At 33.5% G+C, this 72,089-nt stretch overlaps 8 protein-coding genes across 9 annotated transcripts in view; 4 read left to right on the plus strand and 4 right to left on the minus strand.

The window, feature by feature from the left end:
• The first annotated feature begins 16,424 nt into the window (after window positions 1-16,424).
• On the plus strand, window positions 16,425-19,412 carry LOC122608654 (NAC domain-containing protein 92-like). Its single transcript, XM_043781746.1, has 3 exons — window positions 16,425-16,654; window positions 18,313-18,578; window positions 18,869-19,412. Exons 1-3 carry the CDS (start codon window positions 16,486-16,488, stop codon window positions 19,361-19,363), a joined length of 930 nt encoding a protein of 309 aa, XP_043637681.1. The 5' UTR covers window positions 16,425-16,485; the 3' UTR covers window positions 19,364-19,412.
• An 8,332-nt stretch (window positions 19,413-27,744) lies between these two features.
• LOC122608230 (protein phosphatase 1 regulatory inhibitor subunit PPP1R7 homolog) lies at window positions 27,745-32,879 on the plus strand. The gene is made up of 6 exons (XM_043781318.1): window positions 27,745-28,031; window positions 28,943-29,173; window positions 29,537-29,683; window positions 29,972-30,114; window positions 30,202-30,316; window positions 32,779-32,879. Exons 1-6 carry the CDS (start codon window positions 27,783-27,785, stop codon window positions 32,791-32,793), a joined length of 900 nt encoding a protein of 299 aa, XP_043637253.1. The 5' UTR covers window positions 27,745-27,782; the 3' UTR covers window positions 32,794-32,879.
• LOC122609376 (nicotinamide/nicotinic acid mononucleotide adenylyltransferase-like) lies at window positions 32,806-34,273 on the plus strand. The gene is made up of 4 exons (XM_043782424.1): window positions 32,806-32,885; window positions 33,388-33,461; window positions 33,710-33,795; window positions 34,136-34,273. The coding sequence occupies exons 1-4, from the start codon at window positions 32,806-32,808 to the stop codon at window positions 34,271-34,273; spliced, it is 378 nt and encodes a 125-aa protein (XP_043638359.1).
• Window positions 34,274-34,940: 667 nt separating this feature from the next.
• LOC122608228 (SNW/SKI-interacting protein A-like) lies at window positions 34,941-37,887 on the minus strand. 2 transcript variants are annotated; one of them, XM_043781317.1, is made up of 3 exons: window positions 37,771-37,887; window positions 35,716-37,575; window positions 34,941-35,302 (listed from the first exon to the last, which is right to left on the minus strand). In XM_043781317.1, exon 2 carries the CDS (start codon window positions 37,572-37,574, stop codon window positions 35,748-35,750), a length of 1,827 nt encoding a protein of 608 aa, XP_043637252.1. In that variant the 5' UTR covers window position 37,575; window positions 37,771-37,887; the 3' UTR covers window positions 34,941-35,302; window positions 35,716-35,747. The 2 variants fall into 2 exon arrangements, with proteins under 2 accessions (XP_043637252.1, XP_043637251.1); XM_043781316.1 differs by lacking the exon at window positions 34,941-35,302 and having other exon boundaries at window positions 35,325-37,575.
• A 7,527-nt stretch (window positions 37,888-45,414) lies between these two features.
• Window positions 45,415-46,647, plus strand: LOC122609377 (protein ALP1-like). The gene is made up of 2 exons (XM_043782425.1): window positions 45,415-45,552; window positions 45,661-46,647. The coding sequence occupies exons 1-2, from the start codon at window positions 45,415-45,417 to the stop codon at window positions 46,645-46,647; spliced, it is 1,125 nt and encodes a 374-aa protein (XP_043638360.1).
• A 2,363-nt stretch (window positions 46,648-49,010) lies between these two features.
• Window positions 49,011-49,538, minus strand: LOC122609378. Its single transcript, XM_043782426.1, has one exon. The coding sequence runs from the start codon at window positions 49,536-49,538 to the stop codon at window positions 49,011-49,013; it is 528 nt and encodes a 175-aa protein (XP_043638361.1).
• Window positions 49,539-59,504: 9,966 nt separating this feature from the next.
• Window positions 59,505-60,446, minus strand: LOC122608284 (protein LIGHT-DEPENDENT SHORT HYPOCOTYLS 4-like). The gene has a single exon (XM_043781373.1). The coding sequence runs from the start codon at window positions 60,235-60,237 to the stop codon at window positions 59,599-59,601; it is 639 nt and encodes a 212-aa protein (XP_043637308.1). The 5' UTR covers window positions 60,238-60,446; the 3' UTR covers window positions 59,505-59,598.
• Window positions 60,447-67,842: 7,396 nt separating this feature from the next.
• LOC122607965 (U-box domain-containing protein 3) overlaps window positions 67,843-72,089 on the minus strand; it is a 4,683-nt gene continuing 436 nt past the window's right edge. The window contains exons 2-5 of the mRNA XM_043781049.1: window positions 71,261-71,544; window positions 71,020-71,163; window positions 68,693-70,363; window positions 67,843-68,324 (exon numbers count right to left, since the gene is read on the minus strand). Of these exons, the coding sequence (XP_043636984.1) occupies window positions 68,259-68,324; window positions 68,693-70,363; window positions 71,020-71,163; window positions 71,261-71,539 (2,160 nt within the window). The 5' untranslated portion in view covers window positions 71,540-71,544 and the 3' untranslated portion in view covers window positions 67,843-68,258. The remainder of the gene's footprint in view (window positions 68,325-68,692; window positions 70,364-71,019; window positions 71,164-71,260; window positions 71,545-72,089) is intronic.

Below are 72,089 nucleotides of genomic sequence, written 5' to 3' on the forward strand. Positions count from 1 at the left end.
ATCCACGAAGATGTCTCTGGTTCTTCTACGGACACCAAGACAATATCCATTTCTACAGTACAGTATGCGCTAGGTAGGAAGGCCGTCTTATTAACATCAATTAATTCTAGATTTTGTATGTTTCTAATTATTGGCATTAAATGATACCCTTTAAGACAAGTTGCACTTTTCCAATTTTTTTTACACTTCTCTACAATCATAGAATTTACGATTTGGAATATATGATTAATTTTAAATGGCGTCTGATATCTCAATCAGACTTTTAGTAATTCAACCACACTATTTGTAGCGATTGTCGTTGCAAATAGTGGTGTTTTGTCCATATCCAACTATTTGCAGTGATTACTGACATGGGGTCCGCTATTACTTTGCCAGATTTACCATTACACACAGAGGGCTCACACTATTTGCAGCGACTATCGCTGCAAATAGTAGTTGTGGTCGAGATACCAAAAAACAATGGTGGGAATACAGGCTGCCTTTTAAATTTGCCACCTCAAAAAGAGTTTATGGTTCCATCCCGTCATGGCGTCATGTCAGTATGCCACATAAAGCCATTCCTATTAGATAAAAGTGAATTTAAAATTGTTTATACACTTAAGCTTAGATGTAAAATTTTTTACATACTAATATTTTAGTATTTTTTGATTAATAATTAAATGTTTGGGCCCCCAAAAATTTTATGGTCTAAAAAATTAGTATGTGAATGTTTCATACCTAAATTTAGATACTCGACAACACGCGTTATATATTACCATCGCCTTACCATTAACATTATACATACTTATCTACGACATAGCAAGGTGTGTATGTGCATTTGCATGTTTATCGACGTTGGGCCTGAATTTCTAGATGTTTTGGTCGAGATGGTCTTGAGCACTTATGTTTTATACTAAAAATTTTGAAAAGAAAAAAAAAACAATGTTTTCACGACCGGATCAGACCGGCCGGTCGGATCGGTTAAACCGGGACTCGGACTCATAACTGGTCCGGTTACATGTGTCGAACCGAACGTGCACCTGACCGCCCGGTTAGACCAAAAATCGGCGGTTGGACCAGAAAACCAGAAGCCGGCCTTTGACTTTTTGTTGACTTCTTATCTAGTTTGAAGTTGGAGTTCTTAAGTAGCCACTGTTCTTCAAAACTGTTTGTTTTCAACTCGATTTATAGTTTAAACCTTTTTCCAACACCGTTTGTTATGCTCTCTTGAGTTTCTTTCTTTTTCGTGATTCCAGCCCACACACCGTCTCTTCAATCTGTTATTGTATGTTTGTTTGATAAAACTATAAAAGTGATTTTTTAGGTTTTGAGAGTGAGAGAAAGAACAGATGAAAGAAAAGATTAAAGTAAGGCCTCAGCCAACGGGTCGTTCGTGGCTCGTCCTTGGCCTCCGTCGACGACGAAGCCATTGGCAGCGGCATGTTCGTGGAGTCCGTCGACGACATGGTGTCGTTGGAAGGAAATGGGACGACGGGAGTGAGGAGCGTGAGGGTGGGGTCCAACTGAGAATCAAACAAAAAAAAAAGCTTTTTTTTAAAATTTTGAATTCTAACGGTAGTTTTTTTTTGTTTTATTCCTTTCTTATTTAAACAACCATTTCACCTTCATTTCTCATTTCACTTTAAATTTTCAAGTAACACACACATACATTCCTTTCTATTTTTCAAACTAAAAAAATTCTTTAACTTACCCTTAACCAAAATCATGAACAACAACAATGATAACTTCAACAAAAAACAAAACGTTGGTGCCGATATGTGGCAACAAGTTCTCGACTTCGCGTCACCGGTGATTTCATCAACAAACCAAGGGCAGACAAGCCAACCGACAGGTTCTTCAAACTCGCTGTCCAATATGGTTCCTTCTGCAAGTTGTTTCGTGAACCCATATTCACAACCATTTTATAACAATATGGGTTACAATCCAATTATTGGTCATAATTGGAGCGAACAACAACGAATAGCGTTAGCCCATGCTCAAATAGCTTTTGATGCGCAAAATCGACCTTTAAATTTTTAAAACTAGACTTACCTAAAAACTCACTACTACGCACTATCATGTAGTGGACCCAACCGTTTGTAATATAGCTAAGAGGTAAGACCGTGTTCGTTCTCAAGGATTGTATTGACTAGCTGTTTGATGAAATGGTTTTGAAAACGGGTGTTGCTTCAAGAATCCTTTTGACAATAAAATTAAAAAAATGAATCTGAAAGACAATTTGCATAAAAATAAAAAGAACTTCAGACAATATTGATAAAAGTCATCCACCTTGAATTCACTTGACTTCAAATGTGATTGCATTTAATTAAGACCAAATTCGTTTGAGTTTAAAGATAATCGTGACAAGATTAAGGTGCTCACGTGGTACCACCAACCGTGAACAAATTACCGAATCACCTAAGTTACTAGTTAAAATACCCAAGTCGGTATCACCAAAGCTAAGACAACTTTTCCAACAATTAGTTTTATTGACTATAGAATTATCAATTGCACCTATGTGACAATAACGTGGTACCACCAACCGCTATGAATCACGTTGACAAAAGTACTCTTTTCTTAAAATGATATTCACTATCATACCATGAACTAGTGATAATTATATTACTCATAGACAAGTAACCGTTTTAAAATCACACATACATTCAACTGGTACCACCAACGAAGAACTTATATGCAACCAATATAATATTAATTAATTAAAAGAATTAAATCATCAAGATCACGGAACAACGATAATTAAATAAACCCTTTTGAATTAAAAATATAGCAATCACATCATTCGTCTAGTTTCATCAAGGTGGATGATTAAACGTTTAGCTACTCATGATCAATTCAAAATAAAGATTAAAATTAAAGAGAAACATGATGTACCAATCGTTTGAGAAAATGAAATTGCTAGACAATAAAAGTAGATACGATCTAGATGGGTGCTCGTGAATCTTCAATGAATCCGCCTAAGAAAAACTTGCTTGGAGATTGAAGAATCCTTGTAGAACAGCTCCTAGAAAGATTTTTGATAATTTAGGAATTAGGGCTATGTTTTGTATTTATACTCTCACGACATCTGATGCAAAAAACGCTCCAAATCCTTCAGGTCCGTGCAGCCACTGCGGCGCAGTGAGCAATGCAAACCCTCAATGCGGCGCAGTCTCAAGACTTTGACTTTGACTTCTCATGACTGCGGCGCAGTGACTATGGGTATGCCCAATGCGGCGCAGTCCAAAGTCTCGTCCAAAATTGCTTGTATCTCGAGGTTCACTGAGGCGTAGTGGGCACATGCTTCCCCCACCACGGCGCAGTCATAAGCCTGTTGTCGAAATTCTTTTTTTCGATCTTGAATAACTGCCGACTTTTGCCATCTTTTCACTTGAATCAACTCTCGAATTCATGAATCACTGCCTTGACCAAAAATCATCCAAAAATGTGCCAAATGAACGCGTAACCTGTTTAGAGCCTGACAACACTAACAAACACCATAAACGCGCCAAATGCACATAAAATCGACTTAAAACACTTGATTAAATTGACCAATAATGATGTGGGCGATGGGTATAAATTAGTCACATCAGCTTTCCAATACCAACACCACCCACAACATCAATCACAACAACCAAACCCGGTTATATCACCTGAAGTTGGTAGCGTCGCCTCTGTTGATGACGAAGATGAAGATGAAGTTGAAACTCGTGCTCGTGCAGGGGAAGAAGGAGGCCCAAGAAACCACTTGAGAAAAGAAACTGGGAGAATGATGACCATGAATTGTTACCACGTTGTTGGGTGCATTATTCGCAGGACTCTGTCGTGGGTAAGAATCAATCAGATGCCATTTTTTGGAATAAAATTGTGGAAATGTTCAACAGGGAAACAAGATTTGGCTCCCGTACAAAAAGCCAAATACATGGCAAATGGAACAAGATAAAAGAAAAGGTGTTAATGAGTTTGGCGCGGCGTTGAAGAGAGTTAGTGAGCAGGGCCAACAAAGCGGAGTGGATGACAGACAGGTGTCCGACGCGGCCGTAGAGTTGTACAAGAGAACGATAGGGGATAAACATTCGCATTACAAGAACTGCTATGACCTTCTTCATGACGTGGTCATCTTTTGGAACGACAACGCCTCGACGAGTAGGCAACCGGCTCCGGCGGTAGATTTGACTGCCGATGACACTCCTCGTGGTTCGACCCCGACTGCAAATCAAAGGAGTCAATCATTTGAGGGGTTATTTGGTGACGACCCCATTAGGAGACCATCGGATCGCAACGTAAGCCGAAGGTTGTCTAGTTCGTCTGATGCTACATCTAACCGATCATCGGGTTCGGAAGCGGCCCAAACTCTTACTGCGTATCTTCGAGCCCAACAAGAGGCTTTGGAAGATGCCCAGATTAGGGATGCCATGATGTTTTTGGCAAAACCGATTCCCACGGGTCTGTCGAGGTAAGACTTGAACGCTCACCTTGCATATCGAAAACACTTGCAAGAAAAGTGGGGGAGCAGGTTCTATGCAAATGCCGAAGACGAGGGCGACGAGTAGTTTTATTTAGTTTGAATAATGTAGTTTAATTTAAATGTATTGTGTTTTTTTAATTATGTACTTTGTTTGTTATGTTTTTTTTTTTTAATTAATGTATTTTGTTTTTATTTAAATGTAATGTAATGTTTTTTGATATATAAACTTAAGTTTGTGTTTTATATTTTGATATATTAAAATAAAATAAAAGTTGAGGAAGAGTTGCAAAAGAGGTGAGGAAGAGGTGAGGTTGGTAGTGAGTGAGGAAGAGTGTTTTAGGAGAGAGAAAAGCTGATGTGGCAGTGAGGAAAAGCAAGGAAAGTGTCGTCGGTTGAGAGATACCTAAAAAGCTTTGAGCATTCCTATGCTCATGATGGTGTTATTAAGAAATGAAAATATATATATTTTTTTGGTAAAGAAAATGAACATATGGTGGTGGTGTTTTTTATTTGAAAAACTACTTTCTAGAATTGTATGTATATATTATTATATAGGATAAGATTATAGGCATCCATTATTACTATGAGTATATGGTATGTAGTATTCTTTTATTTAGTTTTTAATTTACTTTTAGGCAATGATTTTTTTTGTTATATATATACGTTATCCGGTTCTATAATCCGGTCCGACTGATCCGATTGATCCAACCAGTAACCGGTAAAGAGACCGGTTCGCCTTCCGGTCCGGTTATGAAAACATTGAGAAAAAGCCACTATTTAAGAGGTATAAAGCCTACTCAATCTAGCTAACCAGTTCCCATATGCATATTTTTATCAAAATAGAAAAGAAAAAAAATTTGAAACAACCTTGAGTAGATAAATTCAAAGCTAAAAGTTCAATATAAGGTCTTATTAATCCAACCTTAACGTCCTCATTCAATATTTCAACCTCCACCTCCACCTCCAGCTCATTTTGAGGAGGTACAAATCCTCTTCAACTCATCCTAAATTAGACGGTCAAGCTTTAGACGTGGCCAGAGGACGAGGGAGATTGAAGAGTGGTGGAGTTTGGGCGGGTACATTTGATAGTATTAATCAATACAAAGAAATGTGGAAAGTTTGATGATGGGATAGTAATAAATCTATAATATTTTTCGGTTATATTATATTGTATAATATATAACTATATAAATATATATTACTGTGGATGGCTAAACATTGTTGTAGATATATATAAGTTCCATTGATGATGGGGGTGAGGATGTGGTATAAATAATGGAGATGTTGTTGGGAGTATTTTCATGATGTGACTTAAATATGACATAAAATAATTATATATAATTAACATAAAATTCAAAGATATAACTTTGATATTAAAATACCTTTCAAAAAAAAAAAAACTTTGATATCAAAGGTACGATTTTTTATTTATTGATCCTTAGGCTATATTTTGCATTTCAATATTATAATCATCAATGAATTAATGGTTGTGATGGATAAGTATATTTTCGGTTTTATTATTTATTTATAATAAAATGTACCAAACTACCAATTCGAAAGGTTTTGTTTATGTGTGGAAGTATGTTTAAAGAATGTAATAATTGCATACAATATAAAATTTGGGCCACCAATGAAGCTCTTAACATATGACAAATGGCAATGACCGTATATCAAGTTCTCGGTGGGACCTACTGCCATGTCATTCACGATTGGTAGGCTGACTAGGCTCTACATGGGTCGATGTATCCCCTACCAATTAGGCAATTACTACATTCAACTTGGGTTTTTTAGGCTAATATATAAGTCGACATGATATGACTATTCTAACTCTATGATTACATTTGTTTTATCCCAATTTCATTCTTATTTGTCGTTGTTAATTTGGATCAATTTTTTCAATACCGATATTAGGATGAAAACTTCAAACCTTATTAGCTCATTATTAGTTTCACATGATCAAATCACTTTTAACTTTCATCGTATTGATGATTAACGATAACTTGTAACTTGTAAGATATGTTCATAAAAGTTAACTAGTAACTAGAGCTAAGATTTGTAGCTGTGACTACTAGCTAATAACTGAAACTTGTAATTAGATCTTTGTAAAAGGGTATCTCAAAATCAAGTCTGCTTTAGGACTTTAAATATTTAAGACTCGAGTGCATTTTTTAAGTTTTCTTTTTCACTTTTGAGGTAAATTATAAGAAAATAGGCCAAATATGTCTAAACTTCAGTATAGTGAGAATATTAGGAAAAAAAAAATCAAGTGTGAGGGCCAAAATTTCAAAAATGATAATTATTGTAGCCAACTATTGTAGACAATTAACTCTATATATTTCTCTAAATTTATATATCTCAAATGTTGGCATCTAATCTCTTGTTTTTTTTTTCTCACATTTTATTCTCAATCAATCATTTTATGTCATCTTATTTTTATCTTTCTCATATTACATTTTAATTTTATTTCATCGGCGATCCACCTATCACACTGCTCGTAGGACACTATACCTTATGTAAAACTCCACAAAAGTAAAAGGCTATTTATATAATTATACCCCACTAAAAAGGTGTTTGGGATTGAGTTTTAAAAGAGATTAACTGATTATCACGATAACAAAACCTAAAAATTCAAAAATTGGTGTTTGGCTACCTAAAATTCATAATCAATTATTTGTGTTTTGTGGGAGTCTAAACGCGAGTTTCAACAATCCAGCCATCACTTACTGCTGGAAAACGCAGCTATTGCTTGCCAATTTACTGATGTAACCTTTAATATATTATTGATTTACTGTCACTAAGACTATAAGAAGTGGGGGGCAAAGGGAGCTTCCTACATAGGGGCGACATCCGACACGTGGCGGAGGCTCCTTTCAAAAGGAGCCCTCCTATTTTTTGGAGTGGGGCTTCCTTCAAAAAGTGCCCTCCACTTATTTTATTAATTTAAAAAAAAAATTTTTTTTATAAGTTTTATTTATAAAAAACATATACTTAAATATAAAAAACACATCAAACACTTTATTTCAAATAAAAAACAAACAACACAACTAAAAATTATTCCAAACATCACACAATAAAACATAGAATAAACACAACACAACTAAATGATTAAATGTTTCTAAAATTCGGATTGCTTCGTACCAATTCCCACTCCTCCATGTGATGAAAATCGTTTCGAGATACCGCATTGTACTTGGCCAAAGTCTTTGCAACCATTGCATCGTGTTCATCGTCGCGACCACGGTTCACACGGATGAACATCATATCGAATACGGCAATGTTTGTGCGCATGCGGTGTCATTTAGCGGCCACCGCATCTGAATCTCGATATGTGGATGGTTGGTTTTCATAAACGAGGAAAAGCTGGGTAACTTTCGACCAAAACGTACGTTCCTTCTGATAATTGTTGGACAACGGGTCGTCTGCCACCTCGACCCAAGCTCGTGCCAAACTTATTTCTTTGGACCGGGTCCAAACTCGTGCCATTTGAATTTGGAGTAGAAAATATCAAAAAGTGTGTATAATATATAGAGAGAAATATAGGAAGAGAGGGTTTTTGTTTATAAAATGAAGGAGGAGTATGTATATTTATATATGAAGATTAAAAAAAAAGGTTTTTGGTCAAAAAGAACCGTTAACGGCTAAAAAGATTTAGAAAAATGTGAGGGGGATAGCGATCAATATTCATCGGCAACTCTTTTTTTTGGCATTTGCCGCCCCTCGGGGCAGTATAGCAGGCGGCAAGAGAGCGGCGTCGGGTGTTTACCCCATCTCACTCCGCATAGTCTAAGTACATTGTATGCACATGATTTTAATTTAAGGATTTGGTTTTGTTGCCTGTACGGCTGTACATCAACATAAAAGTAACACAAATAGAAAATGGAAAATATAATTGAACATAGGAGGCTATCTAGCGGCACATAAATGGTTGATTTCCATTTAAATTTATTAACCCGGTTAACATTATAAGGCTAAAAATTACTCGTAAATACTTGACAAAATTTTTTATTATAACTTAAAATGATAAATCTCAAATATTTGGTTATAAAGCTAATTATAAATGTTGTTATGTTATGTATGACTTTAATAACAAGTCAAAATGCCTATATCCGTAATTTTACATGTTAGATAATTAAATAATCTAAATTGTCAAACACTCAAAAACTAATTATCTAATTATTATAATATCAAATAACATAATCAAATCCAAACATTGTCCTTATATACGTAGATTATGATTATTAAAAACGTATTATCCATTTTTAAAACGTAATCCCAAACACCTTTTAAAAGACAAGAAAATTACTCACACGTCACTTTTTTCCGTATGATAAACTTTGATACAAACTATTGTCACACTACTCTAAAAAAGGTGTTAGAGGACTTGAAGGCGGTGTTACCGCTAGTGGCGAAAGAGTCTACCACATCTATATTCCACCCATTGACAATAACAAAATGAATTTTTCTTCAACTTTTTTCGATAAACAATAAAAACAATCACATCGTTCATGAATATTACTTGATACAACTAAAATTATTATGTAATTTGATGTTTAGCATCTAGCTTGGGTACTGTAATTGACCCTGTCCATTCCCTCACTTCAATATGTTTCTTAAATAATCAATATCCTATTTACAATCAGTTGCCAGTAGTTGCTATGTTTAATCAAATGTCCCAAGCTTACAATCTATCTCGTTATCAAGTTTTTTTCAAAGACATGTACTATGTTATCGTTTAACAAACTTGATTAATGCGGGTATATCTTTATCTTTATCTTTATATATACTAAAAAGCAACTGACCTAATAGCTTATTGACCAATCAAAGAGTTCAATTTCATCAAATTATAAATTGATGATGTCATAATCAATATTAATTAAAATTCCTAATAAAGATTAAAAAAAAATGTATACCCGATCCTAATCCAATATAGAAAAGGATATATCCAACATATAATTGTTATCATTATTTGATTACTCCATTAGACAGATATACTTGAACATATGCGCCTACGATATTCACTTTTATAATTATTTATGTGTTCAATACTAAATTTCATCCCCATATATTATGGACAACTGACGATATATATTTGCAAAATAGTACTACAACCCAGAAAAGTTAATAACACAAACTTAAATTATAGTATGAACAATTTTAAATAACAAATAATATTTGTAATTATATCTTCATAGTAGAAAAAAAATCTTATTAATTTATAATTTTTTTTTTAAATATCAATAATTATCACTTTTTGTCTCACTAAATACTTAATTTAGAATTATTATAATTTGTGGTTATGAACCCTCACTAAATACTTAATTTATAATTATATAAAATTAATTACTAAAAAATAAATAAACCTTAATGTAAATATTAAGATTTTAAAAATAATTGTACTATTTTTTTAAAAATTTTTTTTAGTAATTGTCATAACAAGTATATGAAAAATAAAACATGTAATAATGTAATATTTATAAGAAACAAATAGAACATTGTCATATTTCAAGTGAAATATTTAGAATATATTTCATCTAAAAATAAAAATTTAATTTTTAAATGTGTAAAATAAGAATAATCACCTTGTGTAACAATAAATCAAATAAAATGATAGTGACCTGTTATTATGTTTTGATATTCAAATATAGCTAAATATGTCACAATTTACAATTTTGATGAACATATTTTGATTTCGTAATATTCAAATATCGTTATATATGTCACAATAAACAACTTCCATGAACATATTGTAAAAAATATTTCACTATAAAATTCAAAGTTCTATATAGATCAATTTTTTTTTACTAAAAATTATAAATTAAGTTTTAAATCATAATAAACTAACATCTAGTATTGATAAATTATAAACTCGTGTATTTAACACGTGCCTAAAATCTAATAATCAACTATTTGAATATGAAACTTAAAAGTCAACTTAAATGAGTCGTACCGCGCGATTGATTATATATGTGAATATATATACGATTCTTAACGTTTATATATGTGGTACAATGTACATATGATTTATTGAAGAACACAAATCGTTGTGAATTTGAAATTGTACGCCGAACTAATTAATAATGTACATAATTTCGAATTAGAAAACTGCATTTCTTGCCTAGCTTATTATTGCTAAGATGTGATTCAGCACCAAGAGTAGTTGTTTATATGCATACACACAGGGACGGAGTCAGAGTTTTTCTTAAGATGGGACAAATTTAATAGTCGTATGTGTGTATACTCTTAGTTACACAAACTTTGCACAAATGCAACTAATATATTAAGATTAGTGTAAAATTCCCTACATACTAACCTTTCAATATTTATTGTATAACATATAAATGATTGACACTATGTTTTTTTTATGGATTAAAAAAATCAAAATTTGAGAAATTTTACACTCAAGCTTATGTATATAACAAATTCTCATTCCTTATATATATATATATATATATATAATATACATACATAGGGAAAAATAAATATGGGTTGTTAGGTACCCAACTTGAGTTGAAAAACTTTTCGCATACTAGTTTTTTATATTTTGAATACATGATTGAGCCCTGTATTTTTTATGCATTAAAAATTAGTATGTTAAAGATTTTTTACTTAAATTGAATGTTTAAAACACCATATTAACTTCATCGTATACATGTATATATGTAGTATTATTTATATAAAAAAGTTTAAGGAAAGGTTACTAACTTTTTTTTGGAACCGTAAGAAAAAATTACATTAAAATTTGAATATGTGAAAAGTGTGAGACTAATATAGTTTTGATAAAATTTCCCATTATAACCACTCTTCGCAAGATTAGATAATGTTGTTCGGTAAGATTGAGATAGTTTCAATTTTTGTACATAATGTAATTGTACATCGCATGTAATTGTTTGTGACTGTCACACCTATTTGGGTGTCGTCTTTGTGTGAATAAAAGTTTCTTTTCAAGAAAAAAAAAAAAACCTCACCACTTGATAAAAAACAAGTCTGAACAAAGGATAAATTAGCACATAATCGGTTCAACCTTCCCAATACAAATCCCACTCTATCTGCAAATTCAACAAGAACACTATCTTCCCTCATAAACCGTAAAGCTACCACAACCACCACCAGATCCACCGTGTCACCAGTCCACCACCTCAACAATCACCTTCACCATCCACATTCTTTAATCCTAAACACTTTGAATCTTAAACACAAACTCTTCCACTTCATCACCCTCTTCCTCATCTACATCCAAACACTTCGAATATTAAAAAATTTATTCATAAAAAATTACTTTATACCAAAATTAGACTGGGGGCAGTTGCCCCCACTGCCCCCATGCTAAAACCGTCTCTGCATACACAAGTTATAGAAAAACATGACCTTTAATTAATGACTATTAGATCGCCATCGGGATGAGCATATGAACTGAAAACCTAAGATCCGATCCAGATCCATCTGAGCTCGACCCAAACCAACCCACCCAATAGGGTTAATGGACAGTCTCACGGGTTAGATTTTGGTGCACTGCCAAGTTTTGGGTTGGGTTGGGTCGCGTCGGGTTTTGACACGTGATGAACAAATGTCCCTTAAACCCGAGAACCAAACCAAATTTGTCTAAATCCGATCCGAACCACCCCGCCCGTTAGGGGTAACAGGCTGAGTTTCAAGTTTACATGGATTGAGCCGATTCAGGTAGAGTATTGACCCACACTCATGCCTACATCGTAACACCACACTTTTATTGACCGGAAAACTTACACAAAACTATGTATGAAAGAGGAAGAAGTAGACAAAATAATAATGGTACTTCTATTTAAGATAAGTTCTACTCAAATACAAGATTTGTGATTTGTAAGGAAAAAATGAATTTTCATGCACCCTTTAAAATCAAAAGATAAATTTGAATGAGGTTAAAAAAGTTATACGGGCCAAAACTAGCCTACAAACAATGTCCAACAAATTATAATGAAAAACATAAAAATGCAAATAACTTATTTAAAGTAGAGCTTTTTTGGTGCCCAATGATGACCAAGACCGTTTAATTTGGGACCTCGCTACTTGTTTTAACCTTCGTTTTGACTGGTCGTCCACTCCGAATAAAGTCCTATAAACCAAGTTATATTCATCTTAGTGGGACTTTTTTCTTATTTGATTTCGGGGTCCCAGAAACAAAATGACCAGTTCGTTTATACTTTGGTTTGTATCAACTGTTTAAATGTTATAAATATATATATATATATATATATATATATATATATATATATATATAGAGGTATATATATTTTAATATGGGTCTGCATAATTTTACGAAGCTGAAAGTGAGTATCTATTTCCACCTATAGGTGAAAATATGAACCCCAGCGGAAATGGCCTTCACGAGGTACCAAGATTAACAAAGAAACAAGAACAAATGGACAATAAAAAGCTTTATGCATTTACAGAGTCACTCGAATAATCTGTCATAGTATATATACACAATATATAGCTTTAAAAAGTAGCCCTTTAATTTGTCTATTGTGTTTGGCTTATGCGCCCAAAAGCTACAAGAAAAAGATCATTAAAAAAAAAGGCAGTCATATTATGAGATATCCAATGATATATACATATTTCACGAAGATAGTAAAAAAGCTGGATTTTGGACACTTTCTCATACCAATCCATTAATTGAATATTTTTGGACGTTGCTTATAATACAAAGATCTTGCATTTCTATCTCTACCATCCAAATAATTAAAAATCCATAGTAAGCACATTCCGACGAATTAAATACTTGGTTTCTCTGCAACATTTGAATTGTTAAATGTCGAAGTTTAAATTTGATATTGGTTTTTACGTCTGTAACACTTTAGGATATGAAACATGTTTAACATGTTGAAATTCAAGCTAGCTAAAAGTATTGACGATAAAAAGTCAAGTCGTTAACCACTCCTTTCTATTTAATATTCCCAACATTACAAAGAGTTTGTAATAGTCATTGTATCTGTACACTATCTATAAACTCTTTTATAATACATGTAACTAACTATACTTAAATACAATTAAGTACAATTGCATGAAGTTTTAATTAATTAAATGATTAATCTTTTCTGAAAATCCCTATGAGACGCAACCGGAAGTGATTTCGTTTCATTTTGATTGCTTACAACCTCAATTGTCATAACTTAATTTGTTAATTATCAACTTCTTATTCTCTTCCTAAAAGTTTAAGCTATAACCACATACCCGTGGATACGATCCCTACTTACTATATATACCTAGTTTAAGGTAATTAATTAATTTTTGAACAGTTAAGGTAATTAATTAGGTCCATTTTTTTATATCGATACTACAATGCCAATTAATTACAAAGATATATGACTTCTACACACTACTCTCATTGTTCACGTTTTGTGAGGTTTTTAAGTGAAATGTGATGATTTTAATCTAAACTTTTGATAAATACACGAATAATAGTACTGGGTGGTAGTTGCACATTCCTGAATAGATAATTGTTGTATTCTAGCCACACATTATGAATTGCAACCCCGAAAAAAAGACTTCTAATAATACCCCAAATAGCTCTATCAATTGATATAGGCAGTTAATCTGAGATAACTAACAATTGTATCTTGATAAATTCTTTTAAGCCGTATTTTGTATAAACGAGGGAAAAACATAATAGGGAAGAGGTCATCAAACATCGGAGAGAAGCATTATCGTCTAAACTTTCTGTAACAATTGTTACAGTAAGTTTTTGATCGAAAATCACCTTCCAGAAAAACTCCAATCATTTTGACGTGTAACGAATAATGAGCCTCAAACCTCACATGCGTATTGATATGATCGTTCAAATGAACACGTGAATTGGACAACTCAGATATAACATGACAAGAAGAACACGTACGTAAGATTTTACGTAGTTTGGCATATCTATGTAATGGCGGAACAGAGTCTGTGCCGCCATTACAGCCACAGAGGATTAATTATGGGCCCGGCCACAGGGAGCTAGCAAAAAAACTAGCAAAAAAAAACTGGCTAGGCCTGATGAATTTGGCCCAACACAACCTAAATACCAAAATGCGCTATATACCATAGATAAAGGTTCCTGTGAGAATTTTTTTTTACTAAAACCATTAGAACTTTAAAATTATGTATTACATAATTGATATGTTATGTAAATGGTGCATGTAAAGAGATCCGTTAACATATAAACAATTCAAGTTATATGTAATTTTACATATTTTGTATTATAAAATAATATCTTATATGAACTTTTATTATGTTTTAAATATGAATAAAGTTATTCAAATGTGATCTCATACGTTATTTGATAGCTCTCAACTCGTAGTTCTAAAAAAAAATATTATCGCATGACCTTTTCTTAACATAGACATATATTTTTTCTTGTTAATTTTGAAAGATGAATACCCTAAAAGCTTATGTCCATAGTCATACTTTGTTGATTATTAATGTATATAGTATGAACAGTTGTAAATATTTTATGTTCTTAGTAATCTAATTTGAGTCAATATGAGCTGAATCAACTTGAGACATTTAAATCTGGCTCAGATCACATTTCATAAAATCAATGTAATATCATATGAAAAAAAGTGTTCATCAAGCTTCATCAACAATGTACAAAGGATTCAATCCTAGTCAAAGTGGGGATTGAAGATAGAAAATCAAGCTAAGTGTGGGAAGTCAGCTTGGGATTACCAGACATCATGCGCAGATTGAGGTCTGACAAATGTCTCAAACCGTACGTGTCTAACGCAACTAAGTAAAGAATCATCCTGGAATGAAGATAAGGATAAGATGATGTGCCTATATGTACGATCATAGTATTCCAGGTTGGTGAATTTATTTTACATCTGCATGTTCGTTCTCTTATTGGGTGAGAGAAGACGCATGATAGTACAATGGGGGGCCACTTGTACCAGAAAATCACGATCAAATATTCTCTCCGTCAAACCAATAGATGATCAATATGTAGACAATTTGGACATCAATGGAAACAGAGCTTTTGCCGATAAAAGCCTCATTTCTTGGCAACATATTGTGTGGTATTCCTAAGAAACAATCTTTGCACAAGTTTATTGCTCATATACACAGCTTAGGCTGTAAAAGATCAACTTAGGCTAATTTATTAGATTAGAAACTTATTAGTTGTATTTTGTCATTCAACTTGGTTGTTTAGATATGTGTAAGTTAATTACCTTATTCCAGAATAAACCTGTAATTTATTATATAAATTCATTTTTAATAAGGAGTTATATTAAAAAATTATATGATGGGTTGAAGTTTCTTTATTTAATTTACAGTAATTGTTTTATTGTTTTACTTATCTTTATATATATTTTTATATTTGTGAATTAGTAAAACGTTTTCTTAAAAGTTTATAAAGAACGAACTAAGTTGTATTTATCCCGTTACAACTCGTATGTGTTTAGTATACTCTTTTATTTTAAATCAATTAGAACTATCATACTTGTAGTCTTTAGGTACTATTAACCATCACGCATCATTTCACTAAAATAGCCCCTAATTTATCATCAGTAGTTTAATATATTTATGTGTGTATAACTAAGTTACTTTTTTCTTCTTCTTTTTGATTATTAATTAAATTAGGAGAAAGTATAAAGCACACCATTAAGGGACAGATATTGATTTCTTGTGGCTTTGGTTTTTCTTGAAAGTTCCCCTAAAATTAACGAACTATACAAGCATAAATATAAACTGTTTAGAAAATTAAATAATTCATATAAATCTAAGGAATTCTTGGTAGCAAAGGTACCTATCAATTAATCCCCACCCCCTTATATACAACACCACCTTTCTTCTTCTTTCTTATTATATAAACTCACTATGCACTCCTGCATTAAAAACACATACTAATTAAAAAACTTTTCCTTTGGACCTCGAATATATATATCACCAATTGCTACAGCTTCCTTCCTCCTATATATATATATATATATATATACACAAAAGCTTAATTTAAGCTGTTTAGTGGCCATTAGAGCCTAGCTCTATATGCTTTAATTGATATCTTTCTCTTTAGTTTGAATCAAGAGATCATGGGGTTGAGAGATATCGGAGCCACACTGCCACCCGGTTTTCGGTTTTACCCTAGTGATGAAGAGTTAATTTGCCATTACCTTTATAAGAAAGTAGCAAATGAAGATGTTCTCAAGGGAACTTTAGTAGAAATTGATCTACATATTTGTGAGCCATGGCAACTTCCTGGTGAGTATATATAAATAACTCATTTTTTGTACACTTTCTTAGATTATATATTAATTTGTTTTGTGATCATGGTCTACGTTGTTGAAATAAATGCATGGTTTGTCTGCTTTTAAGCAGACAGAACATGTTAGGCATGGTGCTTAATTGATGGATTGTGATAATATATAGGCAACCATTAATTCGGATTCACATGTTTTGCTTTTGATCGATGTTTATCTCTTAACAGCTCGTTTGGGAAATTCGTGAACAAAAACACCAAAATATCAAAAGGTCTTAACCATTTTTAGGATATATATATATATATATATATATATATATGCAAAATGATGTATATATGTAAAGGTTCTAAAATACTTGATCATCATTGAACATGTGTTTTTCATTAACTTCGATTTTATCATTAAAAGCTAATATATTGGTGTACACATATATATTATGTAGGGTTTTGCTAAACAAAGTCCTAAGGACTTTCGTTAAGATGCATTAACTAGTTGTAAACTTAGTAACTTACTATAAAAATCAAGGGGCCGACATTTAATATAGAACTGTACAACCTTTTTATGCACGTTAAGTGAAGACCTAAGGGCTTCATTTAGCATTTTCCTATTATGTATATGTATGTAGATTGATAAAAATAGTGGTATATAGCTATATATACGAGGAATTTTTGTATAATGAACTGGTATATAGCATCAATTATTTGTGTTCAACATCGATCCATATATAGTCTTAATAAAAATCACAAACTTTCTTGACAAACTTCAAAAGCACCTTTAAGGGCTTTAAAGATATGGAATCAAGAAATTTCGTTTATTCCCCTTCCCTACGTATAGTACCCACTTCTTTTCTATATATATATTTATTAAATGAACATGACAACAGATATAAAAACATTAGCTAATGTATGTATCTATCATTATCCTAGCTAATCAATCAATTAAGTTGATTATATATTCCATTTTTATCAAATCATATCCTTTAAATTTACAGTTAAATGACCACTTTTTGTCTTAGGGAAAATTTATTTATTATTTGGATAAGATGTATTTTGGTATAGTAGTGAGCCAAATATATCTTGCTTCCTTCCATGGGTTGCTTACAAAAAGAGCAACCTACAATTATCGTCTCACCCGGACTAAAAAGGTTCTTGATGTGATTTCGCTTGACGTGTTTCTTTGACATAAGAGCAATAATTATTAGTAGTCTCAGCTAATCGCAACGATATGTATTTTGAATAGGGAAAGTATGGATCGGTATGAATAATTCTAAGTTAACAAGTTAATTAACATCATATGTATGTGTATAGCTACATGTGATATATGCATGTAGCTAGATTATAAGTTGGTGAATGGAAACATATATTATTTCTGTCACATACACATCAACAGTCTTGATATAATAAGGACATATTCTGAAATGGACATTGTACCTATAATCTGCATCATATTTTTCTTAGCCTTTCGTTCGAATCCTAACCGAGAAACACTGCACCAATTGAAGCACCTGTATTTATTCTCCATCTCAATCATTTTCTGTTTTAATTATTATGTCATTTTAAAGCATTAATTAGTGTCTTCTAGGTAAAAAACCAAAAAAAAAAATTAACGACATGGAACTTTATTGTGTACTAACTTTTTGTTTTTATGTAAAAATTGAAGAGACGGCAAAACTCAATTCAAGTGAGTGGTATTTCTTTAGCTTTCGTGATCGCAAATATGCAACAGGATACCGAACTAACAGGGCTACCGTCTCTGGATATTGGAAGGCCACGGGAAAAGATAGGACAGTTGTGGATCCGGTGACTGGTGCCATCGTTGGAATGAGGAAGACGTTAGTATTTTACAAGAACCGAGCACCAAATGGGGTTAAAACTGGCTGGATCATGCATGAATTTCGCCTAGAAAATCCTAATATACCTCCTAAGGTAAGAACTAACTAATTAGCTTCAAAAAGCCCACAGTTCTATCTATTGAAGTTTGGAAAATGCTAAATAGCTGTTGTTTTGACGTGCATAAAAAAAACTGTATCTTCCATATCAAAAGTCCACCCTAATTTTTATAGTAAATATACAACTATTTTATGCACCTTAACTGGCCGCTGCCCGCTAGGGATGTATTTAGCAAAGCTCTTAAAGTTTTACGTACTTCCGAAAACAGGTTTCATTAAACTTTAGTAATCATTTAACTAGTTCTTATATGTCCATATTATGAGCAGGAAGATTGGGTTCTATGTAGAGTGTTTTACAAAGCAAAGGGAGACAATAGCAATGAACACTGTCCACAAGACATGTATCGCGACAATACACCAAATCTCGATGCATCTTCTCTTCTCACCATTGGTAATTGCCAGCCGCCACCTTGCGTCCATCATCACAACCCATTTACGGCCACCACCACCACCACTTCCTCCTCCCTCACTATTTCCAATCAAAGCCCGACACAACCCATCCGATGCAACCTCCAAAATTACTTTGGCTTATCAACAACACAACAATGCAACCATCCAAATCTTCTCCATTTACCTCAAAATGCCAACAACTTAAAGGAATCTGTAGACCAAATAGTTATAAGCCCCAATAATAAGTGTGAAGACGATCAATATGGTTTCTTATACGATATGTGCATTGAAGACTATGTCCCTTCACATAACATACAAGAGATGGAATTCGAGGATGACGATAATGAAAATGGGGTAGTGTTCTACGACTAGTATATTAGTGTTATGCAAGTTTTAAGTATTTAATTATAACTATTATTAGGTCTAGAAAAATATATTAAGATAGAACATTTAATTGCTTCATTTGATTATTGAGTGGTTTTGTGTTTTATTATAGTTTGAATGAATTGATTAATTTGTTGTATATTAAGAGATTGATTGAATGTATATATATGCCTATTATATATATGTAGGTTTCTTTGGGTTTGTATATCTTGTTTCTTTTAATTTTCAGGTATATTTTAGTTTGCTTACTTGATGTATATTCTCAAAGGAAAATGTTTAATGCACTTTAACGAAAGCCTTAGGGCTGCAAAACCCTATTCTCAATAATGCAATGCTAATTAACCAACAAAAGGTAGCTTATCTTATATTCAATTTTCATTTTGTTAAGATTATTTCCTTTTATATCATCATACTCCACATGCATTACAATGATAACATTTCTTGTTATTTCTATCATCTAAAACAAGAAACAAACAAAAAGGAACTTGATGATCAAATACAACTCCTCTAAATCTTAATTTGAATGATGATATGAAAATTTCCTAATTTGTTTCCCTTGTCTAGCTAATCCATGCCATCTGTTGTTTTCTTTGTCTATCCGTCTTTAGTTTCCGACTCCTCAAATTAAGTAAAGAAAGCAACACCGTGTAAGCAACTACGATATATATATGATGAATATACATATGATGATATGATTAGGATATATAAGCAAATGGGCCGGGATATATGATGTTTTAGCTAATATTCTTCATGTACTTTTTTCAATTATAATACTAGCTCGTAACATCTTTGGTTTACTACAATATTATTATTATGTTAGAAATGATTAAATGTAGTCATTATCATTTGGTTGATCTTATGAAGCAGGAAACGTGACGTTCTATGTTAAAAAAATAAAATGAAATGACAAATAAGTTTAAATAAATAATTCAGTAATCTACAAGGATGTCGGTTTTGGTAAATTTACTTATCAAGTTCTTGGAATTAAGGTTGTCATATATACATTTGAAAGCAAATATTGTACTTTGTGATTTTTATTATTTTTTTTTTTGTGTGTGAATAATTATAACCATATCAAATTCCATAATCAATTTCCAACACGCTCGTTATAATATATGTTTCTTGTTGGTGTATTTCCGGGTGACAACATCAATATTATAGAAGTTTGTCTTGAGTCTATTGAATATGTACTTGTAATAAACGTTAATTTATTTCATATAATAATAATAAAGTCAACCTCGAGTTGGTCAACGTGTTGACTTGGTCGAGCTCGACCTACAAGAGCTCGAATTGGTCAAACTTGTGTTGACTTGGTCGAGCTCGACCTACACGAGACGTCGGCCCGGCCCGGTCCATGTTTAAGCCTATATATATAGATGTAAGGTTTAGGTTTCAGAGAGAGAGAGTTTTGGTTGCAACTTGAGAATCTCTCAGTTGGTTTTTCGTTTCATATTTTCACATTCAGAACTTGGTATTTTACTTGTAATTGCATTTACTGAAGTAATATACGGTTCAAGTTTATATTCACATTTGTGTTCTTGTTGTTGATTGCTAGTGTATAAGATTTTCCGCACTTATACATTAGATACTTAATCTCGTTTGATCCGGTGGCAAAGGGACTTTCAATTGGTATCAAAGCCAACGGAGATATTCTTTTTGGTTCGGGATTAAGGTTTCAACAACGATTAAGGTGTTTACATTTGATTCTTCAAGGTTTTCGGTGAAGATAAGCATCAAACGCTCCATTCAGATCGCACGAGATTAAGTATTTGATATATACGTGCGGAAAATCTTATACACTAGCAATCAACAAAACGAACACGAATATGAATAAACTGGAACCGTATATTACTTCAGTAAATGCAATTACAAGTAAATACCAAGTCCCTAAACAAGTGAATACGAAAAACACAATAGCTAGAAGATTCACCTTAAACATAAGGTTTAATCTCTATTTATACTAAAACTAAATGGACTAGACGGACCTAGAATTTCATGGACCGAAGCCCATCTTAGACATCACAAGAGGTCGACCTGGTCAAAGGTCGAGCTTGACTTGGTCAACGGTCGAGCTTGACAAGGTTGACTTTATTATACGTAATAATTTAACATCCGACTTTATTACATAAACTAAAGATTCAAACGACATTTCACGAATGCTGTTGTCACTAGGAAATGCACCAACATTATATCGACTATATGTTTCTTTGGTATGTTTTGGGTTAATGCGGTATTATACATTCATGCGTGGAATTATGAGATTTACACTTGACATGAGACTTCATTTGGAGTTTAATTGATGGTGTTGTTGATATTTAAGTTGTTTCTGATTATGTGGTTTTTATTTAGTTATTAGTGTTATATGTCTTGCTAACTATATTAGCTTGCTAAGTAGGATTGCTATGATCACTGAACATAAGTATAAATTTTTGTATATGAAAATGATTATTTAGCAATATATATATATATAAGATAGTGAGTTAAATCTTATAATAATAAGAATAAGATAAGCAAATGAGTTAAAATAGATGAATAAATAAATAAATATGCAAATAATGTTTAATAGATGTTGAGTTAAAATCTATCATATAAATTTTCATTTAAATGAGATAGATTTAAATTCAACTCGTGCTCTCCAACAATGTTTTATCATATAATTATTAGAAAGATAATCTATAGACACTTTATTTAGGTAACGGTTGAGCACTTGCTTAAAGTTTGTTTTAGTTTTCCAAAATGCTTACGATGAGTCACATTTACTGTCCACTTTTGTAACATCCATGAATTTTGACCCGTTGACTTTAAGTGTCATGTTATGAATTATAGTAGTTAATGATATCTTTAAATCCATCTTGTGGTTAAATGACTAATTGTATACTCAATGAGCCGGTTGACGGTGTGCTAGATGTAATGTCGTGGGTTTTGAACTAATTAGTTATGTTGACGGGTCAACCCATGGATCAAAGTCTTGACCCATGACCCACCTTAGTCAACCCAACCCCCACCCACCTTATCCTTTCCTTCCCTTATTCTTCTTATCTCTCTCTTCTTTACTCCCAAGAACACACTCTCCTTTCACTCTCTCTCTCTAATTTAATTCATAGTTCATGGAAATTCAAGCTTAGTTAATGCAAGAATAATAATCTTATCACCATTTTAACTTCATATCAAAAACTTGGGTTCCAAAGTGTAAGAAATGACCTCATTTGAATCAAAATTCGGGTTTGAGGATTTGTGAAGCTTTTGGTAAGTAAATTCTACTCTATGACCTTCACTTCATGTTAGTAAATGTATCTATAGTTGTGCCAAAACATTTTCGGGTCACAAATCGGGCCAAAAGTCGAATTAGGGTTTGTCTAGGGTTAGTAATGGGTTAAACCGAATTTGAACTTGAGTTTGGTGTTTTGAAGAAAGATTTTGAAGTGGGTTTGGGTTATTCATGTGTAAACATGCTTAATTATGCTTCATATTGAGTTTTGATGCTTCACAAATCGATTTTGGGTGTCAAAAATGAGTTATGGGTTAGTTTTGGTGTGTTTAGGTCGAAATGGGTTGCTGATGCTGAACTGGGTGAGCTGCTGCGCAGCTAGTTAAGCTGCCCCGCAGCTTCACAATTCTGTTTTTCAGCTGCTGCGCAGCTAGTTAAGCTGCCCCGCAGCTTCACGAGTCTGTTTTTCAGCTGCGGCGCAGCGATAAGTTGCGGCACAGTTGGGGGCTTCAATCACTTAACTTTTTCCTAGCTTTAGTTCTAACATCCTAGGATCGTCCCGACCTTTCCGGAATGTACTCTTATGACCTTATTGGTGCCCTACACATGACAAACGAGTCGTTTAAAGTTGGGTGTCCTCTTTGGAACCTAATTCAAGACATTAACATAAACTAAATAAACATATAACTTATGTTTGAGAATGAGGCGACCTTGGGGCGACTTCATTTTGGTTACAAACTATTACATGACCTCCCTAACGACCATGTTGGGTCCCGAAAGTCTTTCAAAGCCATAAACTAAAGCTAAAACCTAGTTAGAGAATCGTCTTTGGTGAATAATGCATGTCTTGTATACATTACTAGGTTGTAGACGCGTGGAGCACTATAATCTCATCTTAATTCGATATTAGCCTCTTTTGCCAATCAAGGTGAGTTCGTATCTCCCTACTCTATTGAGATTCGGGCTGAAAAGTGTACATTGTGTGTTTATTTGTTTGAATTAGTTGTTTGTTGATTGAATGATGATTGATGGATGAATTATTGAAATTTTTTTGTGTGTGTTGGTATTGAGAAAGGTTATATTTAGGTTAGATGTGCATACATGGAAGTCGACTTAGCTTTCAAAAGGTTTGAGATGTGGAGGGTTAGCCGCTGGTACACCCTGTATACAAACATCGAGGACTCTTTGAAAGCAAGCCCTCTCAAGTGTATGTATGTATAGTTTGATCATATTGTTGGTTATTGGATGTTGGATTGATGGATTGTTGGGCTTGCATTGTGTTGGTTGCTTTGAGATGATTTGGTTGTCTGTTGAGACAAATGTGTTTATCCAGGTATAGACGTATACACTGGTGTTGGTCATCCGGGTTATAGACGTATATTCGCCGACGTTTTTGAGATGCCACAATGGTCATGGTGATGACCTGTGAGTATCGTTGCATAGATGGCATGATGGCCCTACATATTATATGTATTTTGGTTTGGCATGCATATCATTCACATCATGGCATTGACATTGCATTGATTGTTCTTATACGTTTGTTATATAGTGATGCATTGGTTGGATGACGTGTAAGACTACTTGTATGTGATAATTGTTCTTGTTTTTATGATATGTGGTTATGGTCGGTGGTTCATCTTGGGCCACCACTACGAACTCACCAACCTCGTGTTGACTTGTAGAACACTTTTCAGGTAATCAGGTGGTTCAAGGATGTGATGCATGATCTGGTGTAGCTTTTGGTTTCGGGCATGGACTTTATGGATCAAGGATTCATTCGCCCACTTTTGGATTAATGCTTAGGATCGATAGCCATCTCTAGAATTCTCTTTTGTAAACTTTGATGGTCATTTGCTCCTTGTGCATTGTTTGAATATTTGACTTGTTGTGGATTCACCGAATTCATTAATGTCATTTAGTTGCCTACGATAATCCCTCCTTGTGCTATATGATTTCCGTAATATTTCGATCCCTAGCTCGGGGTGTTACAACTTTTCTTGTCGAGTCAAAAACAACCCACCATGATGGTCACTCAAAGAGCAGGAAAATCGATTTGTGGTGTTTGATGATTAATAAGCTAACTTTCTTGTGGCATAATTTGGGATTTATATTACCGTATGGTGATGATAAAATAAGATTATAAAATCATGATAATAGAAAGAGGTTAAAAAAATGATATTATATTTGATTTTGATAAATAATCGAGATGAATAAAGAAACCGATGAAATAGTTAAATAAGACAAATGCTTATAAGATATGTGATAGGTATAAATTTTGGATTAGGTGATGCCTATCATTATTTTTTTTTACATACATAAATAAATATATATGTGTGTGTATGCGCATGACTAATTATATAAGTTGGTACTAACTTATTAAATGTGCCGTTATCCTTTTATAATAGGTTAACAAGGATGATAAGTTTTACTAGTAGGAGTGATTAGTAGAGTTTGAGAGAGAAATAAGAGTTGGTCTTATATTTATATTTATAACTTAATATTTGACAGTTATTTAATTTTATTTTTTTTTTAAGTTTTGTAATGTGTTTCGGGATTTTCTTTTGTTGAAGTTTTATATGGTGAGTAACACCAAAATTTAATACTTAGAACCTCCCATTAAGAATTTGTTATATATGAGGGGGGAGTGACTTTTTTTTATTGCATTATCAACGCTTTGTTACAAGGATTTTACTTAAGGATTTGTCACATATACTAGAAATAGTCCTTTGAAGTCAAATGGCTGTAGTTGAAACGAGTTTCTATTTTTAAGGTATATCTTGAGACTATAATCTAGACTGACTAGCGGTGGTATGGGAGAGGAGCTCCTATACATTTTAACTATACGAATATAAAACCATATGACTATGACCCTAGACAATAGGATTCCCCAAGATTAGCATGCATTGCAAATTACAATAACGTGTGCACCTAGTAGGGAGTCATACACAAAGATAAGTCTAAGCGGCAAGAGCGTTGCTCTTCATCTCAACTATGAGAGGATGATCAAGACGTTGGGACGAAAAGGGCTTGTCAAGCCATTGAAGTCAACTCATGGGCATGAATCGAATCTGAATCTAGATGACGTGAAAAATCCTGATGAATTGAATGATGATTGATTTAGATTCAAAGAACCTAAGGAGGATAAAAAGAATGATACAAGCTTCAATGGTGTCAAAAAGTCAGAGTCAATATCAGCAGCAGAAGGGTTGACTGAGATGAAGTCAAACAAACCTGACTATACATTTCTCGATGAAAATGGGATTCTTGAATTTGATCGTGCTAGGTTTGTCGGGAATGAGTCAACTAACTCGAATTATGAAACGCGTGTCTGATATCCCAGAAGTATCATGCATAGACCATGACAAGTAAGGTCACGCAATTGTGAGTTTTAGTAACGGATACAAGCCTTTTTGGCTTTTGAAGAGGTACAAGTATAGATAGCAATTTATAGCAAATTTTATCTATTTTCATATTGTTAGCAATAAATAAGGGCTATTCGTTTTTTGGAGCCTTGGTTTATGTCAAAGTAGGATCAAGATTAACATTTGCGAGTTAGGTTTAGACGAGTTGTGAAGAGTACAAAAGTTAAGAAAAATTGGGCATGCTTATGATACATTGTCATTGCTATACAAGAAAGGTTTGCAGCACTTGTTGCCTATTCCTATTTTTTGTTTTATGAATTAACACTTTAAATACCTTTAATTAAGCTATGTTGTTTATTGATTTGGGTATGTCCAAAGTGGCTATATATATCTAAATGCATTACAAATTTTCTAACTAGTATATATATAGAGTGAGAAACTTTAGAAAGACGTGTATATATTTCTTGTGTTGAACCAATCAACCAATGGCCAATTGTAGCAACAGGTTTTGGTAAGTTCATACATACTACTGATTTATGACCATATTTGCATGTTTAGTTTTATAATCATTGGCATACAAAAGCTTAGAAAATTAAACTGTGATTAAAATGACTGATATGAAGCAAATCCATTATCTATTTATCTATATGAACAAAAAATGACTGATATGAAGGAAAGCTACATTTATTTATATGAAAATATGAGGTGAAACAAGTAAAGATGATTCTGGCGATTGAACTCAACCACTATATCATTTGACGTATCCCGAATTCCTAATGATCATGATCGCATAGTCATGTGTTTCGCTTGTCACTATTGTTGTTGAAGAAATACGGCCCCCATGTTGATTCATGGAAAGTGACCATGACTACCAAGTTAGAAGGAATACACGACTTGAACTTTATAACAAGCTATAAATCCAACGGGGAGATGTTATTAATCAATGAGTTATCTAAGGTTTCAATTATGATTACAAAATCTTATAAAAAGAATATAGGTTAAGGTGGAAGCTACTGATATAAGTCTCATTTGTATAGCTCAGCGCCTCCTTGTATTATTATAATAATGTAAATAAGTGTATGGAGGATGGATTAACATAAAATAAAAAAACCAATGGACTTAATCAAAAATACGACAATCATATCATTTTTTTGATTAAAACCCCTTTTTGTAATTACAAACTCAAATTTAACCAAATAGCAATATAAAATAAATCAATGGAGCTGTATATTTTGTTAGATAGTGTTTACTTAATTCATTAAGTTGTTTATTTTATTTACTTAATAAACAAAACAATTTATTAACTTAATCCATGTAGTTTATCTATTCAAAGTCACTCATTTTACTACCCAATATTTTTTATATTTTGTTAGTGACTTCGAAAATAATTTATATTTATGAAAGATATGATATGAGTTAGTCACTCAATTTTTTACCAACGGTAAAATGTATGTACTGTTTTAATCGTGGGTGAATAAACAAAGACGATCATTCTAGGGTTTTTGTAAATACAAAATCAATGGAAGCAGAGGTAGCTCAACAGTATTATAAAACTAGGTGATCGTTTTAGGCCCCCAAATTTTTAAGGCATCAAAATCTTGTATATTAGACTTAGTATTTAAATTTTGGATTAAGTATCATTATATAATTTACATTATAATAACGTTTTTTTATTTTGCATCAATATCCATTATTTATAGTTCAATAATTTTTTACTTTAGTTTATATGGTAATGAATTTTTTTATTTAATTTATATGGTAAAGAATTAGGCCCAAAATTAATCTCCCTTCAAAAAAGGGCCATTGAATGGAAGCACCACCATGAAAAACCAATCCAATGATCACCGAACAAGATGATGAATCTTCAGCATCGCTGGATGGCAGCAGCTATCAGCTCCACGATCTCGACTCAATCGAGTTCCTGCCCAGCCTCGTGGAGATCGATTTAACAGCCAATCGATTGAATAAGTTAGATTCACGTATCTCTAATTTATCTCATCTCAAAAAGCTTTCTCTTCGTCAAAATCTCTTCGATGATGCCGGTGTTCAACCTCTTTCCAGCTGGACCTCCATTTCCGCCCTCGAGGTATCCATACATACATAACATCTGTATCTATATCTATATAAGCTTAAATTATCCTATTATTTTTTTAAATTTTTAGTATTATTCTGGCCTTGAGGTATACATACATATATATCTGTATTTATATCTCTCTGTGTGTGTGTCTTATATGCATATTATTTTTTGATTATTAGTAATAACTTTAGATTAAACTTTTACTATATTATAGAACATCAGGTAGTGTAGGACAACTTTTTCTATAATTATATATATATATATGTGATTATATAATAGAGGATTTATAATAGTAGTTGTGAAATCATTAGTATTTAAGAAATATCAATAGGTTTAATATGGTTTACACTTGAAAATATTATGATTAGATAGTAACGTGTGGTTATTGGATTCGGATGTCGAAACTTCATAATTCCTTAAGTTTGTATAAATGTAGTAATACGACCTGGTGATACTTTTGTATGGTTATGAATCAATTTTTAGTGCCATATGATATTCGGCAATTAGAGAATCCGTTTTCAAAATTTTATTAAGACGGAGCTTGTAATAGAAATTGTTGTCTATGAAGAGGAGCTCTGCTGACCATCACCATCATATAAGACAAACAAATCTTACTGAGCGAATTGCATCGACTTATATAGTGAGCCATATTAAGCCAAACAAAACTTGCTGGGCCAATTGATGTATGTTTTTTATAACTATGCCTCGTTGTTATGCCACTTATATAGTTATATCTGCCCAAAATCTATCACATTATCAGCAAAAGTTATTTAAGATATCCGTTATATGTAGAAATGTAGAATAAGTTTCTTTTGATATGACTATATCCATGTTCTCTAACTAGGTGAACAATGTACACAATTTGCTGTTCAAGATGAATTTTGTGTGGATCTATTTTCTTACTTGTGATGTTTATGTAGGAGTTAGTTCTCAGGGATAACCAGCTGAAGTCTATTCCCGATGTCAGCATATTTGAAACCCTTTTGGTATTTGATGTTTCCTTCAATGAAATATCATCGATGAGTGGACTGTCCAAGGCATCAAACACACTCAAGGAACTCTATGTCTCTAAAAATGAAGTTACCAAGATTGAGGAGATTGAGCACTTCTCTGAATTGCAAATTCGTGAACTTGGTTCCAACAGATTACGGGTGAGTCGATGTCTTTTAAGTTGATTATTATTACATTCTGCAGAAAAAAGTATACCAATGATTGCAAACAGTTCATGATTACATACTTGCATGCTAATAGTTTTTAGTTTTTACTTTGCTTAAATATACGATGATGGACTTGTTGGCTTTCACTGGCATAGTCATTGAAATCTTAAGAGTGGATTCCCAAAATTGTGTGTTCGATTGCCCAATCAGTCAATCACTGGTAGCAACATGTAATATGATATCGCCAATATAAAAACTAGAACTTGCATAAACACCATATTTGTCTGCCAGAATACCTACACATCTCAAGTATCAAGTATGTGTTGTTTGGGACCTTCTTAAACTTTTCTCTTCTAGGTGATGGAGAATCTGCAGAACTTGACCAAGTTACAGGAGCTATGGTTAGGTCGCAATCGTATAAAGTCCATCAACTTATGTGGATTAAAATGCATCAAGAAGCTCAGTTTGCAAAGCAATCGGCTAACTTCTATGAAAGGGCTAGAGGTAGCTCTTTTGTAATTCTATAGTAAGGGGGTGTTTATGTTATATATCTTTTTACAAAAAAAAAAGCTAATTAGCGTATTCAGACCTTCTAGAAAGCTACTCAAGAGCTTCTAAAAATAGCTTATCAACCAGAATCACCTGATATACTGCAGAAGGGCCTTTTGCGTTTTGACAACACAAAAGCTGATAAGCTCATTAAATAAGGTTACCCAAGCACCCCAAAATATTTTGTATGGCTTTTCTACCAAAATGACTAGGAACTGTTTTTATGGTTTCTACTCTCACCAGGAATATACCGCCCTAGAAGAACTATACTTGAGCCATAATGGTATAGCGAAAATGGAAGGCCTATCGAGGTTGGCAAACCTGCGGGTTTTGGATGTTTCTTCAAATAAACTTGCAGCAATCGAGGATATCGAGAAACTGACATGGTATGAAAACATCAGTTGTTTGACTTCATTCGTATCATATATATTTTTCATTAAGTAGTTGTTTCTATGTCTGTTTTCTCATTCCAGCTTAGAAGATCTATGGTTTAATGACTACCAGCTAGCATCTTTAGATGGCATTGCTGAAGCCGTTTCTGGTTCTAGAGAGAAGCTCACCACTATCTACCTTGAGCACAATTTATGTGTAAGCATAATCATCTATAATCCAAATTTCAAAATTCGGGCTTCTACATTAACTTTGGTTTCTTTGTGCTCAGTATAATACTCTATCCTTTCAATGAACTTCAATGAATTTTGCTAATCATAGTAAAATGGTTAAGTAGTTAAGAAGCAGTAGAATGTCGTACATAGTATCAAACTATCAATCACCCTATAATCATAATTTTAAGGCGAGATCTACATCTTTTTGGCCCTTGGAAAACTCCCTAGTTATTGTTTTAATACACCACCAGTACTACAGAAACTACATATGTGGCAATCTGAATTCCATGTTTCCCCCATTTTTTTGTCATTTGGTTTTATTTTTAGGCTAAAAGGTAGGATTTTATCCTATGTGGCATCTCTACCATTTTTTGTCAATATTTGTTTTTTATTTATTATAGATTCAAAATAAAATTATTTCCATCTAAATCAACCATATATATTTGCTTTTAATACATTACAGTATTAAAAGAATAAGAAGTTAAATATATTACTAAACAAATCTTCTATATTACTTATAGACAAACTCTTTTTTTTTTTGTTAGATTTTAAAATTCTTCTATATTACTTGAAATATCATATTTTAAAGTTTTCTATATTACTTCAAATATATCATTATATTTCTTCAACCACTTAAATTCAATCCTTCCTCTGATAAGATTCGAAAAAATAATAGTTGGTAGGCAACTTTTCGTGTTATTAATACTATTACAATTATTTATTATAAAAAGTATTATTATTGATAGTTTTATTCATGTGATTAGATATCATTACATATGATATTGTTTTATTTTTATTCATATATATCTACAAAATAAAGAATATTAGTGAAAACTTTACTAAATTGATTGTTTTAAATAGCCGCACATCGTGCGGGTAAAACCCTAGTATATATATATATATAATAGTAATAAAATCACTACACATAGATTTTAAATTTTATATGAACATGTGGGATGAAATAATTAAGATATTTAATGTTTTCTATGATTATATTAAAAGAAAAAAAATTAATTTAGCGGGATTGTAAAACTACATTTAATAATTTATGAGATTAAAATATACAAACAATATGGTCTGATGGTTTGACATCTTGCGCTTTATGCGTGTGGTTGTCGGATCGATCCCTAGCCCGCATATTTTTTATTTTTCTTGAATTGGATAGATATGTCATTCCGTTGATGAGTTGTCAAGCATATAGACCAAATTGATATAAAAACGACACGTAAGACAAAAGCATAAACCAAATCGATATAAAAACGACATGTATGACAAAAACTTATGTGACGAGCTTAGAGATATGCCACATGAGCGCTGAAAGATAGAGAATTATATATAGATATATATATATAGAGAGAGAGAGAGAGAGAAGCTAGCTAGATTAAGATTTTAGGCAGGATTTTTAGGATATATAATGTTTTCATTCCTTGGGAATACTGATATGTATTTGCTAAAAATAAATATAAAACGACTAGTATATCTTTACGCATCGTATATGTTTGCAATTTTTTTCTTTTGGCCTTTTGTTTACAATTTATTCTTTACAGTGCTTTCTTATTTGACCAGTCATAATATAATAATGATAAGATTGATTTTTTTTTTTTTAAAAAAGAAAAAAAAGAAACAATTGATAATAATTAATTCAATATCGTGTATTTCATTTTTAATGGTCGTTAGTAGTTTGGACCAAAAGTATTGACGGAACACGAATGTCAGGAATGAAATTTGTAATTTTATGAAGTTAAGGATGAAACCTGCAGTTTGTGACCAAACCTAGGAACGAAACTTCTGATTTATCCTAATTAATAACAGTATAATTTTAGACGTATTTGCTGTTTAACATTATTCGACCAAAGCCGCTTCTTTGTTGTTAACAAATGCTAAACATGTCAAGTTGACATTAATTTATTTAACTTCGAATTTATAACTAACTCCTCTGCTCCGTATAATTATTTTAAAAAAAAAAAAAAAAACGATATAACATAACATAGTATTAAGATTTTAGCAGATGCCCCCTGTCCCTCCCCTGTTCGGCGGCACCGATTAGAGCACCGCGCATCTCTGGCCATACCAAACCAATGAAGTCTCCCTCCAACCTTCTTACTTTCTTCTTTCCTTTTTCTTATTTGCGATTTTCTCATTTATATTCCTCTGTTTTTTTGTATGTAGATTAAATCATTGAAAATAGAAATTAAACCTTAAAATTAGTCGATCGGTAAACTTCTTTTATCATTTTTCTGATGATTTATTTTTACAAACTTTATGGGTTAGCAAAATCCTTCCAAAATAAAAAAGGTTGTTACTCATATAAAAGTATTTATATATAGCAGAAGCTTATTGGATGCCTTAAAAATGTTAAGTTCATGTGAATGTGAAAGATGCAAACTGGTTTGTTTACTTAATTATTGTTAAAAAGTTATGATTTTTCTTTGTGTTGGATGCCAGCAAATAGCAATCTGAATTTTTGATAAAATGGATTATCCGTTGTCCCTTGAGAAGTTGTCGCCAAAGTCCGTGGATGAAGAAGATGGTTCATCACGTTCGAACGCAAAGTAAGTACACATAAGTATGTTTGTTGCTAAGATGATACTAATATACAATTTACTTGATTTTTTGCTAGTTATCAAGTTATGTTAGGTTAGAGACGTAGGTTGGGTTACCTTGGCATTTTACCATTACTAGTATGTGTTTATATTCTAAATATGTATAATATAAACGTATAAAGTTGATTGCTTGAGGCATTTACTTACAAGCCTCTGTTAATGACCCATACATGAATAAAGTTGATTTTTATTAGAGTCAAGAAAGAATTACACACAAATATAAACATTGCTTGAGTAGGAAACGAGAATCTCAACAGTAATGTTTCTTTAACTTGACTCCAGATATGTAGTTGTCATGCCGATATTGAGTAGTGAACCTGGTAACATGGTTTGGTGTTGTCTTGCTGCTAGATAGCCAACAGAGCCAGTTTTAGCCCAGAGATGCGGATGCAAACAGTAGAATTACAATAACTGTGTTTGCTAAAGTCTAACCCTTATTACATTTTTGCAGGGGGGATATGCATGTAGTTTTAGTATCAACTGGAAGCTTCAATCCTCCTACATTCATGCATTTACGCCTTTTTGGTATGCAGTTGGACTTTTTTTCTTGTACCAAGTAGACTAAATTTCCGATTCCATGTCCTGGATCTTCGGTTACATGACGTACATAACTGCTATTTTCTTAGCTGTGTCAGTTGGTTTTTAATCATTTCTAGTCTAGTGGATTGGCACATATGATCTTATATGTTTTATCAAGTAGTTACATGCTTACAGATCCAAAAATGAGATTCAATATAATTTGATGTATTCCGAATGTCTGTTTTCATGCTTAGACTTGGCGAGAGATGCACTTAACTCAAAAGGGTTTCATGTTGTTGGAGGTTATATGTCGCCTGTAAATGATGCATATAAGATAAAGGTATGTGACTTCTTGCAGCTTAATATTATTCATGCCAGTTAAAGAAAATTCAGACATCTAATGGTCAAACCAAAATCTTGTGAGGTTTTAAGACTTTTATTGTTTTATCATTTTCTAAATGACAATGATAGTTTGCATAATTATAATTATGAACCTAATTATATTTGTATCAACAATATGCCACTTTAGTTTAATCTATTGTTTTGAAAGATTTTTTTTTGTGTGTGTGTGCAATCACCTATGGCCAAGATCCTGCTACTATAGCTTATTGCGTTCCTTTATCAGATTCTTAAGAATTGGTGTAATTGGTGAATGAGCTGAAATATTTATCTTTGCATAGGGTCTCATACCAGCTGAGCATCGTATCGCGATGTGCCAACTAGCTTGCAAAAGTTCTGAATTTATAATGGTTGATAGCTGGGACTCTCACTCTCACTCTCTTTCTCTCTTTCTCTTACACACACACATATGCTACTAATACCCTATTCGAACATATTGCAATGTACTTTTATGACGAAAGCATGTTGAATGTAGAATAACTTTATTGTTTAGGACCGATGTAGATTTGATCATCTGTTTCCTTAATATGGACTTCTTATTTTCGGGTAAAAGGGATACCCTGGTTTGATATTATATATATCTACAGTTAAACTCAAGTTGGTGACATCCCTACTTGCGGTTCTCCTTCCTCCGAAGGCTACAGACACAATAGGCTGTCTATGCCAATTGTGTAATCAGCTGCAGATTCATACAATACATCGAGCTTTCAAATGCAAGTTCATTGACATGATCCTCTATTATAAATCAAGACCACTATAAAACTATCGAAAAAATTATCAAGATTTCAAGATATTGTTGCTTTCTATTTTTGGCTGCAAACCAGCTGTTATTGTAAATATCTGGAAAAATATGGTTTTTCTTGTCTTTTGTTTGAGGAAAAAATTGGATATGAACGTAAGTTCCAGCCATCACCACTTAAGTGGGTGGTATAGAAGCTTTGGTCTCTTGAAAAAAACACTAGGATTTAAATCCTGACAAATGGTTTACTATATGGTTTATAGAATAGAGTAAACGGAAAGTAAGATTTGCTATAACAAAAAATAAAAAATTGTAAGAAGTTCATTGTTATGTCAAAAGTAGTTGCATACCATAAAAGTAATGTTTCAGCTGCAATTTATTCAATGCATTTTTTCTTCACTGAAAGGTCAAAATTGCAGTACATGTGGCGTTTTAGTTGCATTTTTTTCTTACCAGAAAATTGTTCAAAAGTGTATAACCCTTTGCGTTCATCAACTTGGAAGATAAAAAACAAACCTAGGTTATTGCTGGTCTAAATAGCTCAATGGTTGGGTACTTGTGACGTTTTAATGCTTTCCTTGCCCTGTTTCATTATTTTGTTCCATTCTCATTGTATATTGGGTACTGAGGATACAACAATTCCATCAGACAGGGTAATTGATAATACACCATGAAATCTCACTGTAACCGCCATCTTATACAGCAAGCTCTACATCATTAAAAACATGAAATGAATTAAATGGACTTTTCAAATAACAAATTGATAAAGTGAGAACTGTCAATACTAATAGAACCAAATAAAGATACAATAGCTTTCGTTTCTCTTATGAAGATCAACAGCTAACCAAATCAAACAATCAAAGGTTCATCACACAAATGACATTACATTCAGGTTCGACTTCTGAGTTGAACTACATTTGATGTCCGAGATTTCTGAAAATTAAATACACCCACCATAATGCAAACCAAGCAACGATTTATGAGTTCATTATGTTTTTTCCTTAACAAACAAGGTAATGCATGTACCAATAGCACAAAGTATCCATAGTGGAGTAAAACAACACCAAAAACACCCATCCAAATTTACTCAAAAGTAAAAAGATTGTAATGTGGTCACCTCACCTGATACTGAGGCAGCGACAGATCTACTCAATTTAGCGTCCCTTTTGGAACCCAATACGGCTCCTGCCAGACCCTTCATACCCTTCTCGTGTAGACGACCCGCCACTTGCTCTCATAGTGCCTCCACTTCCAACTTGTGGTTTCTTCCCTCCCTTGACCTCTGTAATAAACTGGTCCAAACCAAACGGATCAGCTTCTTCAGCCACGTCCTTCTCAAACTCAACCGGTCCACTTCTCGATCCACTTGTCTCACCAGCACCGCTGAACCCCTTGTCAGGTTTGAACCGGTCAGTTTTTCTGATCTTCTCGAGCTGCTCATCAGCCCCACCATACATCTCATCATCGGCATCTTTCTTTGGCCTATATAAAGTAGATAAAGTCGGTTGTGCAGTGAACAACCCTTTAGTATATACGTTGTATTGATCATCAGTTCCAAAGCCTGAGTCCATTCCCTTATCTTGATTGAATAAACGTTGATCATACTGCACTTCACCTCCTTGAGCACCAGTAGATGCCACCCCGAGTGCAACCTTTTCACTAATATCACGGTCACGGTCTCTTGTGAGCTTACTCTTCTTCCCCATGGCTGCATCTTTAGCCTCCAACCTTCTCTCTCTTTCTCTCTCTCTACGTCTCTCTTCACGTATCTTCTCTCTCTTACTCCGCTCCTCTCTCTCCTCTTTAGATTCTCTAGGTTGGTCCCTATCCTTCACACGCCTGGGTTCCTGTTCACGTTCAACAGGCTCATCGATATCCATCACATCCTTGTCAGATGGTACGAAGGAACCATTACCAATAGGCGCCGGGGCACCCGTTCTTTCAAATCTTGCCTTTTGAGCCAAGGCCCTCAATTCTAGCTCTTTCTTTTCCTTTTCTTTCATCATCATTTCCTTTTGAACTTTGGACCTCATAGCAACAGCTTCTCGGGCTTTTTGCTCTGCTAAATACAAGGCTTCAGAAAGCTTTGCAAAATTATCATTAATCTGCACTTCCTGAAGTCCTCTCCCATCGGCTGCAAGACGTTTATCAAGTGGAATCGTGTACCCTTTTGGATTCTTCCAGTTAGAAATGCACGGAGGGATCTTCCAATCTTGTTGGTCTTTGACAGTCACGGGTCGTGGAGGCGAGTGCATAACCGGCACGGGAGGTGAACCATTAGCTTTAGGAACACGCTTATGCTTAAACTTTGGTGGCTCTAATGGGTCAACAGGCATGTCCACCATCCTAATAATCCTCTCCTTTGCACCTGAATTAAACGCAGCCGACTGCTGTGAAGGCTTATACTTGATAAACTTTGAATCCTGAGACTGGGTCTGCACATTCTTGGGCTGCGCAGCACTCAACCTGACATTCACAATCTTCTCAAGAGCCGCTTTCGTCTGCTGGGTGGTATCCTCAATCTCCTTCTGCTTCTCATCGTCCTCTTCTTCTTCTTCTTCCTCGTCTTTCAAAACCTTGGGAACTAAATCCCTACGCTGCGAATAAACAATCTTCTTAGCATTCTCATTTTGTTTCACAATAGCATCAAAAGTTAAATTCCCATGACTATCAACAGTAACAGGCAACGTCTTCTGCCCAGACGTGTCCTTCTTCCTACCCATATCAAGAGGATACTGCGCATAATGAATCTCAGGAAACGCCCCACCATCACCATAATGTTCTGCTTTCGACGGCCGGTATTTAAACCGTTCTGCCGTGTTATACAACGGAATCTTGCTACTTTTCACAACCGCAGCAGCAGCTGCTTCCTCCTCTTTCGGTGCACTGTATCTCTGCTTAAACCATGGATCACTCGAATGATCGTAGAAAGTAGTCGCCGATGATTTCGCAGGTGGTAATATCTCCTTCAAAGCAGCCATACTTGTATATACAAACGTGAAACAAAATCAATTAGATCGATATAACTTCGAAATCTTTATTTGATTAAAAAACCCTAAAAATTAGATTCATTTTATATCGAATTACTCAACAAATTAACAACAATTAGGGCAAATATAAATATAGAAAACCTAGATATAACGAAACGTAAAATAGATTAAGGATAGTTGTAAAAACCTGAGACGAATATTATTATAGGATATAATAATATCGGAAATTGGGGATCGCGGATGATTTTGATAATTTTAGGGTTTAATTTGGGTTGGGATTTTATCTTTTGGCTGCACCCCTTGTTTTTATGGACCCAGTCGGTGTTTTATTAATCAAAAGAAGAGTTAATCACATGAATCGTCCCTGTGGTTTGACAAAACTTGCAGGTTTGACCCCTAGCTTTTAATAACTACGGTTTTTCTCCCCGAGTATGGAACCCCGTAAACATTTTTGGTCCAATTATTAACCACTCTTAGAATTTGATGGGTATTATGTTTTACATTACTCGGAGACCAAAAATGTAGTTAACTTCTAGGGAAATAATTTTTTTAAAAAAGTTAATAATAATCAACACCATCTTATTCAATCTCTATCATCATCCTTATCAATATCAAATTATATTTTCTTAACCTCATCTTAAAATCTCACTAAATCACCACACACATAGACCAGTTTCATTAGATCTAACCATAAATTTCCTAAAAATGTAAAAACTATAAAAAGAAATTAAAAAAATAAAAGACAAAAGATAGCTCTTTTGTTAACTAACTTTTCGAATTTGCATGTCTCGAAATGGATATTAGTAACATGAAAATGTATGTTAAAGCCAACACGAAAAAAGTAAAAGTCACACAATTGTTTCACTGCCTTTGGTAAAATAATCCACCTTTTAAAAGTCCACCGTCATCCCCCTCATCACCATCATCAAACTCATCAAAGTAACCATAGACAATCCATCACCACTTCCAAGATTAACGCTCTTTCCATTATTGCCTTCACCTCCGCCACTTCATCTGGAACCTTGTACAGACTTTCACATTCCTATTACCTCCTACTTGATGCAGCTTAGTCATGTAAATTCCTCCTTTGCTAATAAAGCCGCAAAAATCACACAGAACAGCATTCTTGTCATTTTTGTCAACCAACTTGTTGTATTTCCATATGGATTGAGCCCGGCTAGCAACAGCTTCATTCATTATATCTAACAATTGGTAATGGAATACTTCACTTGCATAAGAAATAAAAAGACAGAAAGATGAAATACAAAATAGATAGAAGAAAACAATAACTAAGTACTAACCTTTCAGAGAATTAGAGATGGAAGAACTGATGTATTATGTGATATCTTTGGTGAAATATATACGGAAAATATGGAAAGTAGATATATATGCTTAATGTACGTGATATATGGTTAATGGGCCTTGGGCTTAGGGTTGAGATGGGATTTGGCGGAGATATGCTATGCCTAGCACCTAGGCGCAAAAAGCCATCGCTTTTAACAACTATGGTATGAAGATGTTAAGATATAGGCAGACCTTACATCTATGTAAGTAGAGAGGTTGTTTCCATTTTTTAAAAGGTAGAAGGTCTTCAAACATTTACATGAGATGAGAATTGAATCCATTACCTTTGTCTCCAGAGATGATAGATGATATACCATGATCACTCTTATACGTTACACGTCTGGCCCACCCTTTCAACTTGGTGAGTCAATGTAATTTCATTTGTGTGCTGCTAAGCAATTCCATATTTTACGGGGGGGTATTTTTCTCCGTTTAAGAAAATTCATGTAGGAGCCAATAATCACACAACACGTGTACAAAACTTATGTCGTTAGACCGAGTTCGAGACATTTATTATAGCGACTTCTGATCCAATCACACATACACACATCTAACTAATAACTGAACACCCTCAGTCGTCGTTGACTTCACTTAATCCGATCTCACTTTCAAAAACACACACACTTTTCGACGGCCATTAATGGCGGTTCCCGTCGATATCATCACTAAACCACCGCCGTCTTCTCCGTCACCGTCAACTCTCCGGTTCGCTTTTGGAAATGTTCTCGCCTTCTTCATTCTATTGTTGATTGGAGTACTTGCATTCTCGATCCGTTTATTTTTGGTATATATTTATTACTTATCATTCGGATCTCAATATTTAAGCTTGAATGTATTTAACTGATCTATCCGTATCTTATAATATATATATATATATATATATATATATATATATATATTATATATATATATTATAAGAACCAGCCGTCCGATCAATGCCTTGGACTGATCAGATCAAGCCTCCATCCTCCTTCTTCCTCCTTCTCCTGCTGCTGCGGCACCTTTATCTTCTCCGGCGAGACTGCTGCCGCCAGCCACCACCTCCTTCTTCTCCGGCGAGACAACCACCACTAGCCACCATCATCTCCGACTACCCAGCAACGGTGCCGGCAGCAAGGGCTTCGCCCGTTCCGTAGCAAACCGTCACCATCTCTTGGATCGCCGCCCATCAAATCCATACGTTTCCCATATGCGTCCCTTGACGGTCAGCTTAGAATGGATGAGGGCCTCTGGCCCGTACCGTAAACACCCGAAAACGGATCTGATTCTTGCCGGAAATTTGACTTACACATGTGTAAGTCTCGCCGGATGTGGTGGCAGTGGTTGTTCGCCGGAGAAGAAGGAAGAAGGAGGTTGTGTGACGGTTGCCGGAGAAGAAGGTCGCCGGAGATGAAGGAAGAAGGTTGTACTTTTTGTACTTTTTTTTCCTTTTACTACAAATAACCCACCCCTATACAGTATATCTATCTATACTTCTATACTATATTATAATAAATATCACTATCTCTCTCATAAAAATGTTAGATGCAATATTACTATTTTACTCTTAATAAATTAATTTACCTCATTGATGAGTATGGTGAAACCTCACCAGTACAGACCCCAATTTATATATGTGAGAGGCACGGATCCGATCGAGGCTTAGGATCGAAGTATAAGGTAAGGTGGAGAGATCGGCGAGGTTAAGGGGGCCGATTCTAAGGAAAGAAAGGAAGGGAAGACAAGGTAAGAAGGGAGCCTAGGTTAGAAGGAAGGGAAGTTATCAATATATATATATATATATATATATATATATATATATATATATATATATCGTCGTCGAAACCTTGAAAGGAGGGAAGGTTAGAAAGGGACCTAGCCAAGGCTTCAAGGAAGGAAAGGCAAAGCGTCTTTGGAAATCAAAGAGAGAAAAGGACGATACTTAGAGAGATAGAGGAGAAAGGCTCGGCCTCCAAGTAAAATAAATAAATATGTATTATATATATACGTACTTTCAAGGCAAGATCGTGGGGTCCACACCCAGCCGAAGGCTAGCAAGAGGAGAGAGAGAGGAAGTAAGGAAGAGAGAGAGAGGCAAGGTTCCTAGGAGGGAGACCGAAAGTGGGGGCCCACGCCTAGTAATCCCTAGATAGGAGGAAAATACCAAAGACTCCCTTGGATATTAATTGAAGCAGGGAAAGCAAAGGAAGGGTGGGGCCCACTTTCGGAGAGCCTTGGCCGAGTTTGAGGAAGGATTTGGCTATTAAAAGGCCCATTTATCAGTCAGCCAAGCTTATAAATTGCTATTATTGAAAACTATGTGAAAACTATGTGTTTTTTAAAGAATAATTTGAATTGTATTTCTTATATTTTTGTCTTGGTGCATTTTTGTTTGTCCTGTGTTTATTTTGCAGTGGCACTACGGTTTGTGACTCTTCATAATTGTGTGTATGATCCGTTTATGGAAGATCAGACTCCTGAAGTATATCATCCGTTGATGCGGTTTTTACAACGTTCTCGTATACGACATTTGATTTCTATGAATCCAGTTATTTGTGAACGTTATGTTAATGATTTTTGGACTAGTGTTACATATCATCCTGCTCGAGATGGTAATCAGGCTTACATTCGGGCAATTGTACATGGAAGAGAACTGACTTTTACTATGCAAGAGATGTGTGCAGCACTACAGCTTGGAGATGCGGCTCAGTTTGATGAAAGGATTGAATTTCCTTTGCCTTTGCGAAATGGTGTTGTAGATAGAATGGGATATCTCTCTTCGTTTCCTAAGAACAAGTGTATCAAGAAACCTGATTTCTTTGAGCAATGGAGGTTTTTCGCTCATATCATTGTTTCGTGTTTTGGACAGAAGAAGAGCGGTTTTGATTCTTTGAATGGAAGAGAGTTTTCCATGATGATAGCTCTCACTTACAATAAACCGTTCAGTTTTGCTAAGTTTTTGTGGGAAAATATTCGGTCAAATATTTCTACAGCTCTTGATAGTCGTTTTTTGATGTATCTGAGATTTATCACCGCTATCATTAATGATCGGTTGCCTGGTTTGATGCCTGTTGGCAAATTGTTGAAGGTTAATGTTGTTGGGACACGTATCTTTCATACCATGACTTCTCATGATACTGGTAGAACTGATAAAGAACTACGGGTGCCGTTGTTTGGTCTTTTGGTGGATGAGCATTATGTTGCGCCTGTTGATGATGGCTGGGAGGATGATGATTTTGTTGCTTCTCAGGGTCAAATACCAGATCCTGCTACTGTTGATCCTCAGATTCCGTTACCTGATCCGGCTGTTGTTGTTCCCGAGGTACATGTTGTTCATGATGTTGTCGACGTACACCATCGAGACCATCCAATGCATAGACCTCCTGATCCTGTAGATGCCTTTCTTGATCATGTTCTTGAGGATGATGGACCTCTTCCTGATATGTCACACTTATCTATACCGGATGGTGATTTCTTTGCTGACAGTGCTGGCTTGGATGAATCTTTTGATTGGGGTTCTGGTACAGCCTTTCTTGGGCTTGATTTTTCTACTCCTGGCTTCGATTCTTCTGTTGGACCTTCTACTAGTATTGGACCGTCTGTTGATCATCCCGGTATAGTTCCATATTCGGTTTCTACTTCTCTTTCGAGTGATGATGATACACCTTCGGGGTGTGTATATGGGAGAAGTGATTCAGTGTCGCCGGTAGGAAAGCGCAAGCGCAAGGATTCTGAAGAAGATGATGAAAATTATGAACCAGTTGTAGATGAACTTGCTTTGGCTGAGAAGACTTCTGAGAAAGGGAAAGCAAAAGCTAAGTTGGTTCCTCAAAAGCGTCGGAAGCAAGGTGTATTTCGTAAACCTGGTGCGGTTGTTATTGATACACCGGTTGTTTCTTGTGCTTCTGTGACTTCTATGGATGTTATGTCTTCTGAGATTCCTGCTACTGTTGTTTCTACTCCTGTTTTTACTCCTGCAGTTGTTTCTTCTGATGTTGTGGACTCTACTGTTGTTACTTCTGTGTCGTTTACTGAGATAGGTACAGGTTCTTCGCCTCCGCAATCTTCTTCTATGCCTCATGTGTCTGAGATGGCTGATTCTCACCGGATTTTTCGCTTGGAAACCATGATGGATACTTTGATGAATAAAGTTGTTGATCAAGATAAGGTTATTAATGATCAGGCTCAACTTATTGTTGCTTTGTCTTCTGAAAATGATCGTCTGGTTAAGCTAGAACATAATTATTGGGTGGTGCTTGAGCAGCTGGCCGCTAGTGAAGATGCCAATACTGCTTTGAAAGAACATTCTGATGGTCAAATTCGTAACCTTGCTAATGAAATGGAGAAACAGCAAGCTCGCCATGACAGGATGATTGGTGATGTGCAAACTCTTGCTACTGGATTGTCTTCGACTATTACAGATCTGAGTACACAGTTGGCGGCTTCTGATAAGAATTGGGCACAACTTCTTCATAAAGCTGATAATATTGAGAATTCTACGGAAGATAGAGTCAAAGATGCGAAGACGTTGTTGGGTAAATTAAATGAAATACTTGTTGCTCATCAACAGTCGATAAACAGTCATTGGGATACACTTGATAAAGTTTCAATTTGTATTTCAACCTTGCTCATCAACCCTGCTTCCATGTAATCTATGCAAAATTCTTGGGTGTTCGTAGCAATGAAGATCATGGTGTTTCGTCAGGGTTTAGTCATGGCATCTTTCTGGTTTTGAATCCGTGTGACATGTGTCCGACCTACTTTTTGGATCAAAGGCGCCTGATTTAAGATTAGGTGATTCAAATCAATCAGATGAAGATTGAAGACCGTGATTGAAAATCCGAGTAAACTGTTCATGATCTTTGCTTAACATGTGTTTGGGATTTTGTCGAAAAGCTTTTGTGATAAAGTTAATCATTTGTAGCCGGGTAATTGAAAATCAAACCTTTATTTAATGCCAATGATGTAGTGATAATTAATCCGGTGAGTAGTGAAGAGGTTGCAGATTAAGTGGTTCTCTATATATTTGGGAGATGCTTACCTTGAGGGGGAGATTTATATGAAAGACTTCAGGTGATTGGTGGATTCATGAAGATACAAGACAAAGTCAGACACTATTGGTTGAAGGCATAGATCTTGTGAGTGCTGCATATCTGAAATTCAAGTTACAGAATTTCTTATCGTTATGAGAGCTGATTAAATTCGATGTTGATTGTTGGAGATTCAACTTCTTTATCATATATCGGTTAAGCTTGAAGATCAAAATAGATTGAGCAATGTTATTTTGCATAATGTCTGGAGTGATTATATCCGAATTGCATGAGGAGGCAATGATGTCTGTAATACTTTGAAGTGATGATGTTTGGCATGATAATATCGCTTGGAGCTTAATTTGGATGTTGTTGTTCAGGGGAGAATTACAATCTGAGTATTGGATTTGTTAATTGTCATAAGGATACAGAGATTTTGTAGTTTGGAGATCAGTGTGTAACGAATAAAGATCAAATCTTACCGAAAGTAGACATAATATTATTAGTTAACGAAAATTTGTTGATTGCAGATTTTTTAACTAATGATTGTCAGAATTGATTGCAATAGTCAAGGAGTGCTTGATTGGGCATTTCTGTTACTATTTCCATGCATTACAAGTGAAGACTTTGAAGATCGATGAAAACTTCTAAATGTTGATGTCAAGGGGGAGTCTGTTGGTGCATTTCCGGGTGACAACATCATTATAGAAGTTTGTCTTGAGTCTATTGAATATGTACTTGTAATAAACGTTATTTTATTTCATATAGTAATAATAAAGTCAACCTCGAGTTGGTCAACATGTTGACTTGGTCGAGATCGACCTACACGAGACGTCGGCCCGACCCGGTCCATATTTAAGCCTATATATATAGATGTAAGGTTTAGGTTTCAGAAAAAGAGAGAGAGAGAGTTTTGGTTGCAACTTGAGAATCTCTCAGTTGGTTTTTCGTTTCATATCTTCACATTCAGAACTTGGTATTTTACTTGTAATTGCATTTACTGAAGTAATATACGGTTCAAGTTTATATTTACATTCGTGTTCTTGTTATTGATTGCTAGTGTATAAGATTTTCCGCACTTATACATTAGATACTTAATCTCGTTTGATCTGGTGGCAAAGGGACTTTCATTTCTATTATATAAGGGGGAGAGGTGTAGTCGGCTAAAATCATCGGCAAAAACCATCGGCAAAATCGGCAAATCGGTAAGTTTCAGCAAGCACAATCGGCAAGTTTTGGCAAAGAAGATCGGCTAGTTTTGGCCGATGCATATTAACGTTGGGAGCGTTTGAAAGTGACCTTTTTTTTTTGTTTTTTTCTAAAAGTGAACGTTGGGAGCGTCTGTGATTTTTTTAAAATTTTTTTTTTCCATTTTTAACTTCTATATATACATACACATGTATCACATATTTACCATCTCAAACAACAAACATCTATACTATCATCAAACACCAAACTATCAAATTTCATAAGGCAAAATGTCTGACGATGAACTACCCGTGTATATAATTCCTGAATTCGCGTCATCGTCGTCATCGTCATCGTCTTCTAGCAGCTTCGAGTTTTTGGCGTCTGTTGCTCTTGCAACCTTAGAAGAAGACACTACATCTTCTTCTGTACACTCACGAAGATATATTTGGAGAGATCGACACTCGGCTCATGAATGATTGATGAACATGTACTTTGTAGATGAGCCGATGTTTGAGGACGATGTCTTTCGCCAGAGATATCGTATGTCGAGGAGGTTGTTTTTGAAAATCGTGGAAGATATCACTGCAACATTTCCATGGTTTCGGTCTTCGGCGAATGCGACGGGTATTAGAGGGTTCTCGGAGATTCAAAAGTGCACGTGCGCGCTACGGCAACTCGCGTACGGCAACCTCGCCGACAACTATGATGAGGGGTTGTCGTTCTCTACTAGAACGGCTCGTGAGTGTCTAGACAACTTTTGCATTGCCATAAAGTATCTTTATGGTGAAGAGTATTTGCGTTCTCCGACTAGCCACGATGTTGCGCGTTTATATCAGGCGCATGAAGCCCGGCATCATTTTCCTGGCATGATCGGTAGCATCGACTGTACCCACTGGAGTTGGAGAAATTGTCCATCAAGTTTGCGTGGGCAATACCACCGGGGTGATCATGAACACCCGACTATCATACTTGAGGCCGTTGCTTCCTATGATTTATGGTTTTGGCATGCGTATTTTGGTGTTGCGGGCTCAAACAATGACAACAACGTTTTGAAGCAATCATCATTGTTTATCCTCGAAGTGAATGGGAAGTCTCCTGAGTACGGCTTTACCGTAAACGGGCACCGTTACGATAGAGGATACTATCTAGGGGATGGTATTTACCAACCATGGTCTTGTTTTCTGAAGGCGTATGCATACCCAGTCGCGAGAAAGGAGAAGATATTGAAGAAACTCCAAGAGTCTGCGAGAAAAGACGTTGAGCGAGCATTCGGGCTTCTGAAGAACAAGTGGGCTATCATCGAACGACCGGCACGGATGAGGGACAAAGAAAATATCGCCAACGCGATGTATGCGTGTGTTATTTTACATAACATGATACTCAAGGACGACGGCAACGCGATATCATGGTGTACATCAGGGATCATCCTAACGATATTCGTGCTACCGACCCTAATTTTCTCCATCGCTTACGTAACGAAGAGACGCATTACATGTTACGTCGTGATATTACGGAGGTAGTGGGAGAGCTAGATATCGATGTTTAGTGATCTTGTTTTTTATTTTTAAGTATTTGTGTGTTTTATGTTTTAAATAAATGTAATGTTTTAATTAGTTGTATTGTGTTTTTTAAGTTTAATTAAAGTTTAAGGAAGGTTTGTAAATTTTTTTCAATTGGCAAATTGACAAGAATTGACACTATAACATGTAGATTGGCAAGTTTTTGGCTAATTTTGGATCGGACACGTGTCACCTTACGATTGGCTAAAAAGTTTTCCAATTTGCCAATTAGCCAAATCCTTGGCACTACACCTCTCCCCCTAAGAGATTACTTGATTTTTCAATCTATACTATCTAATACTATATTATAAATGAGGAACCCTTTTTTTGATATTCTCAAAAGATGAATTGAAGTACCTAAATTGTCCATCTTTTTTATTCACTAATTTAAACATCTCTACCTAATATACCTATAATACCCTTAAATCTTAACTACTCATTTTTCTCTCTCTTCACAAATCTCAACCACTCATTTTTTCTCTCTCCTCCATAAATCATTTTATTCCTCTAATTTATTCAAGATCTTTTATCTCAAAAACCGTATATCGATAAATTATAAAAATTGTGTGGGTGTTCTTAAAATTTCGTACTCTTTCATTAGAGATGTCATTCTATATACTTTCGACGAATTTTCAAATTCTAGGGCGTACGGCTAAGGCATTTGGCTATCACACTCTATGCCTTATCACCTCCTATTACCTACCACCCCATCATCTTACCGCTGCAACGCGCGGGCTCTATCTCTCGTCTATATAAACAAACTACCCCCTCTAAAATTTAACACTCTATCTTTAAAATCTCTAATTTACCCTTTTAATTTATACTAACATCAAACACTTTATCCCTGAAATTCCAAAAATACCCTTAAAAACAATCGTACGCGTATCCCTTTCCTTCTCTGAAGTTGCTCACATAGTATACTAAAAAAACACACATGCGTTTCCGAATTTAATAATCAATCAACATAAAAAAACGTTTACTCTAAAACAACAAAGGCGGTTTGCACTTTTAGCCAGACTAAGAAACACTTGAGATACATTCATGTAATAACACGGTACCGCTACTTAACAAACGTTTTTTTCCTATGGTCTGCCGCATCATGCGGGTAGAATGCTAGTTTTTTAAAACACGCGTAATATGTAGTTTTAAACGCAAAATTCCAAAATCCCGTCAAGTGTATGTTTTCATATGTGATTATTGGCACATAAAAGTAAGATTGCATGTAGAAAATAAACTTTTAACAAGATTTAACATTAATGTTTAATTGTTGATTGCTCTTTTATAAGATGCAAATAGTAGTTAATTAAGCTCTTCAAAAGAAATTATCAAGCTAATACTATTGTCTTCCTTCGTGTACTTGTTTAATTTATGTGGCTTTACCGGAATGAATATATCGCAATCTTAAGGGAGGGTGGGAGTGGATACCCCAACCCCAATCTTTCCCAAATTTCCACATCACCATCTTCCAATAAAAACTCTCCACCTCAAACTTCCTCAATTCACCCCAAATCACCCCAAAATGGTGGCGCCACTCACCCCAACCCCAATTTTCACATCATCTTTTTTATTTCCATTTATTTTTACTTAACAAAATCACAAATTATATTAAAATTAAAAAACATACCCTTTTATTATATTAAAAACTAAAAAACATTACATAATACTTCAAAAAAAAGAAACATTACATAATACTAAAAATAACTAATCATCGAGATAAGCCAAATCTTGAGCCCATACGTGCTCCGTAAGATCATATCGAAGGCGATGGTGAACTTCTTCGTCTATCAACTCCGCATACACACTTTCATCGTACACCGGTTGCACTGGCGGGTCCATTATATGCACTACAAAAAAAGAAGGCCTTCAGAGACTGAAAAATCAGTCGTTGTTGATTATTCAGTTACTACAGCTTAGTCGTAGAAAGTAGCAGCCTATTGAAAACAGGAAAATCAAACTCTGAAGGCCTTTTTTTGTAGTATATGGACCGGTGAGATTGCCCTTACGTCCCTCTTAATGATCATGTTGTGTAAAATAATATATGTATGAACATACTTCCCAATTTTGTCTTTCGTTTGAGGTCGAAGAGGTCGTTGAAGAATTTTCCATTTACCTTTGAGGACACAAAAAACTCGCTCGACATCCTTTCTCGCCGCCTCTTGCAATTTCTTGAATCTTTTTTCCATAGGGTCGGTTGGATACGGGTATGCTTTAAAAAGTGTTGACCACTTGTTGTAGATCCCATCACTAAGATAGTAGCCACGTTTATAATCTCGGCCATTCACGCGGAATAAATAGTCTGAAGTCGTTCCGTTACGCGTTGTGACCTACAAATCGGATGTATTCAACACGTTGATGTCGTTGTTCGACCCTGGGACACCGAAAAAAGCATGCCAAATCCACAAATCTTGTGACGCGGTGATTTCAAGCATAATAGTTGGACCCTTGTGGTCACCCCTCGTGTATTGCCCTCTCAAACATCTAGGACATGCCGACCAATCGACGTGTGTGCAATCGATGCTACCAAGCATCCCCGGCAAATGATGTCGAAGCTCGTGGGCCTCGAAGATGCGTGCAACGTCGTGTGACGTCGGCCTGCGTAGGTACTCTCTGCTATACAACCGAATGATGGCGTCACAAAAATAATCAAGGATCTCGCGTGCGGTTCTGGCGGCCATGCACAAGTACTCGTCGTACCAGTCTGGCGCGTTACCCGTCACTAGTTGCCTAACGGCGGATGTGCATTTTTGTATCGCCATAAAACTTTTTCTTTTTCTTGCATCGTAACCTTCTTGGAAATACGGGAAGTTTGCTTCAATGTCACGCACGATATCTAAAAACATGGTCTTGTCCATTCAAAACTTCTTACGAAAGTAATCGTCTTCGTATTTTGTTTCTTGAACGAACCAATCATTCAAAAGTGTGGCAAGACCAATTTCTCGACGCCGGTCCGTATACCGGCGAGTTTGAGGAGCACTAGAAGTTGTCGTATCTTCAAGATAGTGTAATGCGTTAAGAAAGAATTCTATAGAGCTATCGTTTGATTCGTCGGGAGAGTCGCTCGAATTATACAAATTACCGGAAGCCATATTTTTTGGTGATGGGTGTAAGAAATTAGTGATGAAAAGGTTGGGGTGTTTGAATTTTATAAAAATGTAGTGAAAATGGGAGTAGTTGTGTGTTGTTTTGGGAAGAAAAGAGTGTGTATATATATCAAGAAAGAGGTAAAATAATAAAGAAAAAAACAAACGGTAACAACATACTAGCCGTTAGGCTTGGTCAAAGGTCCACGTGGCCTGCTGTGGTTGGTCCTTTCCCTGCACGCGGTCCCCACACGCTTTTCTCTCTCCTCGGGTTCACTACACCAAAGCCGCTCCCTTTTTCCCCACCCCAAACGACCGGCGGCGTTGTGCCCGCATCACCCCACTCGGGCCAGTGCCCTTCCCCGCCTCCACTCCTTCCCCTCTAATAGATTCTCTAGCTGTTACCTTGATTTTTTAAATTACAATCCAATAAAACATCCCTGGTTTTTAAAACTCATTTCTGGATGTTAAAAAGAAAAAAAGAATATTAAATACTTGATATTATATTCTCTTTTGAAAAAAGTTAAAAACTTTCTGAAGTTCCAAATTAACTGTTTTTAATTTCAATTCACAGCAAAGAAATCTTATTTGAATTAAGAACACTAGTAAGAAACTAAACATTGCAATGACCACTTTAATTAAATATGAAACCAACACACCAAACCTAAACAACTCAACTTTCAAAATAAAATTCATCCTCACACCAACCTAGTACCACATTCCATATGACCTCTTAACTGATAATGAACCTGTTATAAAACTAATAATCAGAGGCGGAGTCAAGATTTAATATTAATCAAGAGGAGTTAGTTAATTGTTGGATTGAAAGGGACCGATTGAAAAGATTTTTGTTTTTTTTTTTATTTGAACGACATACTATTTAACTCCTCTTAAGTTACATGAATGTCTGAAATAGAATTCAGAGTTCTCCAAAACTCTTTATTAATCCATTCCCACAAATGTGAAAAGTGAGATACGTCTAAGTGGATCCTTCCAATGTTAAATATCTTACCAATAATGAGTCACCAATCATTGGTTAAAAAAGTCATTTTGATTCAATTTCTGAAATGAAAACTTATTACATATATGATAAATTATGTTGGTTTAAGGGGATTCATCACTTTCTAGCTAGCCCCTGTTTGCTCATTCTCTATGCTATTATCCTAATCCAAATCTGAATCGTGTTTGTCAGGCTCATAAGTATTTTCATCTAAATTCTCAACATAATCATCTTCATCGAAATCCTCAAGTATTCTTACCTATACTAGCTAATAGTAAGTAGTTGCGCCAAGTTGTCCAAATTTATATGCATATATTTCTCCAACATTTTGTTGCTATATACATTATTTACTTTCTTTTTTTTTTCTTTTTTTTATATTCCGCTTTAAGTAGTTGTTTAGTACATATACGTATGGTAAATTCGTATAATATAACAAGCTAGTAACCCTTGACATATGGATTACAAAAGCCTACGGCTGGGGAGAATATAATTAACGGAGAGGATTGTGTGATGTTTAAGCTATAATTAAGAATTGAACGAGATTCCTTTTGGTAAAATTATAGAAACATACAATAGTAGTGGGAAAATTTTATATATGCCATTTATAAGTTGCAAAATACCATATATGTTCAATTAAATTTTCAAATATCATATATGCCATTATTAAAGTTGAAATATATCAAAATTACCCAAATGAATAAATTTAATCAAAATAAAACATAAAATCCTTTAAAATTATAAATACCATTTACATTGACCATTATGTCCTTTTTTTTATTATGTCTAATTACATAACATATAAAGAGCATAATTTTGAACGACTCAGTGGAAAAAATGTTTATACTTTACAACTATAATTGACTCTTGTTAATGGAAAACAAAAAGTCCGGTATCTTCAAATGTTAATGCGAGTGCAAAAAGTCTTGTATCTCATCGTGTCAATGAGTAATATATCTGCACATGTTATTAGGAGACTGAAAAGAAAGAAGCATACAATCATACACAGAATAGATGATCACGAGCAGTAAGATGGGTTCTATAATAGAATAGATGATAACGAGCAGATTATAAACACTAGAATACGGATTTGGATACATATTATGTAATTAGAGATAATAATAAAGAGGGTATAGTAGTCAACTGTAAATGAGTATATATAGTTTTGAATGATATTATTGTTTTAGTTTGATTAAATTTAATTATTTGGGTAAATTTGATATATTTTAAGTTTAATAATGGCATTTGTAATATTTCAAAATTTAATTAGGCATATATGATATATTGAAGTTTATCAATTGCATATATGAAATTTTCCCGTAGTAGTATGATTGTTTCAATGTATTATTTGTAATTAAAACTGCAAATAATTAACATGTTGAAAGTTGTAAATGTTGATAAACTAGCTAAGCTAGTAGCATTTTATAATATGATTTAGACAAAACAATTACTTATTGGTGTGTCTATTCGGGTCCAAGCCTACCATTAGCCATGTTGCTATCTAATCTACACTACTGTTGCAGTGTTTACTTGCTAATCAATCTAATGTCTGTGCCAACTTGTTCACATTTTAATTGTTTAATTAGAAAGGTATAAAATTAGTTCCCAAAGTTTCTCTATCCAGACTTGAGATATGTAACATCTCATCCATGTCTATGAAATTAAATATTGTTGATGTTATGGTAAGTTAAAAACATTGATGTATTACACATTTCTCCTCCCAGACCAGCCTCACTTGAAAGATGATGATCAACTGCAATGACATTTTTTTGTGACTATAAGATGACATGATGTTAAAAACCAATTAATTTTAAGGTAAGTTACAAAGATATATAAAGTCATTTTGTCATGACACATTAGATAAACCGGGGAACTTTTCATATTTTGGGGTAAGATAAAAATGTCAAAATTATCGCGGTAGATAACTTGAATAAAATTGACGTATGCAAAGAGACAATGCCTCTGAACCAAATTTGCAATTTAAAAAAATAAATAAATAAACTGTTTTGTAACAAATGGAAAGTTATTTAGAAAAGCCCAAGCCCAGTATCAAGATTAATAAATTTAGTACCTTTGGACTTCTGGGCCTGATCACACGGTCTCATTTTTCCAGATAAATAAAACTACATGTTTTGTTGAATCGGTTATATTATTTTATTATATTTGTGTTGAACAAAAATAATTCTGATATGCATATGTTTATTTAAAAGGGTGAAAAAACCAAAAAAAACCTTAGTAGAAACCCGAACTCGCCATGTAATAGTTGTACGAGCCGTGACGTGAACGAATAGTAACTCGCCATGTAAGCGCGTTACTATTCATAACGATGACCTTTAATATATAGTTTAATTTAATGTAATGTAATTTAATTGGACTTTTGGGACTTACCGCATTCTTCTTTTTGCCAAACATTTCATTTTTTAAGCCATCAATAGTTCAATACTGTAGTCGGAAAAGTTCAAAAAAATTATGATTATGTAGACATGAATGTAATCTATTTACTAAAAATAATGTTAGCTTTTTAGGAAAGAAAATCAAATTCTATTAGTTTCATAATTTTATTTTGTTTTGTACCAATATTATTAATTTTTTATTTTATATATAAATAAATATTATGGAAAAAGTATGGAGATTTTACAAGATTTTTAACATAATATGAAAAAAATAAGGGGTAATCTCATATTTTTAACATAAAATTATACCCCCAACCCCCTTAATTTTACAAGATGCACCAATATATCCCTTCATGTGAGAGAGACAGTTCCCATGGTCAGTAGTTTTGTACACTACAGTACAGATACTAGGTTAATGTAAAAACTTTTATTCATTAAAAAATATATATATATATATAATAATAATAATAATAATAATAATAATAATAATAATTAATCAATAGAAGACTTCGATACTAACTAAATAAAATCTATTCTTTTTAAGTGAAAAATTACTTTAACTAATTATCATTTCAACTGATACAAATATAACTCTAAACTAATAAAAAAAATTCAAATCACAATATAGATGTAAAATTCGCACACATTTCATCTTTCAAATACACTCATTAACAATCACCAAATGACCAAGTAAGAGGAGCTTGTTTTCGCACAAAAGTTTCCAAGTTTGAGTATTAGTTTAGGCATGTGTTAAGTTAAGTGAACACAGGTATCAAATAAGTATTTACTTTGTTTAATAACTGAGTATAAAAGGTAACTCTTTCAATAATGAAAGTTTGACTCAGGAGGATATGGGTTTGAGTTCCGAGCGAGCAAGATGTACCTATTAATTGTCGTGTATTTAGGCAAATTAATTAAGGTTTTTTCTTATACTGAGTATTGAGTGAGGACTCAATGACGTAGTTAGTTAAGACAACGCAACTTTAATCTTAATTGTGTTATTTGTTTGTGACTGTCAAAAAAAAAAAATATTATTGATGGATGGGCCATGGGTTTGTACGCACGTGGAGTCAAGACATTCAGGGGGTAAGATTTGTGCAGACATTTGATTGGACCGGTAAGAAATAGCCGGGTCCCAGCAGGTTGCCTTAAAACAAGTCTTTAAATCACCAAATTTTGCGGGATTCTTGTACGAAAATAATTCACTCTTTTCAAAATTCGAAATTAGAATTTAAGTAAAAAATAATAATAATTTTAATAATAAAATGTTTTGAAATTTCGTAAAAATCTTAGGTGACATAACAACAGAAAAACAACTAATACCACCTTAAGTTTGTAAATAAGAGTATGGTACCCGCGCAATGCGACGACGGTATTGGGTACGGCGGTCTAGTATTGTCGGTGACGGTATTATTCCTGGTGGTGGCAGTGTCAAGTCTCAAATGATGTAGGTTAATGTAAATGTGACAGTGAAATATTTAAAAAGATAAGGGCTTAAAGTGTTAATTATTAAAATAAATGTAAAAGATAATTCGTTTAATTCAAAGACAAGAATTACTAAAAATAAAAAGGGTCATTTTGCTTTATAAAAGAGTAAAGATAGAGATATAAGTAGCAATTTTATCCAATTTGCCAACGACAGTCTTAGAATATGTTGTTAATGTGTTAAAAATCATTGTATTTTTACCATAAAATTTATAAGATGAACTTTTAATATGAAAAATACAATTTTTTGAACGATAATGACCGTCTTTAAAGATGTAATTAACACTTTTATTTTATTTTTGAGCTTACAAAGTGTTATTATATGCTATTTTTATCCCAGGTGCATCTTAATTAGTACATGAACCTTGTTATATTAATAACATGTGATAAATAAAAACTTTAGTGGAAATTTTAAAATGTAAAAAGAAAAATATTGGGAGAAAGAAAAAGTTAGTTTTCTTAGAAACTATTTATGGAAAAATTACAAATTACAATCATTTTTTTTAATAAGAATTAACATGAGAGTTTTTTTTTAAAATATTGAGTTAGTAGTTATATTTATTATTAAGAAGACTAAATTAAATTCAAGTCTCCAGACTTACTTCTTGTAGACTAAATTAAATTCAAGTCTCTAGACTTACTTCTTGGCCCATAATTTAGATATAATAAAGAAAAAGGAAAAGAAAAATAATAAGTCTAGGCTTTGCTGTAAAAGCACTTAGGTAACAACATCCCTATATTATATAAATCTCACTTCAAAATTTGTTAGTTATTGCCTATGTGACATGCTTAAAAATACAAGAAAACCCAAAAACCATTACAATATTGAACCTTGAAGGTTTACGGATTAGTTACTTTTGTAAGAAGTTCAAATTTTCAAAAACGGATTAGTTATGCTTTCAAAAAGTTCAAATTTTCAAAAATTTGAATATGTAACCGTTCGTGTATTATTACTTGTGGCGGTTACTTCCTTGCATGTCTATGTCTATATAAGGCCACTTTCATTCAGTTTTAAGGCATTTCAAAACGTAAACACATAACAGATTAATTTTAGCATGGCTTCACTAAACCATGTTTCAATTAGAAACTTGCATCCAAATAATAAGCCATGTACGATAACGGTTAGAATTTGCGGCTATGGAAGCAACCTCTATATGGAGATGTTAATAAAATAGGTAGTATTGAGATGATCCTGATGGACGAACATGTAAGTATTCATTGTTTGTGAATTTTTTTTTTTTTTGATTAGATTACTTTTCAACATAACTTTCTTTCGAATTTATAACTAACTTTTTAACATTCTAATGTATAAACATTTTCATTTTGACAATTTGATAAAGTGGTTGTTGTTGCAACAATCGGTTTTATTCCAACTGACCAGTTATGGTATTCAATGGAATGTGTGAACTGTTCTCAAGACGTTAAGTTGACCGATCTCTACATGGATGCAGTCGACATTATTGATGTTTTAAGGGACAACAAAATGTGGATTTGTTGTTCATGTAACAAGGAAGGAGTTCTCATCAATCCTAGGTATATGTTTATCTTTCATGTTAAAACTCTATAATCATTAAGTTGTGTGGTAAAATTGTATCTCTGTTTTTTTGTTTTTTTTTTTGGTAGGTTTAATGTGAAAGTTAGGATTGTAGATGCCACTAGTGCTATTGGAGTTAAAATGAATGATCAACAAATTTCAAATCTTATACAAAGAACAGCTTATCAAATTTGTGATGAAAATTATGAGGTATATTTGGTTTATTTTAGTGATAAATAAGATTTTTCTATGCATTTTAAGTCATTAATTTTTTTAAAAATGGTCATTAGTTGTAATAGGAGTACATTTACTTCGCTACATGCATGCTTGAACTGGTGTTAAAGAAATTATTTAAGGTTATAGCGCATCCACGTGGGTCTATATATCAAAGTGGGGGAAAATTCATAATACCTATCACATCCAGGTAACCAACATAATCCTTCTTATATGCGCCTACTATGGGCAATCAATTTTATAATTTCTCTCCGGCGTGCAATGTACGCGTTTTAAGCCCTCGTGTATCATTAATAAATCCCAAGGTATATCTAGCATTCTTTTTCTTTAAATTAATCAACTCATAAGAATATTTTTATTATGTCCAACTCAGTTATATTTATTCATTGATACAATCTTAAAATAAAGTTTAAGAAAAATTATTTAGGGTTGTCCGTGCATCGCACGGGGTCTAAGCACTAGTGTGTTTATAATATGGGGGAGGTATAGTTTATATAGATACATACACAAGGAAGGAGAAAAAGTGCAGGTCGGGGTTGGGGGAGAAATTACCAAAATGCCCTCGTATGTAAATAATTTAACAAAATAAAAGTAACGTCATTAGCCAAAAGGATGAAATGTGCAACTAATTCGACTAGTTTGGATGTATTTAGCTAAAAACTTCAACCAGAGATGTAAACCATGAAAACGGGTAAACCACATGGACGAATCGTGCAATCTCTTATATTAATAAAACAAAATTGTGATGATGTCATTTTATTTTAAAAAAGACTTTTTAATATATAATCTTGATATTCTTATGACATCATCCAAAAAATTTAAAGGTGGGAAAAAAAAATAAAAACTTATTTCATATTATGAATTCAAAATATTTTTAATATATAATTTCTATTAAAATGAGAAATAAATTTGTTAATCAAAATTGATTATTATAATTCGGGTTTGGAGTTAAATGTATGAGATTTAAATATCATTAGATTTTTAACATAGCTAATGTGATATGTATATACTATGATTTTTAAACAAATTGTAGTTTTAACATCGCTTAATCAAAATTTACAATATAATAGTGTTCAATATAATGAAAAATTGAACATGTTTATTGTGTTGTATCTTTAGAAAAACAAATTCTATTCAGGTGCCCACATAATATACAGGTTAATTAGCTAGTATGTTTATAAAACACCCTCTAATTCCACAAAACCATCACCATACCATATTACCTACATCAATGAATGTATATGAGTGAGTTTTTTACATGTAAAAGTCTGAAAAACTATTAAAAATGCATAATTTTTCTACACTTATAAATATATTAAAAATTTTACGCCTAAAATTATGAAAAAATATCAAATATTTTCACCATTCAAAGTGGAAAAATTAATTTTGTAACAACTAATTTCTTCACGCTCTTTCACACGTAAAGAAATTTGGTGTTATAATTAGACTTTAATATTTTAAAATGTGACCAATTAATATATTTTTACACTTTTAAAATTGTGAATTTTTTTCCCCACGTGTGAAAACATTATAATCTTTTAAAGTTTTCGACACTTTTAAATATGGATAATTTTTTTAATATATTTTTTATTGTGAGAAAATAAACTGACTTAATTTTTAAAAATAAAAGTAAATAAATAACATATTTGTTATAGTAAAACTCTATGAATGATTACGAATTCACAATAGAACCAGGACTTCCCAAGGAGTGATCTCTTCATACTAAATATGTGATTTCTGCGCAACGTATAGTAACACCTAAATAGATACACACATTACACAAAAGCAATATTTTTCCAACTTTGCACAACTAAGGTATTACAATTAAAGTGTATTGTTGACCTTACTAGAGTAAAATAAAGTAACTTTTGGGTCCTAAATACCGTCTTCAACGGTGTATGGGGAGGTTGAGATGTAGACAGTCTTAACTCTACCAAAGGTATAGAGGCTGCTTCCAGGTTTTACCAAATATAGAAAAAGACCTCCAGCTTTGCTGGGCATAAGGATCGAACCCATGACCTCTGTCTCCAGAGACAAGGGCTCCAACCACTAATATAGATCATAATTGAATCTATATATATATATATATATATATATATATATTGGGAAAATGATAATTAAACTTTACATAAGTTTAGGTACTGTCACTTTTAAAAAAGTATAAATTAAACATTTGAATTTGATAAACATATCGCCCCTGAATTTTACATAACCCCCTGCTTTACCTAAGGCATGTTTTCCCTAACATTTCCCTGTATATATTATTACTAAATCTGAAAAAGGAAAATAAGATATATACCTAGAGAGCAAATTTCCTGAACAACAAGTTTAACTTCATTAAAATATGGATCGCATATATATAATTCCTTGTTTTAAAATTCGGAACGAGCCACATTTGATATGGAGATGCTTAAATCTATTGAAGTTAGAAATCTAAAATCTTCTCAAGTATCATTCCTTGGCCTTTTAAGATTGACAATAATTAAGAAAGTTAGTTTCGATATCTTCATATATACGTCGACCCCAAGTACTGTAGTTTGAATCAAGACATATGTGTAAGATCTGTAGAGCTCGATCATTTCCCGATCAAAGGTTTCATAGAAGTCGATCACATGATCATCATGTAAATTTTGCAGCTATCCTGGTTGAAACCAAGAACGTGTTACACAACTAAAAGTTTTTGTTCCATAGAAATTAACTAGTAAACTAGGTTCTCTTCTAAACAAGTGATGCAAATACTACCATTACAACTAGAAACTTATGTAACCACAAGTCAATTTCTTGCAATTTAGCAAGATCGTTCAAAGTTAGATTAATTTTAGACACCCAAAGGATATGTGACAAAATAAACCTAGCCATAAGAATTGAAGAGAACCACTTTCATAAATAAAGCCAAATAGAGGAAGATCAGAACCTAAAATATAGAAGCTTTTAAAAAAAACTAAATACCAATTCAGAGAGATCATGTGTTTTTCCTAGCTTATAAACTTAATACTAGTTCCAAATAAGCAACTTCAAAAGATCCTTATTAAAAACTACTTAATTAGTTCATCGACAAATAAGTAGTTTTAATAAGCACTTTCTCAAGCTCTCAAAATTGCTTCAATTTATCAAAACGCAATAATCCGATAAGCAGCTTTAATTAATTAATAAACGAAAACTACTCCACACCCTAGCTAGCTAATTATTTCACACATGATCACCCGGTGGAAGACCAAAACATTGAAACGATGATGATGAAGAAGATGATGACATATTTATTGCAAACGATTTATTATCCTCTTCTTGAGAAGAAGTCGGCTTCCTTCGCTTTTTCTTCTCGTAACTTATCCCTCTAGCTTTCGATTGCATATCACGAACTTCACGAAGATAAAGCCTAACAGCTCGAGCACCAAAAGGGTTTGTCTCAGGCTGACCACCAGTTTCTTCATAAGCAGCCCTTAGACGACCAATCAAAGCATCTAGACTTCCCCAAGCTTGTCTAAGAGGACAAGGACAAGGACACGGTGGGTTCGGGTGGCCATAAAATGGACACACGGGTGAGTGAACTTTTGTCTTGCCAAATTGATCAAGATACCTTAGAAACTCTAGCACATTTGCACCACTACATCGGGCTAGTGTTAGTGGTGGCCGATGGTTTCTTAAGTATTGACAAAAAGTGTTCCAATCGCGACGTTTTTGGTTTTGGTACCGACTTGGAGTCGTCGAAGAAGCCGTCGGTGAGCTGGACGACGAAGCGGCTGCTAAAAGGTCACTAGGGTTGTTGTTGATATTGTTATTATTAGATGTGATTTCTAATTCTTGGTGGTTGTTGTTATAAGGATCCATTTTTTTTGTAGTGTTGTTTATTTTTATGAATCTAGAGGTTTTTCCTGATTTGGGTGACTAGAATTATTTGAAGATCTATGAAATAAACTTTCACTAGGACATGATGATATGATGTTTTGATGGGTTATCTTTATAAATATTGCTAGGGTTTCCTATTTTATGACATAAAAAACAGTGAGAGTATTATTCCAAGATTATATAAGATGAGATATGATGGATGGATTGATGGTGCATGATATATGTAAGATGATCTATATATATATTGTATGGCTAGTTTTGGTTGGACAAGAATTCAAGACTACATAAAGGTAGAAGAGAAAGAAGAGAGACAATATACGGATAGCTAGCTAGTATATAGTACTAGTAATAGTATAGACTTACACCATTATGTGTGTGTGTTTGATTGATGTTGAGGTGAGTTGCCATTGATGAAATGAGATTTAGGAGGTTTTTAGAGTGAAAAAAACAGTAGAGTTTTACAAGATCTTGGGAAGATAACTAAAAAGATGGTTTTTTTGTGGTGTTGTGAATGTTTATAGATAGATTCATATTGGGTTTGCTAAAATAGGGCACACAAACTTTTATAACTGTAATTTGGTAAAAATGGTGATCCTAAAACTTTCTATTTATTACTCATTTGTACATTTTGGCTACCAAAATATGTTGCTGCATGTTTAGCTTTAAATGACATATAAATCATACATTAAATGGGTTTATCTTATTATATATGAAAAATATTTTTACACATCGTTTACAATAAAACTAAAAATCACAACCTTTTGCTATTGTACTATTTTTATCTCGATTACCATTAAGACCAATTAATTGATTTGAAATTAAATGGGTTTCACTTATACGAGTAATACACCAAACTAGAAAACTTGATAAAGAATTGAAGGTTTATCTTGGATGATTCACTCGTATATGTATAACACCCTAATAGGACTTCTACAAGTAGTCAAGTAACATAAAATAAGAATGAAAAAATAAGTTGATTGAAATATATATGTTATTTGGTATTAGCGAGACTGGAAGGCCACATTACTAAGACTAAAGTATTTATCATTTCAAATTGTTATCATAAGAAAATAATCATACATGTTTTGTTTTTTTATTTGAACGGCAAAGAAAATAATCATACATGCAATTAAGCCAATAATGTTATCTAAATTTTTCGTACGTAAAAGTACCAATAAAATGTGACTACAAATCTACAATACGTGCAAAATCACAACACAGTTTATGGCGCGCGTCTTATTAGTTTTAATTAAAAAAAAAAAATTAGGACGAAATATTGTTCTCGTAAATCAAATCATCGCTGGGTAAAAGAAGTTGAATTTAATATACAAGCCAAAAATATAGTTTAAAAACACAGCCGTATTCTATACGAAATATTATAATAATTAAAAAAGAAAAAAGGTGATTGGATGTATGGTAGTGTATGATTTTAACTTTCTGCTTACTGTTCTGAATGCTGTGAAAAATCTTTTCACTGCATTTGTTACTTCATTTCTTGAAATGACAATTCTATTTGTTTATTGACTAAATTGTCCCCTCCCAAATTTCCCATTTTGGTTCTCAAGTAAACTAAACAGACCTTTTGAATTACTCCGAGAGACTATATGAATATTTTTTTACTGTTATTTCTTGATGACTTTCTTTTTCTTTTTCTTTTAATTTGAACTGTAGATTTTTATACCAAAAATGAAACAAAGATAGCTCAAGACGATCGAGCTCTCTACAAATTACAAAGTTAAAAGGGGATTTAATAGTCAATCATCTCATCTAATACTTGTTTTGTGATTCCTATAGATGTACCAATTAAAAGAATATGAATAAATATAATCAAAACTATCGCCTAGTGAAATAGTAGACGACTTTAAAACAATTAAATTCCTTATGAGCCATAAGTACCACAACGGCGTGAACATAAACGATAACACCAACTCTTTAGCAGCCATCTACAATTGTGCATTATCCAACAAATTAATAGCCGAAGCAGGATGATCTGAATTGGAACAATACAATCCAGGTCTAGCTAAACTACAATACGAGAAATAATTGTAGAGGTCAGCGAAGATCCAAAGAAAAAATGAAGTATAATCTCACCTCTTTCTCATATGTACATTAGCGTCACATTATTTTTTTCTCATTTCATATTTTAGAAAATAACATTAGGCCATACATTTTTCTCACATTTCCTCAAATAATTTATTATTATTAAATAGAACAATGTCAAATAATTTATTATTACTAAATAAAACAATGAAAGCAAACTTCTTTTTTCTTTTTAATTGGTTAAAAAACACCACTTCTCTTTTTCTTGTATTTTCTCACAAGATAACATGCCTTTTTTTTTTCTTTAAAAAAAAAAGTTAAAAAATACTTTTGTTAGTGGTGTTATGAGAAAGTAGTTGAGAAAACAACGTTGAGACATGCCTTAATTATATACAAAAGTCCTATTAAAAGTAATAATTAAGAATGCTGGAAAACTATTTATACAAAACTAGTGTTATACCCGGCCGTTGGTTGGGGATAACAACCGAACATGGACTTGAATGTAGTAATTAATTCTAACATGTCAACCGTTACCATTATTATACTAGAAATACGAGTACATGATTAAACAATACACCGATCATCTTAAGACATAAAACTTTGATGGCGAAATATAAAGTTGAGATGTTCTTGGAAGATAAATATAAGAATCTAAAAACTTTGATTGTGAAAATAAAATAGATTCAATTTGTACACATGAATTGTTAACATAAAACTTTAATGGTAAAAATAAAAAAGTCTTAAAATGATTTAGTGGTTAAAGTGTAAAGTACTAAAATATTACCATCCTAAATAAAATGAAAAATAAAAAACCCATGAAGTTAAACTAACATTTACACAATACGCTAACTTAAACACTAAATTTGGAAGGGAAAAAAAAGCAAACAGCCTGAGCCAGTTGCTAACCAACATGCTTCACTATTCACGCTAATTTAATTTATATAGTATATAATATAATAAAAAATGATAGTTACCCGTCTAGAATTATTATTGGTGGATAACTGTGTGTATATATATATATATATATATATATATAAGGGTTGGGTATTGTAAAACAACTATTAGAGTAAAACAAATAAGACAAGATCTTGACCTTTTGATCATGGTTAGATTGATGCACAAAGATTCACGAGACAATTGATGCACAATGATTTTCATGATGCACAGTAATTTTTAAGTAAAGAAAAACATATTGTTTTATTTATTTTACACTAATACTTGTTTTATTTTATCTAAAACCTATATATATATATATATCTATTAAAAGAGTAGGAATCCTAGCTTTTTCAAGTTTTCTTCAAATCTAAAGTTATGCTAAAAAATTGCCAACTAATCCTATGTGTCATCTCCAAACTTTTTTATATATATTTATTCAAATTTAGATAGATTTGAATTAATTAGGTAAACATTATATCAAATCAAACATTATAATTACAATTATTTATTTGAGACATTAATTCCATCCGTTTTTTTTAAAATTATATTCAATATTTTTTTTTTAACAAATCTAAATTTTGATAAGATATTCAAGCAAATTTAACATTAATATTATGCTAACTAAACCAAATTTTAATTATCAATACCATATTAAAACCCTTGATAATTCAAATAAATAATCACACATCATGCGGGTAAATAACCTAGTATATATATATATATATATATATATATATATATATATATATATATATTATATATATATATATATATGAACGAACCTCTATACTAGATAAGGATTTCCTAAGAGGTTTATATCATGTAAGTAACTAATAATTTTATCAAAAAATGTATGTTACATATTAACCGTTTACGTATAATAGGTTGATATCATGTTACATGTCAAATTGGAACCAAATCTCACATATGTTATGCAACGAACATTAACTCATAATTAATTACATTTGAATAACCTTCTTGAATAATCATGTTTAGCCACACAAAAAAAAAGTTCAAAATGATCACTAAAATATCTTGGTTGAGTGGAAAAAATTTCATCGTTTCCCGAAAACTAACAATAATACTCGATCAATTTTTGTTTCATCATCATATGAGTAGTGGAATTAATTATAAGAAAGAAATATCATTTCTGTTTAACTAACTTGATGGTTATAAATTTTTTTTACTTAAAACAAGTATCTCCATTAGCATTTTCAATTTTTATTTACACGCGTATACCTCCATATTTTAACCTATATCGAGGATATTGAAATATAACCTAGTTGTATTATTTTAATGAGTTGGAAATTAAAATAGAAAAAAAAAACACGTTCTTCATTGGTTTATTGAATAATCCATTTTTCAAGAAATTACGGCTACTTATCAAACATTAAGCAACAAAATTTTGCCATTTAAAATTTCGACAAAGACAAATTCAAGATTTTTTTGATGTGTGGAAATTAGTACTTCTCCACTGATCAATATTATTAGTTTTATTTCAAAGTTAATTTTGGGTTTTTAAGGTTGAAAATAATATTTTAAAACTTTCTAGGACCAAAAAAAATATATAAAAAAAATGAAAAGCTTCAATTTAAACGGTGAAGGTGAGCTATCAAGTCGCTAATAATGGAAAAGTTATCGGTGTAACAAAAAATTGAGATCCTATGTTGGACCATGGGTTTTTAACTTTTTTTAATCACTTGTATGCTGGGTTTTCTTTCACCTATATATGTAACATAATCAGATACATCAACGATCTAATTATTTATTGTTTCCTTTTTCCGAACAAATATTAGATTTGTTAGTCACAAGTTTGTGAAGTTAATACGAAGTAATTCCCTACAAAATGTACACCATAAGATCGAGTATTAAAAAAAAAGAGTAATTAGATGAAACCCTTCGATCTCATATACAATTTGGTACTCACTATCTCAAATTTGTCTTTAAAAAAGACTTTAATATAGGATTTCTCCTGAAAAGTGGCGGTTGATGGCCGATGGGCTATTACCCAGTGGTTACACCATGTGAGTAATAAAAGCTAAATTAAATTAAATATAAGTTAATGATGCTCAGATCAACAGTCATATACATTCTTTATTTTTATTTAAAGTAATGAGTTCGATTTTCAAAGATAACAACTTTTAAGATTTTTTTTCTCCGAATACTTGTAAAGGCTCATGATCAATATCTCGTTGTCTTGCTTACATGCAAAACTTTACCATTATATGGTGAGGGTTTTCTAATATATATCACATCTCGACTGAATGTTTGAAAAAATAAAAAATATAATATACTTTCTAATTATTATTTTTAGTTACGAATTTTTTTCTCTAATAAAATTTGGGTTAGTGTACTCTTGAAATCGATAAGTTCAGATTGCCGTTCATATTATTATTACTAGACAATGTTCGCGCGATGTGATGACAGCGGCAACGAGTGGTGGTGACGGCGAAAGACGGTGATGGCAACGGTGTGAGTATAAATGTAAAAGTGATTGATGTAAAAGAAAGTTATATATTTATTTTAAAGGTTGGTGGATGTGTATTGTAAATAATTTCATTAAAGGTATTATAGGTATCTTAGTTTAAGACGTTTTATCAGCGAACAGAGAAAAATGATATTTTGGGTTTAGTTGAATAAACGGAATGAAACAAATGTTTTATAATATAATAAAAATTATTATTATCTTTTATCATTTAGATAATTGTAGTTTCTGAAAATATTCGTTTCGTTTATGCATTTTGCATTCACTTAATTTTATCGTTTATTATAATTAACTTCCATTATTTTTATAGTAGTTTGTGAAGTGCTCCTTTTGCTAAAAAAAAATAAAAAAAATTCGAAGTGTCCATATTTTATCTAGGCTGTCGTTAAGGTCAAAATCTATATAATAAGAAAAAATTATTCAAATAAAACTATCCCTAATCTTAATCAATTTTCAACCATACTAACAAACTAAATTAGCTTCTCATTTGCATTCGCTTTTCCTTATTAATTTTTCTAGATCTTAGTTATATAGTATGCGTATTTTGGTTTACGGTTCTTGGTAAATTCCATGTTTATATGTTTGGTTTATTTGGGTTGATTTAGCTCAAAAGTTGTGTATTTTTATTGTAAAATTTTGTTACTATTGATTTAGATATAAGGTTTACCCCTTTGTTTAAAATTGGTAAAAATAGATGATGTTTTTCATTCGGCTTGTTCATATAGACGGATTTTTGGACTAATATGTACGTATATGTCCTGACTAGAATAATCTCATTTTTCAACCTTATTCGAGTTATTTCTGGTTACTTATAAGATATTTACCTAGGGAGATTCAAACTTAATTGAGACCACTTAAAGGCATCAGGACATCTAACTACTATGCCAACTTAGCAGTGGTTGTAATGACTCGTGCGTTTTCGAAAAGTGTTAGTTGATTTGTAAAGTGTATGACTTCTTAGATATATAGTATGCTTGATTTGTTTTTTTTTTCTTCTTGTTTCTAGCATAACTTTTGATTGATTAGTAAATGTTAGATGGTAAAGATGAAAGACAATGGTCTTGTCGAGATATAGATACGGCTAGTTAAATTATTTAAAAAATATATTAAAAAAAGTGGATACTTTTTTCATCTAAATTGATTTTTATTTTACACAGTAGTCAGTAGATGATGTAGTTTTTCTAAGTTCATTCCCTTTGCAAGCTTTGGATAAACAATACAAGATTCGTAGATTCGTAAGTTTCATTCTCTTACAAAGGACTGTCAAATTGATTTATTTGAACTTAAAATACTCCCCCATAACAACCACAAAAGAAGGAATAAGCTGTGAATAATTGTGGGCCTGATTAGAGGGCCCATTTTGACAAGGCCTGCAAGAGAAGATTCGAGTTGTCGCTGACCCATTATAAGTTGTTTTTTTTAAGTTACATTTTGATGTATTATATATTTTTTAAGAACATAATGACATTTTGATATAGAGATAGAAAAAGCAATAACATGGGAAATGATCTAGAATAATAACTTATTTTTCCATTTGTTTTTTAAACATTCATTTTACCAATGTATTGTTACAATTTGTCTTTTTTTAATCATTTTACAGTTTAACTACAAAAGAAAACAGTAAAATCTAGTAAGGCTATTCTTTTTGTAACTGGATATTGGTGATCACTAACTCCTAATTAGTCGATCTCTTTATCAATAAAAATTCTGCCGTTCTAGAAAAAATAAATCTAGTAAGGCTAAATATACTATAACATATTTTAGACAGGGATAGCTCTAGGCCAAAGACCCGAAAAACGATATTGCAAGTATGTTTCAGGCTCAGCCTATCAGTATTAGTTTTCCATAATCGAGGTCTTGTCTATCGCCCCGTCCATCTAACAAAGTTCTTATGTAAAACGATCTAGGAATTAGAAGCAGGCCCATTTCTTGTTCTGCCATTCTTCTCTGTCGGTCCTAGTCCTTAAACCAATACTAGACAAACACTTTCCATCTTACCAAGCCTTGCAGGGCTGAAGCAGAACCGTTGGACCTAACTAATCCTTTAAAGGGCTAACTGCCTGACCGGTCCTGGGGACTTATGCACAAGTTTAAAATATTTTGAGACTTGCAGGATATCATAGACATGGGTAAAAGCACTATTCAATATGAGAACTGAATAACATAACATATTACATTGCTCTCCGTGAATCGAATCATTCAATTCAAATCATAGATTCGTAAGTTTTCCTAAGTCCATTCTCTTTACAAGCTTTAAAAAATAATACAAGAATCCAGAAAGAAAAAGTAATAACAAAAAGAATCACTCCTTAGCTAGAAACACCCTGATACTGATCTAACCTGCACTTTTATGTCTCCGGCACCACCATTTCAGTCTTTTAGTAACAAAGTTTGGAACTTTTCAAATAACTTGATGAGAGAACACTACTGAGGGAAATTGAAGAAGAAATGAAAATTTCTTCAACATATTCATTACATGTTATGGAAACGTGTGATTGGGTATTTCTGAATAAGCTTATGAGGAAGAAATATCTTTCGCTTCTCAAGATTTGCCTCTACCAGCAGCATTTTCACGTTGGCTGCGAAAATGACTCAAAAGTTGTTGTGCCTGTATTGAGCATCAAGCAGACATGTTAGAACAGGACAGAAGCATGTCAAACCTTAGCGGTGGCAGAATGGGAGATCCAGGCGTGGTGAGATTGGATCAGTTCGGTACTAGTTGAAATGAGTCGTATTGGGTTGACACCAGGCACTTTTTTCCAAAAGTTTATCTTATTTATTTTAATTTAATTTTATAAATAACTAGTTATATATTAGAAATAGACACGTGAAAACTATCTTTCTGTTTGGCCTGGTAGAACCATTCCCTTTGAACCCATTCATAACTCGTAAAGTATATGAGTCGAAATTGGTACCTCTCATATTTCAAACTGAAAATTGAAAAAGATCACATATATTACAAAGATAATTCCGTACCTTCTCTTTGGCTCGTGACGTTCCTGACTGGGAGAGTGCGACTAGAGGCGGGACCGCACCTTCTTGAAGAACCAACCGACAATATTTAGGACTACAAAGACAAAGTTGAAGAAGTATAGAAGCAGCATTCTCTTTTCCCCTTTGAGACCCCGTTTCCACAACCTCCACCAACAAAGGTATCCCACCTTCTCTGGCAATCGCCAAACACCCCTCAGATATACTAGAAAGATTAGAAAGAAGAGCAACAGATTTATCAACCATTTGTGTATCAGGGTCCATCAACTCCACAAGATACTTGACTGCCCCCGCTTGTATTATACGAGCTTTATTCTCATGAAATATTGATAAATTAAACAAAGCAGTTGCTGCATCTTTTTTCCCTCTAAGGGTACCTGATCCCAAAAGGTCAACCAATGGTTTGATTGCACCAGACTGACCAATCTTGACTCGGTATTCCTCTAATAATGAAAGGCTGAATAATGCTGCTGCAGCATTCTCTTTAGCACATGTGTTTCCCGTTTCCAATACATGGATCAATGGCTCTACAGCACCTGCTTCGGCAATCATTGACTTTATGTTTCCGTTTATTGACAGATTTAAAAGAGCAGTAACCGCATGTTCTTGAGTCAGCTTTACATTGGAATGTAATAAGGATAGGAGAGGTCGAATAGCTCCAGACTGTCCTATTAAAATTCGATTTTCCATATTATTTTTAGCAAGAAACCGTAATTCTTCTGCTGATTTTGTTTGAGTTTCATTCGAGGGAGACTTGAGATCATTTACAAGCTGTTTGACGTGTGAAAATGTCGTTAAATCATTCGGTGAAGAGTCCGGTGGAAGGGAAACAGTTCTTGGATAGTTACGATTTCCACCATCATTAACCATTTCGTCCATATGATTAGAGCTGTGGAATTGCTTTCCGGTCAGCCATGGTGAAACTACGGAATCAGAAACCAATTCTCCAGAATATTCACATAAATGTTCAGAACTAGAAACAGCTGTTGATGTCGATTCACTCCTGCTATGACTACATGATTCCTCAGGCGACTGATGGTTTGACTTTTGAAGGCTCAGCCGGTCAAACCCATTTTCAACTTCAACCGATGACCTTGAATTTACCGCTATATCAGGACGCTCAACGGTCCTGTTAACTTCTATATGGTTTTCATCACACCAATTTGCTATCAGAGCTTTGACTGTATAATTTGGGATTAAGTTCGTGTGGGATAGGGTTTGACGGGTTCCAGGGCATCTTGTGAGTCCATGATTAAGCCATTTTTGGATCGAATCCCGTTCGTATGTTTGACCAGATGCCACAATCACTGGATCAAACATGAGTTGCAGTGACAACGGGCAGATGAAATATGAAGGGACTGAAACACCATTAATGGCTTTAAAGCTTTCACGATTCACCATGGTTTCCCTTATGTGAAACAAAAGATCAGCTATATGATTAATTTGGTGATCCAGTTGGTTGGCTTTGATGTTCTCCTTTTCAACTGCAATGCTTTCCTTTAGCAGTTCATGGCTTGATGATAACTGAAATAGTTCCATGATATCTATGAGATGATCTAGTGGAGGAACTTTTCCTTCTCTTATGCGTTTTAGAGCTCCGTCTAACTTCTCTGCTGCTGTTTCCAACTTCAAACTCTTAAATTCCTCCATAAAATGCTGAAAATGGACAATTTGATGTAGTCATGTACTTTAAACAGGACCAGCACAATGAAAACAGTAAAAACATAAGATTGTACTCGGGTCCTGTTAGATGGAAACATTATCAATACTTTGTCATGCCAAAAAATAAAAAAATTGAGGAGCAAATGACACAATTGACCAACTGTTATATACTTGTATATTAAACGCCTATAGCTTCCAAGGTCTCAGCAGGCTCCAGGAGTCAGAGTCCCAAATTGGGTTTCTATTTCAAACTACCTAGCTTTCGATTTTTTGTTTCAATTTAGAGTAGATCAGGTGAAATCGAGGATTTCCGGCAATCAAATGCTGGATTTGGTAAGAAATTTCAGTATTTTAGGCATCAGTTCAAGGTTTTGGCCAAAACCAACCGAAAGCAGCATTGTCCTACCCTCATCTCCTGCAGTCCTTTTAATAACATCCATTTTTTTGTATTTCAGCTTTCCACTAAAAGTTGATGTACCAAGAAGTCTTAATATGGGCCATGGGCTACAAACCAAAACAAAATGCATTCCTAAAATGAAAACACATAAAGACACATTGTGTGCGACATATTGGAAATAGGTATCTGCCTTTAAAGCATCTGTTTCAATTTTGTTCTTTTCCGTCCTGTGTCAAAAAGATTTCACACAAACCTGAATATCTGCCAACGTCGAAGTAGAGGCTGATGAAGATGACGATGATGATGTTGCCGAGGACTCCAATGACCTGTATACTGTTTCACAAATCTTGATTGAATAGCTTTGAATTATAACGATAAGATGTCTACTCTGTACAACCTGAAAAAATATATTCAAGCAGAAACACAATTAATATCTTCTTTTTCATTTCAAAGCTATCTAACCTACCGCAACTAGTGAGAAAGAAGGTATGCACCCCATATATTTTGCTCATGTGAGAACCCCAATTCTCAATGAACTCTCGAGCTTCATTTACAGTTGCATCAAGTTCTTCAAACTCCTTGCACAAGATTTCATCCGAGTGTATTTGGGAAGCATCAATATTATCAAGTATTCGTTTAAAAAGCTTTAACGAATTAGCAACGTGTTTGTACTCCTGCTGATATGGCAAGTCCTTCGTTACACCAAATGTGACCAGATGAATGAATCGAGAAAAGCTGTTACTTAAACATTTCAACACCTTTTCTAGACCCATTTACCCTGCTTGCACAATAACCAAAAATCAAGAATTCATAACTTTAACCAAATACAGTGAACATACATAAAAAAGAGCAACAAAAGAAGTTTTGTGAATAGAAAGAGCAACAATGCAAAGACTCATCATGCTATACCCATTATTCATAAGACTCTCATTGGATCATGATATCAAAAACAACCTAACGAAGTAATCCTCCCAAGCTACAAACATCATAATATATGTAAATTATATAAAGTCCACACAAGTTCTCATCTTTCTATATCAAATGCATACATATGGTTCCACACAGACTGGATGCACCACTTTACATTACTAAATGAACTAATGTGCAAAACACAACAAAAAAAACACAATCTTGGGACTTATACCAAAGGGTCCTTGGCGTAGCAGTATTCGAGGTGACCCTGTAAACTAAGAGGTTGTAGCTTCGAGTCTCATGGACAATTGTGTGATGTGGTGTGGATATTTGTCTTTCAAAAAGAAACAATCTTGATGACATACCATAATTTCTAACAAAAATTCTCTCCAAATCTATATGAGTGAAATT

The sequence above is a fragment of the Erigeron canadensis genome, chromosome 7 (assembly GCF_010389155.1).
Source record: "Erigeron canadensis isolate Cc75 chromosome 7, C_canadensis_v1, whole genome shotgun sequence".
Classification (NCBI taxonomy): Eukaryota; Viridiplantae; Streptophyta; class Magnoliopsida; order Asterales; family Asteraceae; genus Erigeron; species Erigeron canadensis.

Coding starts and splice junctions, on each gene's coding strand:
- LOC122608228 (XM_043781317.1), bottom strand. CDS start 37,574: ATGGCTGCTTTGAAGGAGATATTACCACCTGCGAAATCATCGGCGACT.
- LOC122608230 (XM_043781318.1), top strand. CDS start 27,783: ATGATCACCGAACAAGATGATGAATCTTCAGCATCGCTGGATGGCAGC. Junction 29,174..29,536: donor TTGGTTCCAACAGATTACGG/GTGAGTCGATGT, acceptor TTTCTCTTCTAG/GTGATGGAGAATCTGCAGAA. Junction 30,115..30,201: donor GATATCGAGAAACTGACATG/GTATGAAAACAT, acceptor TTCTCATTCCAG/CTTAGAAGATCTATGGTTTA.
- LOC122608654 (XM_043781746.1), top strand. CDS start 16,486: ATGGGGTTGAGAGATATCGGAGCCACACTGCCACCCGGTTTTCGGTTT. Junction 16,655..18,312: donor TGAGCCATGGCAACTTCCTG/GTGAGTATATAT, acceptor TAAAAATTGAAG/AGACGGCAAAACTCAATTCA. Junction 18,579..18,868: donor ATCCTAATATACCTCCTAAG/GTAAGAACTAAC, acceptor TATTATGAGCAG/GAAGATTGGGTTCTATGTAG.
- LOC122609376 (XM_043782424.1), top strand. CDS start 32,806: ATGGATTATCCGTTGTCCCTTGAGAAGTTGTCGCCAAAGTCCGTGGAT. Junction 32,886..33,387: donor TCATCACGTTCGAACGCAAA/GTAAGTACACAT, acceptor ACATTTTTGCAG/GGGGGATATGCATGTAGTTT. Junction 33,796..34,135: donor ATGATGCATATAAGATAAAG/GTATGTGACTTC, acceptor ATCTTTGCATAG/GGTCTCATACCAGCTGAGCA.
- LOC122609377 (XM_043782425.1), top strand. CDS start 45,415: ATGTCTGACGATGAACTACCCGTGTATATAATTCCTGAATTCGCGTCA. Junction 45,553..45,660: donor AAGACACTACATCTTCTTCT/GTACACTCACGA, acceptor GTCTTTCGCCAG/AGATATCGTATGTCGAGGAG.
- LOC122608284 (XM_043781373.1), bottom strand. CDS start 60,237: ATGGATCCTTATAACAACAACCACCAAGAATTAGAAATCACATCTAAT.
- LOC122609378 (XM_043782426.1), bottom strand. CDS start 49,538: ATGGACAAGACCATGTTTTTAGATATCGTGCGTGACATTGAAGCAAAC.